The 60000-nt window shown below is 33.9% G+C and overlaps 1 long non-coding RNA gene across 1 annotated transcript; it reads right to left on the reverse strand.

The window, feature by feature from the left end:
- Positions 1-39768: 39768 nt before the first annotated feature.
- On the reverse strand, positions 39769-41879 carry LOC136835269 (uncharacterized). Its single transcript, XR_010852074.1, has 3 exons — positions 41762-41879; positions 40906-41042; positions 39769-40113 (listed from the first exon to the last, which is right to left on the reverse strand). It is a non-coding gene; the product is annotated as an uncharacterized lncRNA (long non-coding RNA).
- Positions 41880-60000: the final 18121 nt, after the last annotated feature.

Consider the following 60000-nt stretch of genomic DNA (forward strand, 5'->3'; position numbering starts at 1 on the left):
TTCTTCTTCTTCTTCTTCCACAAAATCCAGCTGCTTTCGAGCGTCTGCCAAAGAGAAACATTATACCTTTTTCCACATATTTCCATCATGGTACGTTAGTCAAGTCAGGGATTATCCGCTTTTAAGAACTGAAATCTCTAGCGCTTTAGAAACAATGGAATTCTCTCTCTCTCTCTCTCTCTCTCTCTCTCTCTCTCTCTCTCTCTCTCTCTCTCTCTCTCTCTCTCTCTAAGGCTCAAGAGATTTTGTTATTTTCTTTTTATCGTTTTCAGATTCAAGAGGTATGCTGCAAGACTGAAAATTTAATTGAGTCTTTCCTATAATTTTGAAGAGGAATAATAACTGGACCATTGTCTCCCGAGTTCTTAACTCACGTAAAAAAAAAAAGACGTAAAACGGTAAAAGTAGGTCAAACGTCCTTACAGATGTCAGCAAAGGAATTCGGATGCACTTTGTAATTAAGCCCCTCTTCCTAATCTCATCTCCTCATCTTCCTATCTCTGTCTCACTTTTCGAATATTTTCATTTTATCATAAGAAGTTTACTGGTTTATACAGAAATTATTATTATTCGTTATCCATCTATCTATCTATGTATCTACACACGCGCGCACAAACACACACACAAACACACACACACAATATATTTATATACATATACTGTATATATATATATATATATATATATATATATATATATATATATATATATATATATATATATATATATACTGTATATATATATATATATATATATATATATATATATATATATATATATATATATATATATATATATATATATATATATATATATATATGCATATATTTATTTATTTAGGTGTAACTGATGCTCCATTCCTAATCATTTAGGTGTACTTGATTTTCCCATTTCAATTTTTATCTTTTGAATTTTAGTTCTCAAATATACGTAGTAGAATATTGCTGTAGATTTTATAATTTCAGATTTCCCGAAGATGTGATCATAAATCAAGAAACTTGTGATAAATGTATTTAGGCAGTGTTCCTGCCCCTTTCCACTGCATATATACAGTATACACTTATATATATATATATATATATATATATATATATATATATATATATATATATATATATGTATATATATATATATATATATATATATATATATATTTATCACATCTTAAGGATATTTAAAATGATAAAATTTACAACAGTAAATAACTATGCATATTAGAAAAATAGATATTCAACAGTAAAGATTAAGGCTGCAAAATCAATTATCCTCTAATAACCACCTGTACATAACTTCATTTACAAACCAGAAGAGAGGGTGGTGTACAAATAAGCTGTAGGTGAATGGGAAGAGAAGACAAATAACAAAAACAGAGGTTAGAAAGACTGGAAGAACTGCAGGAAGAATAAGTTGTTCTGCAGGGAAGTAATTATTAGGGGAAAATTCCAAATGGAGAAATGTTGCATGGAATAGAGAATTCTTAGTTTATGGAGTAAGCAGTTCAAAGACTTCTTGAACGTGGGATGTGGAGTAGGCAGAACTAATTAAAGTATAAATGGAAAGGGTAAGTGTAAGTTTGAGAATGCATGTAGAAGTAATTGCTAAGGATGGAAGGGGTCAATCAAGATACTGCAAAATATAGACACAAGATGTTGTTTGGATTACAAGTGAGGTACAGAAGGGGTGAGATAATGTGAATGAGTGGTAGAAAAGGGTTTGCAATATATTTCAGGATGAGGAAAAGGTTTCCGAGGACTGGTGGAGAAGAATAATTTCCTGTTATATAAAGGAGGCTGCACAAATTAGAAAATCTTACCGTTACTTTGCACACTAGGAAAGTTGTATGTTAGGATTTTTGTTGAGAAAATAAATCAGATGACAGAAAGACTGATAGGGGAAGGTCAGTTTGGGCTCAGACAGAGAAGAGGTATAAGGATCAGATGTTTGAATGAGGAAATTATGGAGGGAGTTTAAAAGTAATGTGGAAAGATAAACTGCAAGTGGTTTTCATTTACATACAAAGGATATAACACATTAATAAAGAGATAATGTGGAGGTTGTTGGTACATTATACAAAGTTATTTACAGCAATTAAAGGTTATCATGATGGAACTGAAGTGTGAATCAGATTATGTAGCTGAGAGAGTTAGTGGTTTTGATAAAACGTGTGTTATAAATTCAAGGCAGCTCAGTATCCTTATGGATTGAGTGATATGACACTCGGACTCAGGTGCGAAGTTATGAGATAAGAAAAGAATTAGGAATTGACTCTGGAAAGGCAGATGTTGTACACTTTATCATACAGAATAGAAATTTTAAGTAAAACTGGCAAAAACTAGTAGTAAAAGAGTTTTTAAGCTGACAGAAAATGTGAGACGGGGTAATGTCATGCTGGTAACTGGAAATCAAGAAGAATGAGTAGTAATTATTTATATGGATGGGGAGGATGGAAAACGGCTGATTCTTGCATATATTTTGAATAAAATCTTATGGGTGATATTAAGAAGAGGGAAGATGTAAGTCATAGAACAGATGACTTATGAATAGGCCTGAAGTGTTGCAGAAGCCAAGGTTGAATAAGAGCATATGAAGGAACTGTTAAAGCAAGTCTCTTTTATAGAAGTGAAGTATAAATGTGAAAGTAAAAAAGATTCTTGGCGTTGTTGGGGTGATCGATTTTCATATTATACACGGTATAAAATGATAAAAGTATTTGAAAGGTTGAGGAATGTTGTAAAAAGTTTAGTTTTTTTGAGAGAATAGGACAGTGTTTTACGATAGTTTGGTCATTTTGAAATAATGGAGGAAAATATGTTAGTGAAAAAAGTACACGATCAGGAAAGATAAGGAGGGAGGACAGGAATTCCAAAACCACTGTGTTTGATTCTGAGACTTACACAGGACACACACATGCAAAATATATATATATATATATATATATATATATATATATATATATATATATATATATATATATATATTTGCATGTGTGTGTGTGTGTTATATATATATATATATATATAAATTTATACTGTAATGTGTATATGTATATATATATATATATATATATATATATATATATATATATATATATATATATATATATATATATACATATATACACACACACAAGCATATACATATAGTAGATAACGAATAAGAGACCTAGTATTATAGTTTTTGGTAATGTCTACAAACAAGCGCATTTGTATCGAATTTGGGAGGGTCTGATTATTCTGGAACTATATAATTGTCCCAAAAATATATGAGTCTAAAACACATTTGCCATATATATCAATTTACATAAACTAAATGATGGATGAGATATTTGTTCATCAGTTATTTTATATGTGAAAACTATTCACTGCGATTAGTGTAATGAAACAGTCGTGCATTTATCACTCCTTAAAAACAGGAAGGATTCATCAGATACACCTGTTTGCCATATATGCGTTATTAGGGAAGATGAGGACAAGGAATCAAAAGTGGAAAAATACCGAAAGCATAAAACGCTGTCCTCATTCTCCAAGCGATATATATATATATATATATATATATATATATATATATATATATATATATATATATATATATATATACAGTATATATATACAGTATATATATATATATATATATATATATATATATATATATATATATATATATATATATATATATATATATATATATATATATATATATATATATATGACGATTAGTTACCAGAGCGCTGTGTTCAAGGTAATCCCTGGAATCCTTTTGTAAATGGAAACCCTCGCATCAATTCTGTTGATAAATCCAGAGGAATCAAGACGAAGACTTCACCACTCGCTGACTAAGGTGCGTTGGAGGAGTGGCCTTGGACTCGAGTTTGAAATATACACGATATATACAGTATTATATATATATATATATATATATATATATATATATATATATATATATATATATATATATATATATATATATATATATATATATATATATATATATATATGTATATAGTGTACCACGAAGTCTAAAATTATCTCTGATAATGATTTCCCCATTAGATTAATTAATAAATTGTAATTACTATGCAGAAGTTCCATTTAGACAGAAACAAAAGAAAATAAAGGGGAATTTACAATATTTAAATACTTCTCGTCTTATGTCTAATGTAAACTCATATATATATATATATATATATATATATATATATATATATATATATATATATATATATATATATATATATATATATATATATATATATATATATATATATATATATATATATATATATGAGATTTTATCTCACCGTGATTTACACACAATCATGACGGTACAAATGTTGTCTAATATCAAATTTACGCTACTTCGGGAATATCCCCGATGGGGAATTATCACCGAAGAGGAATTTATAAGTGATAAATGGATCGGTACTGCCGGGTCTCGATCCAGCAGTACCGATCCATTTATCACTTATAAATTCCCCTTCGGCGATAATTCCCCACCGGGGATATCCCCGAAGTAGCGTGAATTTGATATTAAACAGCATTGGTAGCTTCATGATTATATATATATATATATATATATATATATATATATATATATATATATATATATATATATATATATATATATATATATATATATATATATATATATATATATATATATATATATATATATATATATATATAAAATCGAACCTCTGGGTTGACATTAAAGATATTAGGCGAGTAAGTATGTATATATTGTAAATTTGCCTTAATATTCTTTGTTTTTGTCCATGTGGAACTTCTGTATAGTAACTACAATTTATTAATTAACCTAATATGGGGAAATTATTATCAGAGCAAATCTGAGACTTCGTGGTAACTCTTCGACTGCCAATATATGAAATATAAGAAGTTCAGCTATACGAAGTAACTTGATTTACAGAGCAGTTTTGATGAAAAAAATACTCTCATTGCAGAATGTAATAAGATTAAAGATATACTGAAATATTGCATGAAAGATTTACCCACAGGATCAAATACCTTAACTAGATGGCTGAGGACATTAACTTCCATAGAATCCAAACCGGTCGCGTCCAGAATCATTTTTCATTTTCTCTGCAAAATGAATTCATGAGCTATATTCTGCAGCTGAATCCAACAATGATCTATGAAAACTTAAAATGCCAGTGTTTGGAGTGGCCATTGCTTAATAACTTTTAATTACGCTTTTTATGTGTGTGTGTGTGTGTGTGTGTGCCCGTGAGAGAGAGAGAGAGAGAGAGAGAGAGAGAGAGAGAGAGAGAGAGAGAGAGAGAGAGAGAGAGAGAGAGATTACATTCTTGATTTCTGGAAACGCTGTGCTGCATAAAGATTTCGCTTGTGAGTCAGTACCTTGTATCATTAATGATTTAATAACTGCCTGGTTACGGCTGCTTTTGTGTTTGATAGAGAGAGAGAGAGAGAGAGAGAGAGAGAGAGAGAGAGAGAGAGAGAGAGAGATTCAGGTCATGACAAAGGATTGGTCGAGGTCATTTTCTGAAATGTGCTGGCGGAAAGATGCTTGGAATTGAAGCAAATAAGTATCGAAACAACGACTGCATTAGAATAAAAATATATCTAAAAAATGCCTCGTATTTCCACATTTATTTTGAGAGAATAACGAATATGAAGCTTTTAAGCTTAAATGTGAACTGCTCATGTCTTCTAGACTGAAAGAAAATCATTTCAAAACTGGCTACGTGAGCTCTGTCCCACAGCCAGTCTTTAATATTGTTCTTATAGAGAACGTTTTTGTTCGGACTGAATTGCATTAACCAGTGACATAGAATTATTTTTTTTTGGTGACAGCTAGTATATTGTTTTGAAGCCATATCCCAAAGAACAAGTAGGCAGAGAAAGGGAGATATATAGACCAACGCTTACCCTCCGTAATAGATGGCTTTATTTATTTAATTTCTAGAAAACTGTTTGATGGTACAGAGAAATTTATATGGGGGTCAATTTTACCCTTGTTGGTAGGCGAGGAATTTATTGCCGCATTCTTGCGTGAATGCTGTTATCACTCACAGCTTTGAAATGTACTTTTCAGCAAAGCTTATGGTAGGGGGAAACGAATGGACGCAATTTTTCTCGAAGAATAATCATTTGCTCTTTGTTTTACATTTAAAACTTTTATATATTTCATAATGGATATCTTGGAATGGATATAAGCAGGACGCTGTTATTACAGTTCACAATTTTGTTTATCTGAAATCCCTTTCAGGCAGAAATTCAGAGAAATTTACTCAGTTTTGTAATAAAAAGTTGCTTGGAGACACTCACACATATATATATATAATATAAAATATATAAATATATATATATATATATATATATATATATATATATATATACAGTATATATATAAATATATATATATATATATATATATATATATATATATATATATATATATATATATATATATATATATATATATATATATATATATATATATATATATACATTTATATATATATATATATATATATATACATACATAAGAAATGTGCCTTTCTCGTTCTAAAGAATTTGTTTATCTCATGACCTACCGAAACCCTTCTATGTGCTGCTGTACAGCATATAACTTCTGAATAAATAATAGATGTCAGAACATTCTTTCGCTCTCTTCGTTGGTATTTTCGAGTTTTAATAGTTCATATCCTGTAAAGGAATTGTTTGTTTACTCTATTTTTTCATAAAATGGATAAGAAGAAACGGTGGTCAAGGAACTGGGTTAAAGTATTTTTTGGATAAATTTTCTAAATAATAGCGAGAAAAAGAATCAAGAAATATATAATGCAGCGTATGAACAATAAATGAGTCGATGGATGTGAGTATATAATCTAAACCCTCTATTCTTTTATTTAATTTTATTAAAATATATTCAAATAAATTCTCCTTGTTGCAAAAAAAAAACCAAAAACTGTCCCAGCCGTTGGACGTCGTAAAGTGGAGTGCGTGTTCCCCTCCGAAGTACTTACATAAAAGTTATGAAGAACAAATTTTTAGTCTGTCTGATATATCAGTGAATATCCTCGATTCTTTTTATACACACACTCCGTTCGCAGTAATGTTCCTCGTATATCACAGGCCATATTTCTCGCTTTTTTTTTTTGCGATGAGTGTTCAGGGAGGAACAAAGACTGCTGTTTCCTCTGGAGAGAGAGAGAGAGAGAGAGAGAGAGAGAGAGAGAGAGAGAGAGAGAATTTAATAAAAAAGTAAATGTCCTCTGGAAGTGATTTTTTTGTATGCTATTAGTAATTTGTTTTACATTCTGCCAGCACAAAGTAATACTATCGTACTGACGACTTCGACCATCGGTCGGAGACGTTTCTAGATTAGCATGATGTTGAATATATATCCATTGGCTCCTGTGAATATGGCTGACAATTACTGTTTTCTTAAGAATTTTATATTAAATAAGAAGAATTCAAACTCCATAGGCTACAAGGAACGACACTGGACACTAAAGTGGAGAACTGACCTAGGTTTCTCGTTTCAGGTTCAATGTTTGTACACATTTGATGCTGTAGGAATCTAGTATCGGGCGAAGTCACCACAATTTTGGCTAATTCAAATAATGTAGCCTATCAGTAGGCTCCTGGTTGCTTTATCAATTAATGTTTACGCACATAACTGCATGGAAACTAAATGAATATTTATTTGATCATGGATACTGTTGAATTTTATGCATGCATAATATAAAATTGTTTTGAATTTTCCACGTTAAACTTATATTCTATCAGTGAATAAATTTTGTCAGCCAAAAAACATTCTCTGTTTTGGTGAAAGCCGTATTTTTAAAATTAAATATTTTCTAAACTCCAGTCCAGTATGGGTTGATGTTGGCTGTGGTTTTTTAATTGTTGTAAAAGATTCGGTTTCAATACATAATCTTTCTAGCTAGTTTAATAATTCTTTTTGCATTTGTAGTTGACTGCAATAAGATTTCATTCAACAAACATGTCAACATATCTGAGGAAAGATCTAAATGCAATGAGAAACAAATAAAGCTAATACTTGTTTGAAGAAGAAAATTCTACTGATTATGTTTTGTTCGTTATCACCCACACATATCAGACTTGATAGTCAGCCCGCTATTTCAAACCATTTTCAAAAAACAAACAAAGGTGCGGTGGTTAGTGAAAAGTTCATTCATATTTATTTTCAAGCGTTCAATGTACTGATGGTGCTCATGGTATTTCAAAATAACTATGCACCTATCAACAATGCATCAGAGATGTGGTTTATTACCTGCACATGGAGGTATATTTTACGACACAAATCGAACTGCAAAATACTGAAAGGTAGAAAAATTTGTTTAATGTGTGTGTTTGTGTTTGTGTGAGACAAAGACAGTTAATAGGAGGACTGATAATTCTAAAGTAGATTTTGGGTATTAAGCATAGCACAATTGTCACACGCGTGCTTTTCATTGCACTGTCCTTATGGTCAGGAGGAGTTCATTGGGGATTCCAATGTTAAAAGGATGACAGAGCTAAAGGAGAAACAGCAACATGTTATGCTAGAAAACAGTCCTTATCTAGTGACGAAAACAAGAAAAGTTCTCCTTTTCTTAATCATGAATGTAAGCATGACAAATATGTTGGTATGGAGATAAGGAGAAAGGCACAATTTGTTTATGCAGATACTTGTACTTATCTGACAACCATTGATGATCATTTAACCATTTCCGAAGATAGCGATGAATTTAGACCCACTCAAAAGGAAGCAGGAACCATTATATTACTTTGCTGCTTGTCTATGAAAGCTTAAAGTTCATCTGACTTCTCTATAACTATACAGTACCTATCACTGATATCTGAATTCTTCCTAAGTATTCTCAGAACAGGCACAAGCAGTTCTGTTTGATACCAGAATAGTCAGTGAAAGAGCACATACGCACTTTTCAGAAAAGGCAAAACTTCTGTGATTGCAATCGTCAGACAGCAGAGTGTCTTTAAACAAATTTGTATGACTTTGGAGCTATGGTAAAATTTCTGATTGTGCTTTAACAGAGCTTTAGCAACTTCCATGTTTCGTTTATGGTAGATCAGTAAACAAAGAGAAGGAAAGTTTTTAACAACTCACATTTCTAGTGGAGTGGACATGAGTCTTGTTTCCTTGCAGAGATTCTGTGAGAGTGCATATTAAAAGAGTCCTCGTGCCTTCATTTGGAACCAGTAACCACAGTACTGCGTGGTTTGGAAATTTCAGAGGGGAAGATGGAATGAAATGGTCAAAAGGAATACTCATGCCACAGAAGCTATTGGATGTGATGCTGAAAGAAACAAAGAAGGAACAAGGGGATGAAGGATGACCCGCAACTAGTTCATCTCGTGGACTGCATCTTTGAGGATGTTGGCTAATTGTATGGCAAGGTCTGGTTTTCTTTGAAATCGTATTTCTGTACTAGAAACAATAATTCTTATTTCCTGTCATTTCATTCATTGCTGTTTAACTTAACTCTTGATAGAAATATCACGATTTCTGGACTGTGTAGTGCTCTCCACTAGAATGATTTATAAATTCTTCTAAAGTGAAAAATTTATCGCATTAAATTACGTGATGTACGTATTTTTAACAGTATCTTGTAAACTACATTTTTTACAATGTATGCGATAAATTTAATTAAGAGACTTCAATAGATATAAAGCTAAATATAATAGAAGATTAAATAAACATTTTCTCCAGCTTAGTTTTCAAAATGGTCAAACATTTTTTCCTAAGGTATAGCAACTTAATGCCAGGTGCATCGTCATTGCTAAGTAAATCTAAAATGAAAATGTGCAAAAACCAGCAACATCCATCCACAAGTATTCTCTGATGGAGAATTTTTTCAACTCACCTTAGCTGGATGCTTCCCTATCATTATGCAATTTATATATTTCTAATGATAATCCTTACTTACCTTACCTTCCCCCCAAAGTGTGACACCTCTGATGTCTAGAGTTTTAGATCTTCCATTATATTTGATCTTCCAGTCTTGGATGGTCTGGGAATCTTTAAGATAAGTCGAGCTTTCTGGAAAAATTCTATATCAGAATAAATCGCTGCATTATCGATGCTGGTGCCCGGTGGATTAATGGTGTGCTTTCCTTTAGTTTTCTGGTATCGTTTTGGGCATTAAAGCCTTTTTCTTTCCGAGAATTTTAGCTCCATGATGTTTTCAGGTGCTTCTATCTGTTTCATTGCTAAGACTATAAATTTAAAGATGAGTCTTTCCCAGAGAAGGTTTGCAGCATTGTAGCTGTAATTTTAGTCAGGTACAATATCCATCCACAAGTATTCAAGTCTGATGTAGAATTTTTAACATAATCATGTGTTCGACCCCTTGTTTTGAAGTGCCACACATTCCCATTTTTGCTTTGCATTTTGCCAATATTATTGCTATTTGGTCATTACACACATTCAACATCACACTTTACATTTGTGATTGTCTCATTATTAGGACCTTTATATGTATATATTCCTTCTTTATCACCATAGTTTATTGATTCAAATTTATATTAAATACCATCCTATTTATCTGCTCATTTATATATATTATTTATCTCTTTGTATTCCTATCTTCATATAATAACATTATATGTCTGCAATCATAATCATGCAGCTAACACCGTATATGTTACCATATATATTTCTCATATTATAATCATATCTGTTTTCTGTTATAAAAAAAAAAAATAATCAACACATAATCACGTGTGGAAAAGAAATTTATATATATATATATATATACATACATATATACATACATATATATACATACATACATACATATATACATACATACATGAAGAAAACGTTTTTCTACATCTGCGTAATCATTTCTTTTATAGTTCTCGACATAAATTGTTCCTCCAGCCTTACCCTCGGAAGGGATAATCCCGAAGATGTCGTATCTCGGCCGTTTGTTGACCAAACAAATAGCCTTATCTGCTCTAATAAAACCAAGTTCGTTTGCTAAATGGAACCGGAATTACCCAACCATTATTGTTATCTGGAATGATTCGTTTTCCGGACACCTCTAAAGGATGTCGGCTCTTGAAAGTTCGTAAATTTAAACCGTGTGATGGGGATCGTTAAATATTTCTCTCTACTTTACTTTGTTCTCAGGAATTTATGGTAGTGTTCCAAAGGAGTGATTTACGAAGGTTTTCTCTAATCATGAGGGAAAGAATAATACCCTAAATGAAGTTTGCTTTTACTGCTGATTTTTGGCAAATGGACAAAGTCAAACATATAAGCAAAATATATATTTGATGATAGATTTCTTTCTATGCAGCATTCCTTGGCATTCTAAAGGTGCAGGTACTGACCTCTTCAAATGGAATAATTTACCTTTTTCCAGTTCAGTGTATAATTTATGTCAATTTTTAACCAACACTTTCTAGACTAAAACATTTTCTGATAGGTGTATGAACGTCGTTTTATAGCGAATTTTATAAATATATTAAAATCTTTTCCCACAGGCCAGTGTCTGCTCGATTGGAAAAACCTGCTAGTCTTATAGGGAAAATGTTATATGCCTATAAATATATACATGTATATATATAAATATATATATATATATATATATATATATATATATATATATATATATATATATATATATATATATATATATATATATATATATATATATGTCAAAATGTACATTCTACTCCCATCCATAATCTAATCAGTTCTTGTCAATTCAAAGATCGGACTCTTCATAGAATTTTTGTGAATATCCACCCAGCGTCTAAGTGATCCGGTCAATAAACAGACAAAAAGAGAAAGAGAGAGAGAGAGAGAGAGAGAGAGAGAGAGAGAGAGAGAGAGAGAGAGAGAGAGAGAGAGAGAGAGAGAGAGAGAATTAAATATGGGATATAGTACTGGACTCGTATGAGATCTAAACCTAATTCCGACAGTCCTTGCTGAGGCCGATAGATTGCGATAAGAATGCTGGAAACAAGAGTCACAAATCATTACTGTAACTCTGACAAACGGAATTTTAACGCTTTTCCAGTACAAAAATCAATAGGCTCTGAGAGAGAGAGAGAGAGAGAGAGAGAGAGAGAGAGAGAGACGGGGAAAGATTCAATCTTTTTAGGTCGCACTCGCCAGGAAATTCGGCGGGAAAATCAGGATGCTGGAAAACTAAAAGGCCTCGAGATACAGAAACCAACCAAAGACCTGGAACTAGATTTACGGTGCCCGCGCACTTACCGGGAGACTCTCATTCTGTCCTCTCCTTGAGAAATAGAACGACCGTTAAAAGCTAAACCCCTCTTCCAGTTACATTTGGGGTTAAATTGAATTAGTGTCTGTGGCCCTTTGTTTAACATTTTAAGTTTTATATTAACAAAAACGTATATGGATAATGTAAATGTTACAGATATATTTATATATGTATATATGCAAATTTCGTTCAATTCTATCAAAAAGCCATAGAATTCAACGAAATTTGCATATGTAAAACTAAATTTGCCACACATAAATATATATGTATATATATATATATATGCATATATGTTTGTATATATATGCATACATATATTTTAGATTACTCTTGAATTGCAAATCGTGATTGATATTTAAATGAAATCGATGACTCGACTGAGAGAGAGAGAGAGAGAGAGAGAGAGAGAGAGAGAGAGAGAGAGAGAGAGAGAGAGAGAGCTGTCATTATTTCACGTCGTTTTCTTTTACCTGTTATAATGACATTCTTTTTATACTAGACAAAAAAAAAAATAATAGCAAAGTAAAAAATTTTATGGGTAAAATTAACAGAATAGTAGTTCTAGGCCGTGTGAGTCTATTGGTAATGCTCTGGCCTTTCATTTTTATAGATCGATGTTCGATCCCCATATGAGTCAGTATATATATATATATATATATATATATATATATATATATATATATATATATATATATATATATATATATATATATATATATATATATATATATATATATATATATATATATATATGTGTGTGTGTGTGTGTGTGTGTGTGTGTGTGTGTATAGAGGGACAGACGTGGACTTTATGTAGAGTAATAACAATACAACATAATGGGGAAGATGGTCTATAACTGATGTTCATCTTTTGTTACCACGTTTTTCGATATGAAAACCGTCTCCCTAAGGACCTTAGTCTACCCTTGACTGATAGTGAAACTAATAATAAAATTTAAATTTTAGAAGTCTCTCCTGTAATAACCATGGATCCAGATAATAAATTATAAATATTTTACCCACACTCTGTCTACCTGTCTGTCTTTCTGTTTCTACCTAGCTCTAATATTATTTGATTGTTAATAAATCATAGAACATTATTATTATTATTATTATTATTATTATTATTATTATTCAGACGATGAACCCTATTCATATGGAAAGAACCCACAAAGGCCACTGAGTTTAAATTTAAGCTTCGAAAGAACTGGTGTTCATTTGAAAGAGGTAACAGAGAGTAATAGTAAATACAGAAAAGAGATAATTTATTACAAAAAAAATTAACAAATAAATAAATAAAAGATAAAAAATGCAAGTAAATGATAGAATACGAGGGGAATTGTTTTAGTGCAGTAAGGCATTGCATCTTCGCTTAAACATTTCAGGTTCCAGTTGCACAACATCCTCAGAGACATTTCCACAGCCCAACGGTGTGAGGAGTAAAGGCCCTCTGGAACTGAGAAATTCGAGAGCGAGGCACATTTACCGCATAATGGTACTGCTGTTCAGCAAATCTAGTCGCTCTCAGCAGGAAAAGAGGAGAAGAGAAAAAGATCTCGGGTAAAATACAGCTTATGAACAATTGACAAACAAGAGACCATCCGTCGATGGTCGGAGTCATACATATAAAGTATGGTAAACTAATGGTGCTGAACGCTTGTAACTGGAGTTACATTTAAAGGTGAGCTAAAATAATACTCATCGCCGATTTTGAAAATCTTTTCTAGTAAGCTATAAATCCTTAGTCTTTCAACTTTGTTCAGCCATATCCGTCGTGAAACAACAGCTAGCTTAAATGCTCTGTATATGAGGGCACAGAAAGCCTGAAGTTCAGTGCTGAAAATAACTAGCCTAGAATTAACATTAGTCTGTTTATTTTACCCATTAGATCTTTTGGCTGCTACTCTATTGTTTATTTCTGGTATAAAATTTGTGAAATAGTAATACCTAAAAGAAAACGACGTGGAATAATTACAGCTCTCTCTCTCTCTCTCTCTCTCTCTCTCTCTCTCTCTCTCTCTCTCTCTCTCTCTCTCTCTCTCTCTCTCAGTCATTAGTTTCATTTAAATTTAAATATCCATCAGAATTGACAAATCAAGAGTAATCTGAAATGAAATGTTGTAAATGCTGCACAATTTTAATGCAAAAACTCTCACGGAGATTAAACGATGAAACTTTGAAATCTGCGAGAGGATATTTTTGCATGAGCTATTTGTTGCAATTTGCGTTCCAGTGATTTATCATTGTCATTTCTCACAGTTCCAGTTATCTTGCTCCAAAGATTTTCTTATATTATTCTTCGTGCAAAAACTGAAAATATTTTGTCAAACAATTTTCATGAATAATGTTTTTTATGAGTTTGAATGTACCCAACTTGAAGGTGTATTGTTACCCACAAATGCACACACACTTAAACCTGTACACAAACACACACACACAAACACAGACGCGAGCACAAATGCACACACAAAACCCACACTCACACATACTGTATGTATATATACACACACACACACACATATATATATATATATATATATATATATATATATATATATATATAGTATATATATATATATATAATATATATATATATATATATACATATATATATATATATATATATATATATATATATATATATATATATATATATATATATATATATATATATATATATATATATATATATATATCCAGAAAAGGTTACCTCTCATTTTTAGATAATTTTTACTTTATTTAAACATAGAAGACGAATATATCACGAATTCAACTGTATTCGTTCAGTCTTATAAGTTTCTCTAATATTTAAAATCGTTCCATAATGTTTAGATGTGTCAGTAATATAAGTAGTAAATGCATGCTAGACATGAAATGAGAAAATCTTTGGCTTATCGTTGTTAACTAGAGTATGGAGCATTCAAACCCGAGTTATGCATAAATCTGAATTTTTATGAAGCCTGAGAATATTACCATAATCAGTTATAAAAGGCTGGAAGCTCGACAGAACTGGATATGGCCTTTCATTCGCTGGAGCCATCAATCAGGCAATTTCACATTCTCATCTGTTTCCAGGATCCGACAGCAACCTAGAGAAGAATCTAGTAAAGGATAATGTTTCTATTGTAATAGATTTTCATTCAATAAGTTTTACTTTATATTATATTTGAATTTAATTAATAACTTGAAAAGAAATCCTGAATGTCCATAATACCGTAAGTTTCGTATTCAGAGATATATAACTTTTATTCAGACTGGCCTCAATGAATTACGGTTAATTTGTCTTTAGATTAGTTTAACATTTCTCTCTCTCTCTCTCTCTCTCTCTCTCTCTCTCTCTCTCTCTCTCTCTCTCTCTCTCTCTCTCCGTCTTCTAAACTTTTTTCGTTTCTATTTTCGTAAGATGCAGCAAAAAAAAAAAAAAAACCCATTGATTTAAAACTGAATCAATCAGTTCGACCTAATGTCATTCGTGCAATGTCTCCCTGACTCATTTATTACGGAGATTTGCCTCGGCGACATACAGTAATCACGTGGAACTGAAAGACATCAGAATGGTCACGAAAAAAGGCCAGTGATTTTCTAAAATGAATACTTTTTTCCCCCCGGAGTAATAATTCAACGGTTTCGCTTAAAAGCAGAAAAATTAAGACATGACCATTAATCTCTGGGCTGTCATAGGACGGTCTAGTCCTCATGCAAACTCTGCCAATACCTGACTGGCGGAAAAGGTCAGAGGTCAGCATTGCGTTAAGAGAAATCAGTTGGGATGACACAGACCCAAAAACGATTCTCTCTCTCTCTCTCTCTCTCTCTCTCTCTCTCTCTCTCTCTCTCTCTCTCTCTCTCTCTCTCTTCGCAGTGCGGATGTTCGAGTTTAGTTTATTAACTGACTGTTAACTCAGTCTAGAAAGTATGCATTTTGTTGTGGATGAGGAATGGGGATGACATATTGACATTTTGAAAAATGATCTCGGGACTTTCGATTACTCTTTGAAAAGTGTATAATCCTGAACCAAGAATTAAATTCCAAGTTAGATAGAGGAAAGGATAATATATGGCTTTCACTTGGATATATTTATATTGGTGTATAATTACAAGGTGACAATGTACAGAAACATTTTCTCGATATTCTACATTCATTTCATTAGTTATAATATTTCAGCAATAGCTAACCTAGAAACAACATATTTGCAAATGCCATAAGGACTTGTTTCCAAGGGTATCAAGAAACGTAATTTGAAATCATAAGAAGTTTAAAATGCGGTTGACTGCGGGAACCAGAATTCTTTATGCGCTGCTAATAAACGACCAAGAGACGCATGCAGCTGCATAACCAAATTATCATTCGTGAATGAAATGAAAAAGTCTAATTGGAATCGTGGTCACTAATCTTAACGGGAAAGGAAAACACTTTATGGAAAAATCAGTCTCAAAGAATAATCTAACACCAACGACGGGTAAGATAAACACACCAGTATTATTAACTTATATAAGTGTTTTACTCAATAAAAATTGAGATAAATTTCGAAATGTATACATAATCATATATTGTTTCAAAGGTTAGATGGTTGAAGCAATCAAGAAAACTTGCAATGTAAGGTTCAATGTATATTTATGCATTCAGTGTTTTAACAGATAGACATTAACGACCCTTGGGCTTGGCCGGAATCTAATAAACTCGTTATCCAATAAAAGCCTACGATTAAGTAACTCCTTGTATAGAAACTGCTTTTGTCAAAGAACAAAGCCATAATAGCGTCAAAACAGGTAGAAGCTTTGCCAGAAATAAAAAGTTTTTCTATTTTCCCATAACTTCAGTTATATGAGCATTTTTATTATATAAATATACAAGGTCACTACGTCTAAAACGTCATCTTTTCCATATATATAGTTTTTAGGTAAATGTTACATACATACACAGTACATATATACACATATATATTATATATATGTATGTATATATACATATATACACACCACATTTCATATATCATATATACATTATATATATATGTATGTATATATACATGTATGCATGTGTGTGTGTGGAACTAATTAACAAAGGCATATGTTTGAAATGACCATCTGCATATATATATATATATATATGCCTATATTTATATATATATATATATATATATATATATCTCTCTCTCTCCTTATGTATATGTGTATGCATGTGTGTGTATGTGGAACTAATTAACAAAGGCGCACATGTTTCACAGAAATAAATTTCTGGCTCACATAGGGATAGAAACCAATTCTTTTATGACTTAGGTCAGTCACTTGATAGCAGCCTTGTCTTTTATGTAAGCGACCTGGGTTCGATCCCAGTGTGATTCAGAATTTTACACACACACATACACACACACACACACAGACATATATATATATATATATATATATATATATATATATATATATATATATATATATATATATATATATATATATATATATATATATATATATATATATACATACGTGTGTGTGTGTGCGTGTGTGTGTGTGTGAAGAGCTCATACTCCTGTATTATTTATACATCTAATTAGGTTTTCACTTTATACCAAATTTTCAATTCTTTTTTTTTGTGCGACTGAGGCAAAGCGTAAATATTAGCCTTATAAGGATTTCTTGCATACGTCTTTCAGTTTGCTAAACTTATATTCTGTGGTTTAATGTGCACTATATCCCATCATATTTGTTGTAGTTTGTTTCACATTTCCCCCTGGTTCTTAACCACTTATGTTCTAGTTACACAATTAATTGTATTATCAAGAGAACAAAAAGTGTATACCAAAAATGTCTTTGACAACAACAGTCGTTCTCGGATGTCAGTTCTGTATTATAATCTTTTATTCTACCTGTAAATGAGTAAGATAATGATTGTTGACTAAGAAGTATTTAATGGAAAGCTTTATTCTCCACATTTCTTATTAAGAAAGTAAATATATCACTGAGAAAAAGGCCTGATATAAAGCCTGTCAAGTTGCATAATATGTTTTATCAAATCGTAATTCATTAGCAAAATACAAATATAAAAATCAATCTAAAAACAAATGGACAAAACAGTTCATTTATCTTTTTCAACGCAGTAATAAAGTTATATTAAAAAAAAAACACGAGTTGCATTTGTAATGGATTTGTATAATAAATCAATTATTGGGGAGCGAAACAAATATTTCAATGGGCTGAAAGTGCTATGATACAAAATTTATTCCTGTGAATATTTCCCTCATTAAAACTGTATTAAGTAAAACAAGATTTGAAAAAAAACTCACGCAAATTTAGTCGTAATGAAAATTTAAACTTTTATTTAATAATTACAAGAGTCCATGAAGGTTTTGATAAATCTTGCAAATATTCAGAGTATCTGGCACAAGCGGTTTCAGTGTGCAGGCAAACAAATGCCGAATTACTGTAGTTTCAAAATTTATTCATCAAAAGAATAAATTTTTGTTCGAACTAAATATGTAATGATTAAACTCCATATTGAAATCCGTGTTATTGTTATGATAAGTAGTATTGGTAAAAATATTATTAGAGGAAACACTATTAGTAGTAACAGTATTAAAAAAGCATACAAAACATGCCCATTGTAACTGGCAACTCTTTACAATTTGTCATTACTTGCAGCAGAACAGGATAATTTTTTAAAGAAACTTAAATATAAGAATACTCTTTCGCCAGGAGAAAAATGAGAACATGTGATATAATTTTATTATTCTCTCTCTCTCTCTCTCTCTCTCTCTCTCTCTCTCTCTCTCTCTCTCTATATATATATATATATATATATATATATATATATATATATATATATATATAAATATATATAAATATATATGACTTTTATCACATCACTGTGATATATACAGTTATTGTTACAAACGTCCTTTAATATCCAATTCGCTCTACCTCGAAATAATATATTTTCATATATATTTACCGAAGGGGAATTTTAGTTGATAATAAGTTCGTCGTCCTGTGGGCCAGACCAACGAAAGACAAGAACTCCAGGACTACAGTGACGCCTTTACCCGGTTGAGCCCACGAGACGACGAACTTATTATCAACTAAAAATTCCCTTCGGTAACATATATGAAAATATATTATTTCCGGATAAAGCGAATTGAATTAAAGACGTTTGTAGCTTAATGCTTATATATAATATATATATATATATATATATATATATATATATATATATATATATATAGATAGATACGAATATATGTATATTATTATATATATATATATAATATATATATATATATATATATATATATATATATATATATATATATATATATATATATATATATATATATATATATATTGTATAAGTTGTGAGTCTCTCTTCTCTCTCTCTCTTTCTCTCTCTTCTCTCTATCTCTCTCTATATATATATATATATATTATATATATATATATATATATATGTATGTATGTATGTATATATATATATATATATATATATATATATATATATATATATATATATATATATATATATAGAGAGAGAGAGAGAGAGAGAGAGAGAGAGAGAGAGAGAGAGAGAGAGAGAGAGACTCACAACTTTCCATACTCTCAATTCTGTACAATGTTTGGGTAATATTAGTCTATAACCTGCCCTACCTCTCATAGCATATCTGTTATTTTCATTGTCCTTTGATTCTCCCTTTTACGGTGAAACTACCTTTGACTCTTTGCCTGGCACTCCCAGTCTCTTCTCTAAACGAAACAATAAATTTTAGCCCCATTGTTAATGACAAAAGTGTCTGGAGCTCGTCCTCTCCTTCTCTTCCGGGTCTTTCGCTGCTTTAAATTTCTCAATAATTTTTTTATTTGCCCATAAACGCACCATTTGCTTTCCTTATTTCCAGTACTAACTGATTTTCTCCCTTCCGTGGTTACTAGATCCTAATGTCTCTATTGTATGACCCATTAGATATTTTGGAATTTTACCCGGCTAACGTTTCATCCTTCATTCAACAGTTGAGAGCTGAAAGAAACATTTGATGACTACCTTGATTTCCTCAGCATAAATTCCTCATCAATAGCTTATTGGCGATAAATAAACAGACATTCACATAAATATGGAAAGGTATGTGATGTAATTGACAGCTTTAAGGAAGGGTGAGACCCCCCTGTGGAACTGCATAGCTGAATGGATATTTCAAATCAACTGCAAAAGCTGTCTAAATGCACTTGAAGGGAACAGGTTAGGGAGAGAGAGAGAGAGAGAGAGAGAGAGAGAGAGAGAGAGAGAGAGAGAGAGAGAGAGAGAGAGAGAGCTTGTCGTTGTATTACTGAAAATAATAAATGCGTCAAATAGTATCTGTCCTTTCAGATTTGTTAATGAGATAACAAGTGATACTCTCCTATCTATTCATGGAAAAAAGACTGAATCCCACCTGTCATTCACACACGAGCACATACACACAAATGTAGAAGTGTAATGCAGAAGGAACCAGTATCCTATGTTTAAAATATATTTATAGCAAGTATCCTTGGAATTATTATCTGGACCAATCTATAGGTGTTCTACACAGAAAAATAAATATATGGCTACCGATAAAATTTTGCATTACAGGATTACACTATTGGCAAACGGTACTTTTATTAACATGAAAATTTTCCTTTACATTGACTTACATCACATTCCCTTTCTCTAAGATTAATTTTTCTTTGCCGACAGGTTGGGCTTAGAAATTTTTTTCCATAAAGAACAATTTCGTTTGCGGCTAAAGTTCAGAATTTGCATCCATGAAATCGAAAAATGGCTGCGATTGCAAACTAGTTTGCGCCGTGTTGAACCATTACCCTGATACCAGAAGTTTCTCTGCCCAAATTGGTGGTTTCCGCAAGGCATGAACCACTAAGGAGCAGTTTACAGGAAAGTTTCTTCCTCTAAATACTGTCCTAGTCAAACCTGGGAGACGGAGTAAAAGCCTGCAAGTCAAGTTCTTGATTATTGAAATTCAATTTGGTAGCATGTGTATCTTTTGTAGTTCCTGATCGTCGTCGTAACTTCCTGACACTTTATGGTACACATACCCACACGCACACACACGCGCTTTATTAAATACACACACATGTATATACATATAAATATATACATGTATATTACATATATATATATATATATATATATATATATATATATATATATATATATATATATATATATATATATATAGTGTGTTTTTTATGTACGTATGAAGCATTATATACAAAATGAAATTTTAATTTCTTTATAGTTATCTATATATCCATCTATCTATCTATCTATATATATCTATCTATCAATGTTCTTCATTTGAACGAATCTTCATCTGGCAGCACAGTTTCTGGTTACATTTATTACGCTTCATATAAAATGGAGTTGGAAACATTGTTTTTACTGAGATGTACTTAATGAAAAACCTTATTCTCCACGCCACCAGAACTTCAAAAACTTGTATATAATTAAAGAATAATATAAAAGCTATACGTAGGTGGTAATAAGAAACGTAGCTCATTAGCAAATTGTAAATATACGGCAATATCTATCTGAAAATATGTAAAGTATTCCACATATCTTTTTTTATGAGCACCTATAAATTAGTGACCAAAAAACAAGTGTGTTTGTAATGCTTGTGGCAATATATCAGTTACAGCGAGGAAACATAAATATTACAAAAAGTTCAAAGTGCAATGATCCGATATTCATTCCTTTGAAGAAATGGAATGGATGCACTCTTAATATTTCTCTCACGGAAATTGCGTTATATAAACAAAGGAGTTTACTAAACTTCACGCAGATTAATAATAATGAAAACTTATTATTTTATGATTACGGGAGAATCCTTAGAGCGTTACATAAAACTTGCAAATACTTAGATAATTTTGCATAAGTGATTTTCTTTTGAAGCAAAATAAATACCGAATCATTGTTGTTTCAAATCTTATTCACCAGAAAACTGATTTTTTTTTCAAACTGAGTAAGTGATGAAAAAAATTTCATAATGATAACGGTGTTTTTGTTATGATAAGTAGTAATAATAATAATATTATAAGCAACACTATTAGTAGTAGTCGCTAACGACTCTTTACAGGTTGTTAATGCAATAAGCAGTATTGATTATTTTTAAAATCATGACCATAAGTTGTCTTTCACCAGGGAAAAAGGAGATCACGATGAATGTAACAATAATCGTAATACTGTTTCTCCTTGAGAGAGAGAGAGGAGAGAGAGAGAGGAGAGTGAGAGAGAGAGAGAGAGAGAGAGAGAGAGAGAGAGAGAGAGAACACTTTAAAAACGTCTTATAACTCAACTCTGCTTTGTTTGCCTGATATTAATTTGATACCTGCCATAAGTTACAGCAGTCTTTGAATCTCCTTTAACATGAAAATCCCTTTCAGTCTTTGTCTGGCAGATCCATTCTCTTCTTTAAAAGGAACAATTTTAGGCCTCGTGTTCATGATAAAAGCGTCTGGAGCCAGACCTCTTCTTCTCTTCCGGGTCTATTTTTTTCACAAATTTTTGGAATCTTTGTTGTTTTAGAAACGTAGTGCATCACTTAGATCTTTTCATTGAGCTGATTTTCTTTCCTTTTTACTGGTTATTCAATCCGAAAGTCTCTCTTAAATAACCTACTTTATATGAAAGTTAGGAAGTTACCTTCACTGAACAGTGTGGAGCCAAAGGGTACATTGACGACTGCCTGAGTTTCCCTAGGATCAAAGCCCTATCGATACAAATGTCATGCTGGCTATAAAACAGAAACATTCAGACAAATGTGGAAATGTGTGTGATGTAACTCAAGGCTCTGGGGAAGACCCACTGAGCAATTTCGTAGGTGAATGGACATTTCAAATCAAAGGTAAAACCTGTCCTACTGCACATGGAGGTAATTGGTAATGACACACACACACACACACAAGAGAGAGAGAGAGAGAGAGAGAGAGAGAGAGAGAGAGGAGAGGGTTGTCGCAGTGTACTTAACGGTTATAAACGATGTGTCGATTGTCATCTGCCCTTTCAGACTCGTTTATGAAATTGCGAGGTGCACTTTCCCTTTTTCAAGTTCATGGAAAAAAGCCTGAATCTCGCCTCTCTCACTCACACGTACGCACATACACGAACATAAAAGAAGTCCAGAGCAGAAGGAACCAGTATCATGCAGCGGACTTTGTTTAAAATATATTTGGGCCACTCCATTGGTGGTACACACTGAAATATAAAAGCATGGCTATCAATAAAATTAAATAATGCGGATTAAGTCCATTACAAATGGGCCATTTATTAATAGGAAATTGTTTCTCTGAACAGTTACATATTATTCCCTTTTTCAAGGATTTTTAGTTTTCTGAAAAGAAAACTATCGTGCAGGCTTTGTCTGTTCGTCCGCACTTTTTCTGTCCGCATTTTTTTTTCCACACTTTTTCTGTTCGCCCTCAGATCTTAAAAAAACTACCGAGGCTAGAGGGCTGCAAATTGCTATGTTGATAATCCATCCTCCAATCATCAAACATGCCTAATTGCAGCCATCTAGCCTCAGTCGTTTTTTTTTTATATTTCATTTCAGGTTAAAGTTAGCCACAATCCTGCTATTGGGAACGATATAGGATAGACCACCACCGGGGCATGGTTAAAATTTCATGGGCCGCGGTTCAGTTCATACAGCATTAGACCGAGACCACCGAAAGATACATCTGTTTTCGGTGGCCTTGATAATACGCTGTAGCGGCTGTACAGAAAACTCGATTGCGCAGAAGAAACTTGGGCGCATTTTTCAAACTAGTGTCACACTGTGTTGAACCATTACCCTGATACCAAAAGTCTTTTTTGCGCTGGTGAGGTTTCTGAAGGCTGGACCACTAAGGAGCTATTTAGAGGAAAGTATCTTTGTCTAAATGCTATTCGGAGAGGGAGGAAAATTGCCAGCTGTTTTTCAGTGTATTGTAAATTCCATATTGGTAATACATATCTTTTTTCAGGTTTTTTATATTACCTTTCGTACTTCCTGGTCTTTTTCTTACACACTTTTATATACACAGACACGTACAGATATATATATATATATATATATATATATATATATATATATATATATATATATACATATATATATCTATATATATATATATCTATATATATATATATATATATATATATATATATATATATATATATATATGTGTGTGTGTGTGTGTGTAAAAGTGTGTGTGTAAGAGTATGCAAAAAAAGGATCAGAAGTACAAAAGATAATAAAAAAACTAAAAATAAAATAATATATATATATATATATATATATATATATATATATATATATTATATATATACTGTATATATATATGTGTATGTATGTATATATATATACACAGTATATATATGTGTGTGTGTGTATGTATGTATATGCATATATCTATATACATATATAAAAACATTGTATTCACAGTTCCTTATCTTTAAATCTGTCTCGCTAACTACTTATCCATCTATCATTGTTCTTTTTTTAACCACACATCGCCTCGCAGCCAAGTTTCTGGTTACAATTAATATGATACTTGTAAAATGGAGTAGGAAACGATGAGTTTAGCAAAATGTACTTGGGAAAACTTAACTCTTCTCGTTTCTTATGCTTCAGAAAGTAGCATCTAATGAAAGGACTATATAAAAGCTAGAGTTAGGTGGTAATATGTTTAAACGAAACGTAATTCTCTGGGAAAATATAAATATAAGAATGGATCTACCTGCAAATATGCAGAGTAAGTCATTTCTCTCTTTGAATCCCGTTATGAAATTAACAATGAAAAAAAATATGAGTGCCATTTGTAATTGCTTTGTAATATAAATAAGTTTTTGCGGAGCAACACAAATATTACAAAGGGGTCAAAGTGATGTGATCCAATATTTATTCCACTGAAAACGTGAGATGGATTCATAAAAATCGTGATAAATAAAACAAGACGGAACACAACGCCACGTAGATTACTCGCAATGAAAACCTTTTATTTTATAATGAAAGGAGAGTCCTTAGAGGTTTTCGTAAGCATTACAAATACTCGTACTCAGAGAATATTTTGGAAAAGCTATTATATTGTGAAGAAAAATAATTGCCGGAATAATGCTGTTTCAGATTTTATTCACTAGAGGATTTGAATTTGTTTCGAACTGAAAAAGTGATGGCCAAGTTTCACAAGGAAATCTGTAATGTTGCAATGATAAATGGTTTTAATAAGATATTAGAAGCAACATCATTAGTTAGTTATTATTTGCAATACAGCAGTGTTTCCTGTAGAATTTAGAATATAATGGTACGCTTGCAAGAAGGAAAAATAATCCAGTAATCGCTATATTGTTTCTTTGTTGTTGAGAGAGAGAGAGAGAGAGAGAGAGAGAGAGAGAGAGAGAGATCCACTTACAAGTTTCTTTTTTATTTTCGCTCTGCGCCTTGTTATTCTGAAGCCCGCCCTAACTTACGGCATGCCTTTAATTTTTGTTATTCTTTCATTTTTCCTTTTACGCTAACGCCCACTTTGGCCCTTTGTCTGGTACTCACGCTCACCTCTTTAAACGTAACAAATTTAGCCCTTTTGTTCTGGACAAAAGTGTCTGGAGCGCGTCCTCCTCTTCTCTTCCGGGTCTTCTGCTACATGAAATTTCTCAATACTTTCATTATTTGCAATGAAACGTAGCATTCACTTTTATCTCTTCTATTACCTGGATGATTTTCTATCTTTCGTGGGTATCACATACCAATGTCTCTCTTGTAAGACTCGTATGATTTTCTGGAAGTTTTCTACACTGGTGTTCCATCCTTCATTCAACAGGTAAGAGTTGAAAGGTGCGACGATGACTGCCTTGCTTTCTCCGGGATCAAATCGTTATCAATACAAACGGATTTTTGGCGATAAACGCAGAAATTCACACAAATGATGAAATGTGTGTGATGTAATTCAGGGCTCTAAGGAAAGGTAAGAACCACTGCGCAATTGCATAGCTGAATGGACATTTCAAACCAATTGCAAGAGCTATCCTAATGGTCTTGAAGGGAATATTTAGGTAGGGGAGAGAGAGAGAGAGAGAGAGAGAGAGAGAGAGAGAGAGAGAGAGAGGAGCTGTCAAATGGTCGGCTTCCTTTCAGAGTTACTTATGAAATATTAAGGGACACTTTCCTTTTCTTTGTTCAATAAAATAAAGCTTGAATCTTAACTCCTTCACTCACACAAGCACTGATGCCCATAGAAAAGGAAAAGTCAAATGCTGGAGGAGCCAGTATTGGGCAGCGAACTTTGTTTAGAATATATCTGGGACAGTCTATTGGTTTTGCTAATCAAACAAAAAAATTTATGATCACCAATAAAAATAAACGATTTCGGATTTGACCAATGGCAAAAGGCTCATTTATTCATACGAAAAATTACCTCTCAATTGAGGTACATTTCAGTCCCTTTTTCAAAGATTTTTTACCATCTAATTGGGCAAAAAAAAAAAAAAAATTCCAAAGAGAACAATTCCGTTTATTGCTGAAGTTCCAGGAAGTGCATTCATGAAATGGGAAAATGGTGACGATTGCAAGATAGTTTACACTGCGTCGAAAAATTACCCTGATACCGAATGGCAGTTTTCGCAAGGACTTGACTGCGAAAGAGTTGTTTAAGAGATAGTTTCCTTCGCACAGTGCTATTCTTATTTCAGGCCTGGAGGAATAAAAACCACCAGCCATTTTCTTTCCATTGTAAATTTCATTTGTTTAATATATATATATATATATATATATATATATATATATATATATATATATATATATATATATATATATATATATATATATATATGTATATATATAAATATTATATATATATATATATATATATATATATATATATATATATATATATATATATATATATATATATATCTTTTGGAATATTTTATTAACTGGTCTTGTACATCCTGGTGATTCTTTATCCACACACACACACACACATCCACACAAACGCATTAGTATAAGTATATATATATAAATATATATATATATATATATATATATATATATATATATATGTATATATGTGTGTGTGTATGTATTTATACGAAAGAACTTTACGGATAATCTTTCGCAGTAAATAAGGGTGCCTGATTGATGCAACAATAACTGTTTTATTGTTTCTCTCTTGTTAAGAGAGAGAGAGAGAGAGAGAGAGAGAGAGAGAGAGAGAGAGAGTTGTAGTTATAATAGTAATAAACGCTGTGTTGAATGGTAGGTTTCCTTTCAGGATTACTTATGAAATATAAACTTTCCTCTTCGTATGTTCAAGCAAAAACCCTCTGACCAACTGGCGGGCACATACATGCGTAAAAAAAGAAGTTATATGCAGAAGGAACCACATCATGCAGCGAACTTTAAAATATGTATTGGAACAATCATCCTTCAAATAATTATCTGGATCAGTTTACTGGTGGTACACAGAAAAGTAATGTATGATTACTAACACAGTTACCTATTTCGGATTATAACGATTGAAAATGGTTCACTTATTAATACGGAAACGTTTCTCATTTTTAATTCAAAGATTTTTTACTTTCGACGTTTTTGGGTAAAAAAAATATTTGCATAAAGAACAAATTCGTCTAGGGTTGAAGTTCCAGAATTTGCATCCATGAAATGGGAAAATGACGAAGATTGCAAACTAGTTTACACTACGTCGAACCATTACCCTGATAACAAAGGTTACTCTTCCGTAACTGTCAGTTTTCAAAGGGGCTTGACCATTAAGGAGACGTTTAATGGAAAGTCTCCTCCTCTAAAAGATATTCTTTGTCAAACCCACAGATGGAGAAAACTGCCAGTGGATTTTTTTGGTATTGTAAATTTTATTTGGAAACAATTACCCCTTTTGGAATATTTTATCACCTCCTTTACTTCTTGGTACATTTAATAAACACACGCAAAGTCACACAAACACTCATATAATATAAACACACACACCACACACACACACACACACATATATATATATATATATATATATATATATATATATATATACGTATATATATACATACATATATATTTATAGATATAAATATATATATATATATACACACACACACACATATATATATATATATATATATATATATATATAATATTTACAACATATATATATATATATATGTGTATAGTATATATAATATATATATATATATATATATATATATATATATATATCATATATATAGATACATGTATGTATATATATGTATATATATATATATATATTTATACATATATATGAAAACTTAATGTATTCATAGGTCTTTGTCAACATATCTGTCTTTCTAACTACCTTCCCATGTATTACTTTCTTTTATTTCAGCAACTCATCGTCTTACAGCCCAGTTTCTGTTTATATTTAATATGCTTCTTGTAAAATAGAGTAGAAATCGCTGAGTTTACTGGAATGTACTTTGTGGAAAGCTTTATTCTTCACACTTCATTTACCCCAGAAAGCAGCAATTAATGCAAGAATGATATAAAAGGTAGATCTAGGTGTTTAAACGTTTAATCGAAACGGAATTCGCTGGCAAGATACAAATACAACAGTTAATCCATCTGTAAATACGCAAGGTAATCCATTTATCTTTTTAAACACAGCCATAAAATTAACAATGGAAAATATGAGTACCATTTGTAATGCGTTTTTATAACAAATTAGTTATCGCGGAACAACACAAATGCTACAAAGGGCTCAGAGTGGTATGACCCAATGTTATCTCCTTTGAAAACAGGTTGGATGCACTATGTCTCTCTCAACAAAATTTGTTATATAAAACAATAGTTAACAAAACTCCACGTTAAGCATTAATAATGAAAACACATGATTGCATAATTAAAAGAGAATCCGTAAGGATTTTCATAAATCTTGCAAATACTTAGAGTCTTTTGCATAAGCTGTTTTACTTGGAAGGAAAACAAATACAGAATTATTCACCGCAGGATTGAAATTTCATTTGATCTGAGTAAGGGATGAATAAATTCAAAGTGATATTTATAGCATTATGATAGCTATTATTAATAAAGATATTATTACAGCGCCACTCTCAATAGCAGGGTCACTGACAAATGTTTACATTTGTTATTACTTGAAATAAACAGTAATGAGTCTTTTAAAATCGTGAATACATGGATACTCTTTCCCCATGGAAAACGTATGATGTTTGTAGTCCAGTAATAGTATTACTGCTTCTAAGTCTTTGAGAGAGAGAGAGAGAGAGAGAGAGAGAGAGAGAGAGAGAGAGATCTGCTTGAAGCTTATTTTTTTCTCAGCTCACCACCTTGTTTGCACAATATTAAGCTGAGACCTGCCCAAAGTCAGAGTATACGTACTATTTTCGTTGTTATTTGGTTCCTTCTTTTATACTGAAAGTCCCCTTTGACTCTTTGTGTGAGAAATACAATGCAGTAAAAGACCCGGAAGAGATGAAGGGTAAATGCTCCAGACACTTTCGTCATGAACAACAGGACTAAAATTGTCTAAACAACAATTTAGTCCTGCTATAACGAAATCAGACAAGGAGCATTGACTTCATCTCTTCCAATCTTGCTGAAGTATATTTCTCAATAATTCCATTATTTGCTATGAGACGTAGAATTTACTTTTATATTTTCTCTTATTTCTTTGATTTTCTACCTTTCATTGTTTTACGCCCAAGTGTCTCTCCTATATGAGCCATATGATTTTTCGGAAGTTTTCTGGGATGGTGAGAGCTGAAAGGGGCATTGATGAGTGCCTTGACTTCCCCATAAATAAACCCCAGTTAAAACAAATGGATTATTGGCGAAAAATACACAGACATTCACATAAATGTCTCAAATGCATGCAAAATTGGATTGCTGGGTGGACATTTCAAATCAATTGGAAGAGCTGCCTTAAAGCACTACAAGAGTAGGTAATGAAATATATATATATATATATATATATATATATATATATATATATATATATATATATATATATATATATATATAAATAATATAGATAGAGAGAGAGAGAGAGAGAGAGAGAGAGAGAGAGAGAGAGAAGAAGAGAACTTGTCCTCGTGCTAATAAAGGCAATAGAAGTTAAGTCGAATGGCTGCAATCCTTTCAGTTACTTATGAAAGAGCAAGGGACACTTTTACTATTGTCGTAAAGAAGTCCAGTATTATGAAGCAACCTTTGTTCAGGATATATATTAATGACTGTATCGGTGTACAAACAAACAAAAATAAATGTGTGGCTACGAACAAAATTAAGTAATACGGATTAAACCTGAGGCAAAAAGCTCATTTATCAATACGAAAACTTCATTCTTTATTGGCTTCATTTCATTCCCTGTCACAAAGATCTTTATCCTTTTACGCACCGATCACACTAAGAAAATTCTCTCTGTAAGGAACAATTTTGCTTATGACTGACGCTCCAGAATATGCACCCATAAAATAGTAAAAATGGCGAAGATTGTAAACTAATTTACACTGTGTAGAACCATTGCCCTTATAACAAAAGTTTATCTGGCCCAAATGGCGGTTTTCACGATGACTGGACCACTAAGGAGTTGTTTACAGGAAAGTTTCTTCCTCTAAATGACATCTTAGTCAAACCTGGGAGAGGGAACAAAACACACAAGATGGTTTCCTTTATATTGTAAATTCCAATTTGGTAATATATATATATATATATATATATATATATATATATATATATATATATATATATATATATATATACATACACATATACATACATATATATACATACATATACATACATACATACATATATATATATATATATATATATATATATATATATATATATATATATATATATATATATATATATATATATATATATATATATAACTTATTGTCGAGGTTCTTCAGTTTCATAGTTAACATTGCAGCTCACTAAAGATGAGTAAAATAATGAACTTTCGCAGATATTCTGCATAACTGTTTTGTCCATAATTTTGGCTCTCTCTTGCAAGAGTGCAATGTATTACGGATGGCTGGTATAGACTAAGCCTACTTATGTCATGACACACCCTTCCTTCCGCGCAGGCGACCTCTAAGTGCGGTCAAGTTTTGAAAGGTATCATGTGCCTTGTGTGGCTCTTTTGACCCTACTAACCCAACAGAAATGTTGTAAAGTGCACAAGTTAAGAGTTTTATCACCTACTGTGGAAATGTAAAACTAAAGCAGGGCTCGTAATGCTGATTAGCTTTTGCACCTGGTTGACGATCTCTCTCTCTCTCTCTCTCTCTCTCTCTCTCTCTCTCTCTCTCTCTCTCTCTCTCTCTCTCTCTCTCTCTCTCTCCTAGTTTCATCTCTGGTCTTGGCTTCTGACTACATAGTCGTCATTTCTACTTGTATGATACGTGAAGATTTAAGGTGGGAAAAAGGAATAATTTATAAAAGGAACGCACATTCAAATGTTTACAATAAGGGAACGGATATAACTACACAGATCCGGAGAAAAAAGAAAGTAAAAAGAAGGAAAACCATTGATGCTAAATAACTATTCATTCTGGGAATTGGTAGTATTCTCTCTCTCTCTCTCTCTCTCTCTCTCTCTCTCTCTCTCTCTCTCTCTCTCTCTCTCTCTCTCTCTCTATGTAACATACTGTAGATTTCAATTAAAAAAAAAAACATGTGCTACTCGGAATGAAAGTCCATGTAGCTGAGTTTCTTTACGTTTAGTGGAAGAATAAAAAATACTTGACTATTTTTCCACTGTACACACTTTTTCAGGGAGAAATAACTAGTTTCCCGGATAAAAAAAAGACATGTTTTCTTCTTTGCTTATTTGAAACATTCATCCTTTTTAGAGATGCTTCCGATTAATTTCACAGTTTCCCTCGCAAGCTTGCTGCTTACTTGTTTTAAAAAAAAAAGCTCCAATATGCAAAAGCCACAAAGAAAGATTTGATGGTGCAAAGAAAAATATGATTTTTTTAAAGCTTGCGTACTCATATAATAAGATCAGATATTGTGCGGAGGTTTATTTACTTAAGAAATACCGAGTCAACATTCTTGATTTTATCTTTTAGACTGACTTTATCAGAGAAAATAGCTTAAAGGCACTTGAGGTGTTTTACGAGAAGAATCTAAGAACTCAACTCGCTTTCACTCACTGTTGCAAAAACACGTACACTCCCAAGCACACATACAGACAGAGAGAGAGAGAGAGAGAGAGAGAGAGAGAGAGAGAGAGAGAGAGAGAGAGAGAGAGAGCCTTTGAGCCTTTTTCTGGAGAATTAAAAGTCGATTAGTTTTTTTCTCCTTCTAGTACATATATCATTCTGATACTAATCATGGCTTAAAACGCATTACGTTTCACGGAAATTTGACCTTTCTGCACATGCATTCGATCTTTGATTCCAATGATGGATGTGAAAATGTCAGTGGTGCAAAACATTTCTATTTTGGAACCTTTCCCAAGACTGCGTTATCATCACGATTTTCTATTAATTTCTCATTTCTCATTAGCTCGAAGGAACTAATATTATCTTACCGAGCTTCTCCATGAATTGGCTAAATCTGTTCTGTTGCAATTCTTGTGGTGCATGGAGTGAAATGGCTCTGAACTCAGAGAATAATTGCGCCATCTTTCCTTACTATTATAACTTTACCCGAATAAGCACTTAGAAGCTATTGTCGTGGCCAATGATTAGTCTAGAACTTCGAACTGTAGACTTATTTCATCGGGTGACCCATTAGCTCTAATCTCGACTCTCGCATTCTATGTTTTAATGGTGCGTGGGACTTCACTTCCATCTTTAGAATCAATATATATTTTGGTTGTGCAATTCCATGGAAAATATTGGTTGCCGTATTTCAGCGGCAGTATTAATGCAGGTTTACCACAGCTAATATTATGTAAAATGCTAGCTACATTCTTTCAAAAAGTGGGGGCATGCAATTACGAGCAAAGAAGGATCTGTAACTCTTCTTTAGTAATTACTAGTGCTGAAATCCTTCTCTTGCATGTATATATATATATATATATATATATATATATATATATATATATATATGTGTGTGTGTGTGTGTGTGTTTGTGTGTGTGTGTGTGTGTGTATATATGTGTGTGTATATATATATATATATATATATATATATATATATATATATATATATATATATATATATATATATATATATATATATATATATATATATATATATATATATATATATATATGGGTGGTTGAGGTGGAGGGGGAGACAGAATTTCAGGGTCTGGGAGGGGTAGAGGTATCTGAAGATGGAGGTGGATAGGGAGTGGATGAAGCATAGGGAGGTGGTGATGGGAGGGTTGTGGGAGGAGGGAGAGTGGGCTGAAGAGGAGGAGGTTGGCCTGTCATCTCGGGGGGCCTACGTGGCCTTTATGTCTGAGGAGAGGAATGTCTTGGAAGAGGGTGCTCAAGGCTGGAAGAAGCCTGTGAGAGAGGGTGTGAAATTGAGGGCAGGGCATTTCTTCTAGTTATCCCTATCATCAAGGCAATTTGCTGGGTCGAGCGGGGCCTGATCTGTTCCTTGCATGATGAGATCCACGGTAGTTTGGGCAGCAGGCAGTAGTGGCTTGTCTGGTCTTGAATTAGGCCAAGCATATAGCTGTGGCATGGCGGCAACTGCATATTCCAGTTCCTAGTTGGAATGGTCGGTACCGTTCTCGGCTAGCACTCTGCAAGGCCAGCGTTCGAATCTCCGACCGGCCAATGAAGAATTAGAGGAATTTATTTCTGGTGATAGAAATTCACTTCTCGGTATAATGTGGTTCTGATTCCACAATAAGCTGTAGGTCCCGTTGCTAGGTAACCAGTTGGTTCCTAGCCACGTACAATAAGTCTAATCCTTTGGGCCAGCCCTAGGAGAGCTGTTAATCAGCTCAGTGGACTGGTTAAACTAAGGTATACTTAACTTTTTAACTGTGTATCCCACAGGTTTCAAAACCTATGCACTGCCGACGGTGGTGGCTGAACTGCTGACACCTGTAACATCATAGAGGCTCCAGGGTGTAATCAGTTACGGAGGTGGGTCCCTAGATACCAAGGTCTACTCTTATAGGTATTGGACCCCTGAAAATAGATAAATTTAAGATAATCTACAGTGGTCTGGCCACGTGGAGTGATTGCGAAGTCATCCCTTAAATTAGGCTGAGCTGAAACCTGAAAAGCAGGTTTAGAAGTTTCAATGGCGTCGACCTTGCCATAAGACATTTCAGATGCAGGTGTCCTAATTTGGGATGGGGGAGAGATCTGTGAATATTCTTATCAGATTGTTGATGAATTTAACCCTTGGGAACAAAATGGAAAGATAAATTCTGTCCTTCCTCTTCTTTTCCCTGTTAACTACGGCCCATCCTTCGTCCTCGGAGTCGGTCGTTGGGGAAGAAGTCGTTTTCAGAAGAGTCAGATGAAACGGGTCCGCTGATGAGAGGGGTAGAAACAGACTCCATATTCCTCCTCCTGGCCGGGTCTGGGGCACTAGGAAGGCTGAGGGAGGGGAGATAGGACGATCTCTTCCGCGATATCGTCATCTGTCGAAAAAGAAAAAAGAACACGGAACACAAAAATCACAAAAAATCTTCCTTCTGTAAAAACACTGCAAATTTAAAAAGTTTATGTTCGCCACACACCACTTTTCAAGACATGCCAATGGCGTATTCCTCCGAAGGGTTCGGCGACGTCGGAGAGAGCATTAAAACTGTCTGTCACTGTCACTACCTGGTTGGGCACCATAAAGAACAACACAAACGGTAGGAGAGCACAAGGCAAACCCCAGATATCAACACAAGGCCCTACTGGTGTCTGTGCAAATGGCCTCTTCCTTGAGTGATGAAGTCATGAAGAATGACTGGAAAGACAAACGAAAAACACTTTTCAACAGAGGAGTTCCTTTGTGGCTAGACTAGGCGCCTTTCACAGGTGCATATATATGTATATATATATATATATATATATATATATATATATATATATATATATATAAATATATATATAAATACACATATATATATTTACATACATACACAGTATATATATATATATATATATATATATATATATATATATATATATATATATAAAAATATATATATATAATTATATACCGCACATGACTCAGTCCATTCAAAAAATTGGTATATATATACAGTATATAAATACAGTATACATATATACACATATATATATATATATATATATATATATATATATATATATATATATATATATATATATAATATATATATATATATATATATATATATATATATATATATATATATATATATATATATATGTATGTGTGTGTGTGTTTGAATAGACTGAATCATCAACTACTAGCATGTGCGGTATGAATAATGATTATACCTAAAGTTGGTTGCATGGTCTAAAAGATCCTGAAATTAATGGAAAACAATGCCGACCTATACATCATCATCATCATCATCAATGTGCACAGAAGTCTGTCCCATAATTTTTCTTCAATATCCCCTCCACGCCTTCATCTCTACTCAAGAATAAAATTGAAGGCCAACTAGACAAATAAATAAATGAATAGATAGATATATACTAGCGACACAAATAGTTGTGCGTGTGGGCCGACACATGATCACGATAAAAGGGTCAAATGAGGCCGAAGACTGTGAGTTTCTGTGGAGGTCACTTACAAACAACACAGCTTCTGGTCTCTGTTAGTTAAAAAAAAAAAAGCCGTGTGCTCTTGCTCAGAAGAGCAGCCCATAAAAACCAAATTTTATCCTATGCCTACATAGCTCTCAATCAATCGTTCTTGCTGAGTATAAACTTGCAAACATCAATGTCTCTCGTTCTCTCTAAAGTTTTTTTTATGAAAGTAAAATGTACAGAACGGTTTCTCGTCTGTGTGGAGGGAGAGAGAGAGAGAGAGAGAGAGAGAGAGAGAGAGAGAGAGAGAGAGAGAGAGAGAGAGAGAGAGAGAGAAAACGTAAATTCTGAAGAGATTGTAGTTCATTATAAATTAGTCGGACCTTGTTTCATGACGAGCATTTGCTTCTAAACAGCCTTAAAATTTAATATGAAATTTGGCTTCGTAATTACTTTGGTCAGTAGAGGAGATTTGTCCTGGATATCTGTTGGTGCTTTTATTATTGGTCTTATGCCAACACGGGTTTTAATTCTTTAAGCAGTACATAAACAACAGTTATTAATAGTAATTTGAAGAAAGCACTGTGTGTGAAGGAGAAAAACGAAGAATTAATTTGCGTTGCTCCTTAGCCTCTATGAAATGCGATCCATACCAATTCAATGTAAGTGGTTTTGAAAAGTGCCAGGACCGAAACCCCTTGGCTAGGTAGGTTAGACATCATAACTTGCACAGCATGAGTAGTCTACTCGATGGAGTCATAGCCGAAGTGGTAGCAGTTGGACAGAGGTGTCCGTCCAACTGACAAATGTACGGTCATAATGATACTATGAACACCACCACAGTCCAGTAGTTTTAAGCTACTTGAATTATGTCGTCAGAATCATTGTTCCACGGCACTTGCCATTTAATAAAGGTGATGAGTTTTAGTAGTAGCAACGAATCACTGGCAGAGACAGGTATGCTTGAGCTAGTCATAGTGCTTACATTCCTGGTAGCTTTATCAACAATATCCTTTATGCTTGAGTGTTCAGAGTTCCGATATATTCACATTGGCACCTACTTCATGTAACTTATGAAATGAAAACCAGATTTGTTGGAATAAGGAATCTTTATGAGTCATGTACAACAGTTTTGAGAGACACACACATTGAGTAAAATGTAATTCTCTTAAATTTAGTTTGGTGTAAAAGATATTTCAAGTCCCTAATTCTATATACAATGATCAAGAAAACAAAAGCCCATCCTTGCATAAATCCATCTGCTTATATCCATTTTTCTAAAATCCAGTCACAGGCGATCAAGCAAATCTCCAATTGTTTATAAAACCTAAAAAAACTTACACTGAAAAATAGAGGTTTACCATCACTGTTTAGGAATTTAATGAGACCACAAGGTCGTGAATGTCAACCCTGGTCGCAATCAAAGGGTCCATTGCAATCTTGGGAATCATTGGCAGACAAAAGTCCTTCATACTCTTCATCCTTACCCAAAGTGAAGGAGCGCTATATGCATGGTAGTCCCACTCAAATGAGGAAATTTGTTCTCTGTACAAAGCAATCTTGTCCAATCTTGTCCACGGACACTGATTTACTCTCTATTCTTTATACTACCTTAAAAGCCACTATTAGTATCAGTAGGTCACCTCCGAAGGATACACAGTCCAAGTACCGTAAATGGTCAGCTGATAGAATCCCCACTAGGGCTCAACAGTCAAATGACAACTAATCTATTAATTTTCAAATAAAAGTAAAAGAATATCTAAAGTTACTTTAGTAATACGTACAGAATAAAGTAATACGTACAGAATAAAAAAAAAATTATTTCAGATCAGCACCAACAAAAAAACCTTGAAATATTGGAAACTAGGGGGTATAAACTTTCAGTAATTATATCAAGCTACTGACAAAGGGCACCTGGTTAAAGATAAGAGCGTTGTCTGGAAAACCTGAATCCTGGAGACGAAGAACTAAGGGAAAGTAAATTGAAAAAAAAATCAAATACCCTTTCTTTCTAAAAACACTAAAAGTAATAGGAATGCAAGTAATAGGAATGCAAATAAGTTAAAGAACATGGGAGGTATGGTGCATAAGACAAAAGGTGGCCTGGGAGACTCCCAATGAAAATAGTGCTGCAGAAAACCTTTTGTTTGGAGCTACCTTTTCCCAAGACACAGCACACTAAAGCCCTGTCCACACTAGCGGGCACTGCCCGATGGGCAAACACTGTTCCCATAACCCGTTCCACTATACTGACCGACCGAGTAAGGAGCCAGAACGATGCGATTGTCTGGTAACACTGCTTCAGAAGAGAGAAAATATATCATAAACAGCTGGAAGTGCCCGTCGGGCATGCCCACTAGTGTGGACAGGCCATACGGCCCCATCCACACGGTCGAACTCTGCCTCTTTGCGGGCTAAGTCTGTCGTACGCATTTATGTTGCTGTTCGAACGACGCTGGTTGGATAGTGAGAGCCTGACAGTGACTGACACAGGACCGAGTTGTGTACAACATGCATCGTAATACACGCAGGAAGAAAATCGTGCTGTGTATTGTTGTAGCAAAAGGACGTAGTGTAAAGAGTGGCTACAAAGAAGAGCAGACATAGGAGGAAGTCATATGACGATATTGCGGGAACAGACATGGCTATGAAACAGTTTCCACCAACTATACGAGAATGAACCCCAGCATCTTTTATAAACTATCGAAATTGGAACCATATAAGGAAACAAGATACTACCATGAGGCAGAATATTTCAACTGAAGCTCTATTACATGCAACATTACTATTTCTGCTGTCAACAGGATGCAGCTACCGATCACTACAGTTCAGCACTAGGATTTCTAAGTATAATGAACTTGACAGACATTTCCGTAGCATTACAATAAAGGATGTTAATGCATTTAAACCAAAGTTCCCATAAGTCATACTTACCTGACGTATTCATTACGAATGGTAAAATAACGGGAAACTATTTTCCTTTGTGAAGGTTTTGCATGAAATTGCGCTCTACGGAAACTTTTCAGTAGGTGACGTCTTTAAAAGTTTACCAGAAATAATTCAGTCAGTTAACAGCCCTGCTGCAGGCAAAGCCTCGATACTTCGATAAAAATTAGGAAAACCCTATGTGAAGCTTTGCTCTCCGTTTCCGACATCACACCGAGCAAAGTTCACAGAGCAAAGCTCGACCGTGTGGACGGGGCCTAACATTCATAAAAATACCTCGAGTCTCCAAAATGCAAATCTAGATTCAAAATATATCACCAATACTTAAAAATAAGAGAAACAACCCACCATTTATTCTTCAGTTGCTTTAAAAGCTCCGCACTTAAAGGCAACCTATGCTTTTAGTTTCACCCTGATTAACTAAGCAGTTAAATTAAATACTAGTATTAATTTTGCTATGAAACTGCAGTAGATATTTATCCTATAGTAGTAGGCTACTTAAGTTAAATTCACCTTCCCTCTAGATTTCAACAGCTGTGAAGAGTTATCAGATCATGGGACCTATCCAATAACCACACAGATCATGGGACCTATCCAATAACCACAGTGTCACCCAAAGTTCTTTTAGATACGTTAGTGCTTACACTTAATGTTCGGTAGTCATACCGCCATGCTATTAAAAGATCTGTAGCATACTGCCATGATATTAAAGATCTCCAAAGATACTAAAAACTAACTTGGAAAATAAAATCAAAATCTAAAACTAAAACATTAATCCCCAGATATTGATAATGGATACAAAGGGCCACTTGTCTTAAAATATGCAATAACCCAGCTTGAACTTTATCAGATTTAGTTATCTATTGTTAATGGTGGAGGTAAGACAAAACTTGCTTGTGCATAATTTTTATAACAATTTATTGAAATTCAAATAATTACACATTTCAACCATCGAACAAGTTCAGACCAATGCCAGGCGCCACCAATGCCAGGCGCCACCAATGCCAGGCGCCACCAATGCCAGGCGCCACCAATGCCAGGCGCCACCAATGCCAGGCGCCACCAATGCCAGGCGCCACCAATGCCAGGCGCCACCAATGCCAGGCGCCACCAATGCCAGGCGCCACCAATGCCAATTCTCACATCAGCCCAGTTTGGAAACTTCTTGTCAAGGGTAAAACCAAGAAACTAGTTCTTGACTAACCGCAGTCATGCTTTCATTGCCTTGAACATTCCAGGAAACCTGTTCTGTAATCAGAAGAATTAAAAATTATTTTTAGAGCAACACCTAAAGTTATTTAAATAAAATTACACTGTCATTTAAAAGAAATTGTTTTACCGTACTAAGTTCACAAAGCCTTGAGTAGAGCTTCCAGAAAAAATGTCTTACTGCTTTCAAACAAGCAGTTGGATAAGTTGTCGGGTAGTTAGTTACTAAGTAAATGAACATTTAAACACTTGTGTTTTAGAAATAGAATCCAGTGGATAATTGTGGATTCTGTTAACTATTTGGGTTCATATTTAGCATGGTAGAGTTCAGAGTAATTTAAGACTTCAGTTTGAATATAGTTTGAATATAGTTTGAATATAGTTTGAATATAGTTTGAATATAGTATATATTGTTACTTATAGTATTTGCACTAATATTTGAATAGTAAAAATTAGACACTAAATGCAAATTTGTTTAATCAGAACTATAAACAAAGTGGAAGCTGTAATTTACATAAAGTAAAAAAAAAATTAAACTCACGCAAAGCAATGCCATACCCCAGTGTTAACTTTGTTAACCTGAAAACTGTCAACTCTTTAGTAGAGATTCTACCGAGCTGATTAACAGCTCCTAGGGCTGGTCCAAAGGATTAGACTTATGTGACTAAGAACTAATTGTTTACCTAGCAACGGGACCTACAGCTTAATGTGGAATCCGAACCAGAACTAGAAATGAAATTCCATCACCAAAAATAAGTTTCTTCATTGGCAGGGGTACCGCGCCCGTAGAGTGCAGTAAAAACTACGCATCTCAAGTTCTAATAAACCAACCTTTAATTAGTAATCCATTTTTCCAGTCTTATGGATACAGTAGTAGTCTTTCACGAAGTAGCCCATTTCTCAAGAGACTACGGTTACCCCGGCTCCATAAAGTTAGGATTCGCTAGTACCTGCAGTAGTTTTAGTACCTGCAAGTAGTTTTTAAAGTAATCAGAGAAACAAAGTAAAAGCTCCACTTTTAATAATTACTATGCATAATTTAAGAACATACTAAAAACCGATGTTTACAAAAGTCACTTAAGTTATCGAAAGAAAAACCACGGAACGCTGCAAATATCCATTTACCCATAAACTGTCAAATCCACAATATAGCTATAAAACTCAAAATCTACTGGACCTGGAACTACCCTCATTCTGAAAGAAATTAAAATTCGTAATCACCTCAACGATATAACTACTCTACGGGGATAAGTATTAGAAGTCTCCAAAAACTATCCACTGAATCTCACCAATTACAAGGTTGTGAGCAGCGAATGGGGAAAGGCGGCCAAGTTTAACTAACTTTTTCAGAGGAAAACAAACGAGTTTGAAATAAAGATTAATTTGAAATAAAGATCTCCAACAAATTAAACATTTAAACCAGTAATTAATGAACAAAGTTTATTATATGAACCAAGTTAATTATAAGTAAAACAACCTAGAGTACCGGATAACTAGCCCAATTCTTGTTAAAATATAATACAAGAGCTACAACCTCAAGTAACGAATTAAGTTAAAATGCGACAAATACTAATCCTTACACAACAAAAGTAATCCAAACTAACCGTCACCCAAGATCATAAAGCCATCATAACCAAACTCCCGAACTACACAATACGACACACCAAAGTTTCACAAACGTACGTACAACTTCAATACAGCAAACGGAGACTTAATTTTTTAGCGTCAATAGAGAACCGTCTATAAACCGTCCAATTCCATAGCCTCACAAAGCAACGAAAACTCTAAAAAGCTTCATCGACTTTGAAGCGATAAGTGAACTTTGGTATGGTGTGGTTGCACTGAAGTAAGGATCATTTAGGAGAGTCAAACAAACAAGGATCATTTAGAAGTGAGACAACATGCGTTTTCTGCTTTTGCCTGTATTATAACTGAATGGACTTGGCTGACGTTTTAAAGTCGGATATTTGGTTATTTCTTTTAATGCTTCCCAGATCTTCGATAACATTGAAATGATAGAAAAAAATTATTCAGTTACCGAAAAAATTAGTGAAAAATTTAGGTGTTCAGCTTCTGTGAAAACGTAAACATTTTTTTTTAAGCTTTTTGCAGAACTGAATATACTAAAGGATGCGGCACATTTTACGTTATTCTTTTATTCACTGTAAGTTCTTATCTGGTCCCAATTTGCCGAAGGAATTCCGTGGGACCCACAGATTCTTTGACAAAGACATTCGAAGATCGTATGGGGTTCCCTATATTAACTGTCAAATCCACACTATTATCAGACTCAGAAAATAAGTCTGTAACTTTTTTTCTGGAAAGACTATTTTCAGTCCTTTCGATATCAATCTCGGGCCAGCAAATTTAAAGGCTCTAAAACCAACATTTTAAGACCTCTTGGCTCAGGTAATTCGATGCCATCTGTAGTTGGTTTCGTGTTGATTCGTTGCTAAAGTATAAAGGCTTCTCAACTCCATTAATGACATGGGGTAAACGGTGCTTCAAGGCATCAATTTTCACTACAATCTAATGAAAAAAAGGCTTTCAAAAGTTGCTTTGCAAAATAAACAAAAGACACTAGGGCTTAAGTAATATATTCCAATATAATAGCGTTTTGAAAAAAAAAAGAAGTTTGTCGAGAATAATGCAATAGATAATAAAGATATAGCCTTCCATGCATACGCGATGGTAAGTGCTAAAATAGGGAAATTTAAAAAAATGAATATATATCTGCGTCCACATTAAGAAATTAAAATTCCACTACAATTTCTTATTACGCATAGAATAAGGACTATGCCGCACACTTTCAAAACGTCTAAATTAGGTCACAGAGGAGTCCAAACAGAAATAGTTGCCTTCACGGTACATTTTCAGACAACATTAGCTTCATTAAGCGTTACGTATTCCTTAATGAAGAGTTTTAATGAAAGGGAACAAATCAGAATGTTTATATCTGTGCCATATTTTTCATTTAATTTCTTTTGTTTTCCAACATCGCAGCAGACTTGTCCTCCGCAAACCATTTCCGTTGGTTTGTGTTTTGGGAAAATCAACGAATAGCCTGGCCATGGGTTTCCATATATATATATATATATATATATATATATATATATATATATGTGTGTGTGTGTGTGTATGTATATGTGTGTATATATATATATGTATATATATATATATATATATATATATATATATATATATATATATATATTGTGTGTGCATGTGCCTGTGTGTGTATGTAATATATATATATATATATATATATATATATATATATATATATATATATATATATATATAAATTAAATTTTCTAGAAAGAAATAACGTAAAGCCTCCTCAGGTAGTATGTAATCCCTAGACTGTGGGACTAACACTAGAACGACCGAGCGGTCATTTTGCCCGGAATTTCACTTTCAAATGTATTTATTTTCAGTAATCTTTCCCTAACAATCATGAGCCTCCATGACTTTTTCTAATTCACCAGGATGTATATTGAACTAAAATGAAACTGAAATTAGCCTTTTGCTCAACTAGATATGGCCTTTTTCACCGTCACCGACCGAACAACGGCCATTTAACCGCTGTTCTATATGGGGAGTTCTGTTGGCATTAACCAACAGACATGGCAACCTACACATATTTCATGACTCATTATCAGGTATATCATAATTAGTTATTTAGTCGCTGAATATGTCCTGAAGTCGCTCGCTTTTGTACAAAGATATTCTAACATTGTTGACTACAATATCATCCTCTGATTCCGAGGGTGATCTTATATCTGACGACGAGGAAGAAAAATATATTTTACAAGCTGAAAGCTCATCCACATGTGATGAAGAAGCCGATGATGACAATGATGAAGCATCACAAAGTGGGTATAATTCTGATGAAGAAGAAAATGAAGTAGATGGGGTTGATTCGTGGAGCATATCATTTGAAGAGGTTTATGCGACAATAGGCATTTCGATGCCCGAGGAATTATCGCCAAAGGAGAGCTAGTATAATACTTTTTTGATAAAAAAAAAAAAAAAAAATTGGGACCTCCATTTTTCCGTAAAACAATGCAAGAAATTGTTTTAAAGAAATTATGAGATTTCTTAGATTTGCTGTCAGATCAACGAGATCCACTCGATTGCAAACTGATAGATTTGCGTTGATTTCTGAAGTTTTGGACAGATTTGTCAAAACCTACGTTATTTGCTATAGACCACCTGGGAATATAATAGTGGGTAAGCAGTTTTACGAAATGCATGTGCCCATTCATACAATATATTGCCAGTTCAGTATTGAGTTTTGGTTAGTGGCCGATGTAAAATCAAAATACATGCGCAATGGATTTCCATATCTTGGTAAAGACCGCAGTCGTCTTGCAAATGAACAATCTCCGAATATATTGTTATGAGGTTAATAAAACCATAAATGGGAAAAGAAAAAAATGTGACAACGGATCATTTTTTCACTTCGATAAAATTGGAGGAAAAATTACAAGCTACAAACACGAGTCTTGTGGGGAGGGTAAATCCTATTCGGAAGGAGATTCCCATATACAAAAAAAAGAAGAAAAAAAATCCTGTGATGACCTGTACGGCAGACCACTGCTGAAAAATAATACACCCTGACAGTGTATCAGTGTAAGCCAAACGAAAATTGCTGTACGCCTTCGAAGTACGGAGTTGACATCGTAACTCAATTTGCTCGGTTGTACAGCAGTCAAGCAGCTTCACGAAGATGGCCAATCCAATTATTTGATAACATACTTGGTCTAGCAGGCATCGAGACATCAGTTCTTTATAAGAAAGTCGCAGGTCAAAAAGTCTCCAGTCGTGATTTCCTTCATCAGTTAGACGAAGAACTTTAGGAAATGTTAAAAAGTAGCAACACGGTAAAAAGCAGTGGAAGCGATATTGATGCGATATTGCAGCAGAAGTTTCCGTAAATACTACGAAAATAAAGCGGTGCCAAATAGGATACTGCAATGGGAATAAAACTTCAGACATTTGCCACCAATGTAAGAGATCTGTATGCGGGAAATGCACAAGCAAGGTGTTCAGGAAACTTCTTTACAAAAAAAAGTGTACTTGAAAAAAATTGACGTTACTCCCTAGAGTAGAAAATAAGAAAATTTAAACTGACACCGCATTATCGCACAAATATATTTTATTATTTATTTTTCAATAATTTTTTTATGTAAAAACACTTTTTTTAAAGTTTGATAAATATTAATAAAATATGTCTTACGCTATGGTACTCAAATACAGATTATGTTGTACTGAATCTCATTGTAGACGTTATTTAATTAACCTAAAATGTATAAATATATATGTATACCGATAAACCCTTGCTATACTGACAATAACGACTGTCACGAGAAAGTGGAAAGCAGCGGTCACTCGACATTTCCAAGGAAGGAGGGTTGTTATCACCTGCTATTATGAAGTCCAGGCTAAGAAAAAGACTGCTGTTGTAATAAATCTTAATCTTGTAATTACATTTAATACATTTCTTATTACAGCGCAGCAAATAATATTTCAATGTTGCAAATTATAATATTTCATCTATTTCAGGTTTGATAGTAATTGATAGTTTTTCTTGAGATAATTGAGGAATGTTATGTTACTGATTATGTCAACAAATATTCTATTTCCTTACTATGAATAATTATACACCAATGAATCAGGATGTTTTAATAAACGAAAATGTAGACTCTTACAATGCCAATATATGTACGGTCATTTTGACCGCTCGGTCGTTCTAGATATGGACACTGGTGGTCGTTCTAGTAACTGAACATTATCATCAGAAAATCCGAGAAGCAGGAACGGAAATGAATAAATGATACAGGCTTCTGGATGGCGGAATTGGAATGTAATGGAACAAAGGCTCCCCAATAACTTTCTTCAATTTTATAAGGAGAACATTTAGAACATGATTGTTACTTGTGTTGAAACGCCGAATCGGATAAATACTACACTACAGACAAATGGAAGACAAACGAGATTTAATAATGTAAACGACGATGGTATTATTATGATTATTAAAATGGTAAAGAAAACAAATTGTACAATTGATCCGACGCCAAAACTGAACTTATAGTATCAGTGAAAGCATTAATGTCAGTATCTCTGAATGCAAGTTCCCTAAGGCGAGAAAGTGGCTGTTGTTAAACAAACAACTTGATCATCAGAGTTGAACTTCATGCAGGCCTCTTGCGAATTTATCTTTTATGTTAAAAATGTCAGAATATGTAATTCTTGAGCAGATAATCAGTTATTTGGAAAGAGTAAATGCTTTACTGGATAGTCAGTCGGCTTATAGACACTTATACAGAAACCACTGTAAGTTCTGTTGTAAATGACCTATTAGAAACGAAAAATAAAGCAAATGTGGTATATTGGTGCTGCTCGATTTCAGCGCTGTCTTTGATATAGTTGTTCATGAACCTCTTTCAAATTATTTACAATCAGCTGGTATTACTAAAGATGATTTTGAGTATTTGAAAAACTACCTGTTAGACAGAAAATACTGTGTACAAATAGGGAGCTCACCTTATGAAACATTAAGAAGAGGAGCACCTCAAGGCATTATATTAGGTCCAGTTTCATCTTGTATTATGAAACATGCTACAGGGACGTAGGGGTACAGTTCAGGCTACTTGCAGATGACACCTAATTTTGTTTTTACATAAACGATATTAACGATACAAATGAGATAATAAATTACGTCCTCACCAGTGTAAGGAATGGATAACATTTAAGCAGTTGAAATTAAATTAAAATAAAACTGAGTTTGTTGGTAGGAAGGAAAAATGAAATAAGAAACCTTGGTGGTTTTCGGCTTAATATATATTAGAAATAGTTTCGATCGCAGACAAAGTACGTGACTTAGGTGTGCTACTAGACTCTTATTTGCCTCTTAGTGCTCAAATTAAAAATGTTGCAAGAGTTACTGCACACCATCTTGGAAATATTTTCTTTGTTAAAAAAATCGCTTTCGTTGGAGTGGAACCTTAGGAAAAAACAGCAAACAGTAATATTTTTTACTGCGTGACAGTACGTAATACACCGAAGAATGATACACAGAGGCTAATTTTATCAAGAACCGAGGAGTCATAAACCGAAGAATCAGTCAATAAGCATGAAAGCATCAACAAATTCTTTTAAAGTTTCCCGTTAAACAAAACCAAGGACGTCTTTGCACTCTTCCGCATAAATGGTCCAAGTTTCACGACAGGTGAATCCATGGTCCTTGGGGATGGCCACGCCAGCAGCACCGGGTTCTTGGCAAGCAAATTCTCTAGTTAGCTCTCGACGCTGGAGTGGTAAAGTATCATAGTGCTATTCTGTTCCGTTTGTGGTCGGTTCCTCGTTACCTGAGCACTAAGCAGCCGGAAGCGATGCCATAGAAGTTGATCTCGCTATTAGAATTTGGTGGCGTGGCGGATGTTATACGTCTAGTTGTGGCGACTCTCCCAGGCTCTACGAAGACTAAGTTTCATTATGTTCATGTTATATTACGTTTTCGAGACTGTTTATAGTTTCCCATTGTTGCAAGGGCTCATGGCTATGGTTACTTGACTTATTAGATTGTTGTAGCAGGCTTTTTTTTCCTTAATATATTTTTATATTTTGATTTTAAGGTTTACACTAGACATATTTTAAATGTTACACGTCATGGTTTTTCCTTAAAATTTGCTGTTAGTCTCTATCAAACTTCCTGCAATTTGTGGACAGCATTGAATATTTGGTTTTGAAATGTTTTACATAGCATTATTTTATCTAGTTTTTCGCTTCTAGTCTTTAAAACTATGGTAGGTTTTCATTTACCTAGGTTTGCAGTTACTTCTGCACTACAAATATTGTCTTTAGGACCAGGAGATCTTTTGGTTAAAGTTTTGTATTTAATTTACAACGTACTTGGAAATTGAAATACCTGTTAAAATCGTTGACTTTTGTGAACGAATTTTCTCACTTTTTCAAGCTTTATACCTACCTTGTAATTTGCAGAGATGACTTTAAGTTTTTTCCATTTTATTAAAGCAAATCCATATCCTGCCACAATTCTAATTTTAAACTGCTTCCAGATTGTTACATACTATTTCATGAAGCAAACTACGCTATTTCAAGAGGTCAGAATTCTCCAGCCATGAAGTTTCTCAAACTACTCAAACGGACTACTCTCCCCATCTTTGGCCTGAGAAAAACTAGGTGAGGTAGTCAGTAAAAAGTGTAAAACTTTTTACTTTCCAAACAACCCCCTTTTTTTTTACCTCCACCCCTACAGGGGCGGTGCCCCTGTTAGGGGTGGAGGCCCCTCTCATGTCTTGTCAGTTAGGTCGTAAAGGGTCCTTTACATTAACGTACTTGTCCGAGAGATTTGCCATAGAGATTTGCCATACTCAGTATGGCAAATCTCATATAAAGGCAAATCTCTCGGACTAAGTACGTTAATGCAAAATACCCTAAGACCTGTCGACGGGTGCATGGGAGGTTCACTAATTTATTTTCTTTCAGGAAAATTTTAATTTCATGTTTCAAGTGCATCAGTCTTTTTAGTATTAACGTACTTTGACTTTAGATTTATTTTAGAAGTTTAAAGTAAGGCAACGTTTATATTGATCGCTTAAGAATTTTTCTTGAATTTTGCAGTTATCAGTTAACTTTCATTTTGCAAATTAGTTTTATTACAGTACAGTAGTGAACGTAATCTTCTAAATTTCTTTTTTAATTATTTGTCCTTTAAAATTCCAATTTACTAACTAGACAAATTTTAATTTTGCAACTGCACTTAGGCCTACAAGTTTTTAGTAAAGTTTTAAAAACTAAGATTTAAGGCATTTTAATTTAGAATATTTTAATTTATAACAAATTTAACGTTAGCTATAGCTGCTGCAAAGTTTTAAATTTTAACTTGAGGGAAGCGAAACTGATGCTAATCATACAATGAACAGGCCTATGTTTTCACGCTCCTACAATAGACAGATACACTATTTTACACATCAGCGAGTGATGCCAGAATTGTTCTGTAACTTGGAACTTTTTTGTAATTTTGCTTGGCGGCTCTAAACGTAGAGATGTTTGATGCAGTCGTTTCTCTGGTTGGTCATTCGGTTGCTAGAGCTTTTTGGTGCTTTCCCTACCTTTGTTTGCCAACACTTTTTTTTTTTTGCTTTGGTTAAAGGTTTGAGTGGTTTGAGGCTTGAGTGGTCTGGTCTGTACAGAAGCAAACTGGATCTGTTGTGAAGGCTTAATTTGATAAAACCTTATATTTTACTAGCCAAAAGAATCTTGGATGAAATTTTTATTTGTAAAAAGTACAAATTTCTGCCGTAGTTTTTTTGCTTTACAGGCTGTGGATTGGAGTAGTCGAGACCCTATTATTCAAGAACTCTGGTGTTCGATGCCTTTACAACTCATTTTAATGAGGTGAGCCAGGATCCTGGTGTAACTGAACTGCACTTCATGCCAGAAGATGTCTTGCTTTGATTAAAATATGTAACTAGATAAATATTTCAATAATCACTAATAGCTATGCAGACTTAGGTTTTCTTGCCTTAGATTCCGAAATTTTGTAAGTAACTTGAGCAGTTTACTTTGACAGAATAGTATAGTTTTTTACAATACCGGTATAAGGTGGCTTAATGTAACCTGGAAGACCATAGGTAAAGCCTGATGTCTCATCAGTTGGTAATATTATTTAAGGAAGTAGTTATGGTGTTTTACTCTTTAATACCTGAAATTACTTTAATACCTGAAATTACTGTTATTAGTGTTTTGTCTGGTAAACCTTATGGTAAATTACCTAAGCAAATGCCTAGAAACTTCGAGAATCACGCTGATGGATTAAAAATTGTTGAATGAATTCCTGAAAGCCCATAAATGGCAGTCAAAGTGAATAAAGGCAGTTGAAGACACTCGGGAAGCCCTAATAAAAAGAAAGCTAAACAACTTGGCTTAGATATCTGGGGACTTGATCCACACCCTAAATCTCGGGCAATGCGTTTCCATATTGAGAAGAATTCTTTAGAGGAATGTTCAGTTATTTACTGAAGTTAAATTTCGAAGTAATTTTGTACTGAGCTATGTCACAGTCGGCTGTTAGTCTTAATGATCGCTGCTACTATGTCCAGCTGAATTATATGAAAGTAATTGAGGGCTCGTTCTTCTATTTTAAAGCAGTAAAATAGAAATGAACGAAATCCAGAGGATTTAGTTTTCACTATTCTCACTTCAAGTGCCACAGTATATTTCTGGAGGACTTCACCTTTCCTAGGGCATTATAACTCGGAAATATTTTACATTCCTTGGTTATTTTTCATAATCCTATGACCATCTGACACCAGCACACCATAAATACTGTTTGATACAGTAGTACGTGAGATTGATAGTGAAACTGATTGAGCACTAAATACAGTTCACAAAGGTTTTTCACCCTAAAATTTAGAAGTACGAAATAAAAACTGTAAATCGGCCTTCAAACTGCTAAAAGATATAGTACAAAATTATCATGGATTGCGGAAAGTTCTTTCCTTAAGTATTTCTTGAACCGATAATGCTGTTATAACTGATGGTATCTATATCTTAAGCTTAATTCGTATCAGTTTAGTATATCTTATCACTGATTTTTTTGCAATGGCAGAAACCTTTATACATTCCTTAATCCTTAAAAATAAAATATGCTGCTGGTTTTGAGTAAAGGTGTCTTCTGTCAAACGAGTATCTCTTTACCTACGCCTGGGTGATATTTTGTAGATAAACTTTTATCTTCTGAAACGGAGTGGAAGATATGATTAACGTAACGTGGCAAGTGCACAGTTGCCTTACATCCATATTGTCATAACACCACTGGAAATTTTTGGGACTTGGTTTTTTACGACCAATGTTAAGTAGCAGCAAAAATTATTCCCTAACCTCCTGAACATTATTCCACGATGACGTTGAACTGTCACAAGGAATATGAGTGCTAGCTTGCGTTCGATCGGCAGTATTAATAAAAAGGGCAAGCTTACAGCCTTCACTAACTTAACGCAGGTGTCTTTGATACAGTGAGAATATAAGAACAGTAACGATAACAAATAGCTAAGACTGAACAGTCCTCGTAATAACGGCGATGAATAAGCAGTTTCCCCATTCCTTGGTTTTTAATACTGTAGAAATGCCCTAACATTTCCTTACGTAATAAGGTTGTAGGTTGTATACTGGGTTTAGAAGGAAAGTGAAGATTCTAAGGCTTTGATAATCAGAGTACACTGATACATGACAACGTGTTATTAGCTTATTACCTAAAAAAAATATCATAGCCTGTATAGCTTTTACAATACTAACGATAGCACAAACTTCATTAACATACTAAAAGACAGATGGTCAAACGTTAAAGTGGCCAACAATGATCAAATCGTTTGCGCTGTTACCGTAACGTTGTCAGAAACCCGATTGGTGAGGGGGATAGACAAATCTACACAGTAGAGGACATTAACATAGTGAAAATACCTAAAAAGTACTGCACTGGTTTCCTTGTAATGTCCAGCTACTTAAATCAAGCTTTATTGTTCCAAACATTTTGTTAGGAAATGAGCTGAGGTGAATGGAATAAAAAATGAAATGAATTATAGTTTTGATGAAAATGTCATGTATATTCAGCGGTCCATTTTGGAAATATTTTTTATGAAAATTCCACTTTATGGTATCCGATACAATACTAAGGAAACGAAAAAGTTATTTAGGAGGTAATTTCGTAGTATTCAGTTTTAGTTCCCTCTCTTGTTCCCAAAATCCTAGTTCACTCATTATTCCTGTAAACATTATCTGTATGTGCTTGCATATGTGCGTGTCTCTTGCTGTTAGGTGTCGTGTATTCTTTTGTAATTCGATTCTCGTTCAATGGTTTTAGGATTATCATTCTTATCTGGAGATATCTAAGTCACAGAATAACGCTGGCAGCAGGTCATTGAGATCCCAGAAAGAACAGAAATCCAAGTGAACCTTAATTAGCAGGACTAAGAGGCCATATGGGGAATAAAGCCACTTAGTGATTTAAATTAAGAGTCTAACTATAATAAGTTAACATAAAAGATATTCAGAAAATTATGTAATAAAACGTCCACATTCAGTGTTGTAACGTTAAAACTAAAACACTCGAATAACGACATTTTTAAATTGAAATCATATGGAAATATATACACAAAAAGATAACAAAAACCAAATGATTTTGTTTTGTCCAAAATTGTACATCGTTATCTTCAATGCCACTGCGAAAGATTACTCAGTGGAACGATAAATGAAACCTAACAGATTTTCATAAAAAATTGAGATAAAATATGAGACCCCTCTTTAGCCGGACACAATAAAAAGTATTTCTTAAGATAAATAGGAATTGATAACCAAGGAGATCGTATTTTATTAAATTTTCTGTATTTATAAGATACTGGCATAATAAAAGTTAACTTTCAGCCTCTAAATTTTCATTAAATTCATATTTTACCATGTGAAATCTATTCAGTAAGACGAGAGATTAAACTGTTTTAAATATGTCATACACATGTTTGCATGTAGTTGTAAGGCTATGAAGTGGCTAGTAAAAACCCTAACTATGTACTACTGCTAGAATTGTATATTTGAAAGAAGAAAAAGCTGTTTTGTATCATAGAATTAAAAAAAATGTTACTCGGCTTTTTTTTTATTTGAATATTCAGAGTCAGATCTAACATTCTTTAATGTGTCAGATTCTAAAAATCATTGTTGTTTGCCACAGCTCACGTCTGTTAATGCGACTTTTTTTTTTATTTTGCAGGTATGGATTTATTAGGAAGCAGCCATGACCCAGGCCACTGACGTTAGCCAAATCTGATAGAACTTATCAAGTCGGAACAGTAAGTTAAGATTCACCCTGGTGTGGAATTTTCCTTCTTGTAATTTCTGCATAATTCTATTTTGCCTCATCCGTCCAAAAATGGTAAAATTTGGGTTTGTTTTGTTCAAGTCATTTTTAAGCTCTATACATTCTCTGAGTTGAGCTTTTCATAAAGAGAGGTTTTTCATTCACAATTAGGCTACATCACAATATCACACCACACTGTCTTATATGTAATCTCATCAAGTCCTTGAATATTCCCAGTTTTTCATATGTATGTATGTTTATATATATATATATACAGTATATATATATATATATATATATATATATATATATATATATATATATATATATATATATATATATATATATATATATATATATATATATATATATATATATATATATATATAATAAGAATAAATGAGTATACAAATACCCAGTTTGTGTAGTATAAGTAAGACTGATTTATTTTGATACATGAAATGGATTGATCTTATTTTCAGGCAAACAACATGAGATATGTCAATTCAAAATAATCAAGCAAACCGACAGTGGCTTAGCTCGATGAGCCAATACCTACAACATAGTCATATTAAATGTAGATAACCCTAATCTTAGTCCAAGGGCACGATTATATAAACATCACGCAGCCAGAATTTTTTTCACTGTATACAGAGGCTAAAAGTGTAAAGGTTTCTCTAAAACAGGATCTTGATATATTCTGTGATGTGTGGATGGCCACTCCAGAAGTTCAATTCCAAGATGACCCTATAGCCAGTCCCTCATCACCAGGCTCTTGTGGATGGAACTATGGTCATGGACCAACTTAAGCAACACTTGCCCAAGGATTTCGACATTTATCCCTTGTGAGGAGGCCAACGATCTTAACAAGCTTATCTGGACCATATGCCTACACCCACTCAGAATATGAAATTGCGAGTCTGCCTCTTACTTTGGTGATGGATGTACTTCTTCAGATAGGGCCCGTTAGGCCACCACTGACTGGAACATCTTCTCATCAGTCAAGATGACATTTCTCCTGTTATTTTCGTTATGCAAAAGGTGTTCCAGAGCAAACCTCAGAAGATATTCCTATGTATGCGTAAGCCATCCTTTATGTGCTGGGATATGGCAGTAAATCCCGGCTCTGTTGAGTCTGAATCTCGAAGTCATGGGATGGCAGTTGTACCACAGATGTTGGATCGATGTTCTCCTGGGATGTGCCTCAGTAGCCATAACCAGGGCATCTGTCCGGGGCATGATTACAAATGGCTTCCCACCTCGAGGCTGTTTTCAGCGAACCCTCCTCCTCCCACTCCCACCGGCGGATCCACTTCCTGATCCCTTTCGTGGTCCTCCCCAATGGATGGGTTTTACTCGGCACTGTTGTTCCACAACTCGACAACTCGGTGATTCTGCCTCGCTAAGCATTATGTATGGGGCGCACCCATCGGGCGCAGCTGTTATGGCCAAGTAATGCTTCATTAAATAGAAGTCTTGATGCACAGATGTATGCTGGACATATCAACATATCTTTACATCAGATATCTAAATATTTTTTTAATCCCTCTAAACTGACAATTTTCACATCTTGCTTTAATTACTGACTACTCAAAAACAGTAATGAATATACCCAAACAGCATATAAATACCTTACAATTATTACCTTTGATAAAGGTATCCATTTTCTGACAATTTTAAAAGAATTTGCATTAATTTAACTTCACGTTTCCCTCAAGGGATGGCGGTGTGCGTACTTTATCATTAATGGAAACAATTCGTACAGGAAATGTTTCTAACAAAGATAAAAGTACACACACTATCAACCCTTGAAGGAAAAAATGGTATGGGTATGCCTGTTCGGCAGAATCCCCTGCACCTCTGAAGCAGTAGTAAATGAACTATGCGCAACCTCGGCGCACTAAGGAAAAATCATATAAAACAATTGATTAATAAAAAAAATCTGATACGGTATTTTAAAGAGAATTCTAATAGCTGTAAGGTTTTATGGCCATCAGATCTTTTAAATATAAACAAATGCTACAGAATAATAGAGCGATAGTGACAAATATCAACACCTGTTTTATCACATAGCTCTAATTGTTATGATCACAATTGAAAAAAAACATTAATGATAAAGAATGCTACAAGTTTGACGTTTCCTCTACCAGTGTCGATGATCAGAACCTTATTGACAACTACTTCCGTGCTTCGAGAGACGAAGTCAGTAACCTCCGATGGTAGTAGGGTTTTCACTAAGTCACCGTATTCGGCATTTGTGCAGGTCGCATTTCAACCTCTAATACCGGTGTGGGCAGCGCAATCCTTAGAAACTTTAAGTTAGGCTCTGTTCTCCATTTAAAAACTACGAACATAATAACAACATTGCTTGTGAATGAAGTTACCACAGCCATGGCATTTTACATTAACAATAATCATTATCGGACGGGTAAAAGATTAATCAGTTAACAGTTCATTTTTGTTAGCCGCAAACAGTACTATAACAAGAGTTCGTGAATTGTCGCCCACTTACCAAGGAATTCTTTCACTATTCGTCGCTCTCCTTCCAAACTATTTTATTTTTTCTTTCGTTTTGTCTCGTTATTTCTGCTTTTTTTCTCTGCTTTTCTTGTTTTTCCTTTTTTGTGCATATAAATGTATCCGTGAAAGGATGAAACTATCTGACTCATACTGTGTTAATATTTGAGGAATATTACAAATAACCGTAATATTGGCATTCCTTGTTGCCATCAGCCACATTACCCACTTTCACTGTAAATGTAGGACCAATTATGCAACAAAACCGAATACAAGAGGATTCAATTTAACATATAAAGATTTCACCAGAGAAGCTTGTGGTTACTACCTCAATAATGTAAGTTAACTACAACTTTGGCCACTTTTTTTTTTTTTTTTACAGCAGGTGCTTTGCATATCACAGTACACCCCCACAAACGTTGTTGCAGTTCGCTAACTCTCTGTCCTAACTTCCTTCGATCTTTCATCTGTACAGAAGAGGGTCTATCACCATCGAGTCAAGATGCATATTTGCAGAAATGCTTTGTATTTAGATCTTGTGAGCAGATATCATGTCTGTTGATAAGCTACCGTACTCGATAGGAAATACTAGTTCATATATCCTAACTTCCTAGGCACTTACATTCTCATACTTATTTAGAATATTTTCCTAAATGTAGATTTTACACCCAGTGCCCTAATGGTCACAGTATGAACTTTCGCAATCACTTTCTCAATGATATCTGTATACGGAGATTTTGCAAAGCATAAAAGAACTTCCCTCTCCCCCAACCCCTTCCCATAATGCACTTTGCGGTGACCATCTATTGGGTGTTGCAGTAGTTACTTGTTTAAGTGTTTCGTGGATTTATTATCACGTGATTCGTGTTCACTCTGTGGCCGGTTGGGAGAACGGATTTTTGTGCTCGATATCACTTTTGCTATTGTTCTGCGAAGGGAAGTTCCAGCTAGTAACATTATATTTATGGAACCTTAGTATGAATAGAACCTGTCGCTTTGCGCAAATCTCATTAAATTTTAGGTAAAACCTGATAGAATCTGAAGATTACGTGTTGATATAAAATGTCATTTCCCTTAAAGAAAACCTTCGCTGGATAACAGTTCTCCACGAAGCATTGTCGTAAAAAAAGTTACCTCTTGGTGAAATTCGGACCAGCCAGAGGAGAGGGGGAAAAAGCCATATGGAAGAGAGTATTTAAAACATTTAATTTAAAGTTAAAACTGCAAAAGCTGTAAAATTCTGTACTTATTCCTGTGAAATTTTTTTTTCTAAAAATTGAAGTGTCAAAACCATGTGTTACGTGGTACTTCCATGTCTAAAAAAAAGAGAGCCTATCATCTTTTTTCATAATCGACTGTAAACTTGATATTAGGGTGGGCTGATATAGCAAATTGTAAGAAGGCATCCGCCCCATCTCTGTCTCTAAAAAAGTAAATAAAGGGGCATCATTAATAACGGTACTTAAAAAGAGACTGACGCAGTAGCTTAGATGGGCAAATTATCGAACAACTGCCTCGTCTAGTCTACACATAAAAAGACAAGGTGCCAGCCCAAAGGATCAGCCTTCTACATCTATGCCATCACATTGCTGCAAGACTTGCATTTAAAGCAGGCAGCCACCTGAACTGCCAAAGGTGTTTGAATTATTATGGTAATTAAAACCCTGAGGCAAAACGTCTTACTGGTAAAGATTTTGCTTAAAACATTTGAATTGTTTCCTCCATAGAACCTCTGCATCAGGGTTAACCATAAATACTGTAGATCCAAATCTTGATATAATACTCTTTTTACTATTATTATTATTATTATTATTATTATTATTATTATTATTATTATTATTATTATTATTATTATTATTATTAATGTTATATTATTCAAAATATGAAGCCTATTCATATGAAACAAGCACACAGGGGACATTTACTCAAAATTAAAGTTACCAAAGAATATGGTATTCATTAGGAAGAAGCAAGAGGACGTAAAAAGAAATACAGAAAGAAGGGATCCCACTTTTTAAAATAGAACAAAAAAAATCAATAGATAAATAAAAATGTGTTGAAATGCAAGAAGAATAGTATCAGTAAAGTTCCAATTGCACGACATCCTCTGGGAGGATTGTTACACAGTCTAACGGTGCGATGAGTCAAGGACCTCTGGATCTGAAATGTTCGACAGCGAGGCACATTTACTGGGCGCTGGTGCTATTGTTCAGCGAATCTGGGCCGCTCTCGGCTTGTAAAGGGGATCAGGGATCAGTTGCGAATGTGAAAGATCTCTGTTGAAATACAACTTATGAAAAAGTGACAAACAAAAGACCATCCGTAAATGGTCCAAGTCATAACTGCTACTATTAGGAAACAGAAACCTTCCACCACGAATTGCTCTATCTCTGGCGGAAGCAGATATCCACACCGGACAACAGCATTCTAGTAAAGGAAGCACCAATGACCCAAAACAGATTGCATTGATTTTATCACTGTTATGAATATGTGAGGCCTTATGTTTTTCAAAAGTTAGATGTGAGTCAAAAGTTACACCTAGAATAGTTACAGTTTTAGATTCATTCAGGAAAGTTCCATCCAACTGAAGGGGAGGTGTTGGGACGGGAAATCTGTACGAGATCTGCTAATCAATAGTTTTACTGGAGTTCATCCTCATACACCACGGACTAAACCATTCACTGATCCGGCCCATGTCCCGATTCAGTCTGTGAGGGCAGCTTCATTTTTCATAAGTGGAGACTTTACTATACCACAAATGTTGTAACCTCGGCGTAATGAATAATCTTGTTTTCCAGGCCAACAACCAGTATAACATAACTTGCAGTAAAACATGACTTGAAACAAGAAATCAAGCTGTAATTTACACAGAAGGCTGTCGATTCTGGAATATTTTGGTGATATTTGCTGCTTTTTGATGGAACGTTCATAATAATAACTTCAATGTAAATTTTCTACCTTTATTGAATTTCAGATTTTACTTTTATTATTATTTCTTATTATTCAGTTAACGATGTTAATTTTTTTACTAGAATGGATATATTGTACAAGAGGATCACGGCAACTCTGTAAAACAAATCGACGACAGAAAAAAATGATATTCAGCCAAAGGTCAATTCATCCACAATGTTAATTGAAATTTCTCTGTAGTTTATCGCCACAGAAGTAGGTTACTTAACTTTCGTCTATACAAATAATGTACGAAATTAATATTAATATCCTTTGATCAGTGTGCTTGGCGATACACATAAATTTCGATCCATGATATCAATAACGTTTTTAAAGCATCTACCTACTTAAATTCAACCCCATCTCTCTCTCTCTCTCTCTCTCTCTCTCTCTCTCTCTCTCGTTGTGATAGCTATTCCCCTTCCTGGTTTGTAATACTATCGAACTTTTCCCTAACATGAAATATCCCCAGTGTCCTCTGTCATATTCTTCACATGTTATCAACGGGAGGTGAAACATTCTAACCGTACCGTCCATTACGGGCCAGCAATTTTTGTTTCGCCCTTTTTTTTCTTTCTTTTTTGCCACGGCATTTTTCCCTCTGATATTCCAGGTTTTTTAATGAATAAGGCAGCGGATGTGAGGAGGGTACGGGGATTGGTGGGAGGGACAAAGCAGAGAGATAAATAGAGTATAACGGAGGAAAAGGCGTATTTTGATAAAGGAAGGAAGGAGCCAAATAATGTAATGGCTCTCTCTGGATGTTTGGCTCTTGGGAATGAGACTTGTTTTGCCACGAATTGATTATGAAAACAACAAAAACTGTCAGGTTTTTGACAAAGATTCGTATGTACGGACGACTCGAAGATTGATATGAAGGAACCGTAGGGTATCCCATGATAAAACATTTAAAACAAGTAAAAAATGCGCCGAAGTTTTTCCGGCGCAATCGAGTTTTCTGTACAGCCGCTATAACGTATAATCAAGGCCACCGAAAATAGATCTATCTTTAGGTGGTCTCGGTATAATGCTGTATGAGACGCGGTCCATGAAACTTTAACCACGGCCCGGTGGTGGCATATCCCATATCGTTGCCAGAAGCACGATTATGGCTAACTTTAATCTTAAATAAAATAAAAACCACTGAGGCTAGAGGGCTGCAATTTGGTATGTTTGGTGATTGGAGGGTGGATGATCAATATGTCAATTTGTAGCCCTCTAGCCTCAGCAGTTTTTAAGATCTGAGGGCGGACAGAAAAAAGTGCGGACAGATTAGAGTGCGGAAGGACAGACTAAGCCGGCACAGTAGTTTTCTCTTACAGAAAACTAAAAACCCAAGGGCAGCTTCCGAGTAAAGCATAAAGATAATATTCTCGAACATAAAACCTGCTTTATGGGCCATAAGTTTTCTCCTTGTCGATATTAACTTAGATCTGAATATTCGAGTTTTGTGCACCTCTTTCTCCCTTGCTCAATATATAGTTAAGGATAATGTGGTATTAGATCTAAGGACTTCTGCAACCTACGTACAACGCCCAACAACCGAGTAACTACCAAGTAATGAATGTTAGTTTAACCACTTT

The sequence above is a fragment of the Macrobrachium rosenbergii genome, chromosome 55 (assembly GCF_040412425.1).
Source record: "Macrobrachium rosenbergii isolate ZJJX-2024 chromosome 55, ASM4041242v1, whole genome shotgun sequence".
Classification (NCBI taxonomy): Eukaryota; Metazoa; Arthropoda; class Malacostraca; order Decapoda; family Palaemonidae; genus Macrobrachium; species Macrobrachium rosenbergii.